General features: G+C 47.3%; 1 protein-coding gene across 2 annotated transcripts; it reads right to left on the reverse strand.

The window, feature by feature from the left end:
- Window positions 1-4,841: 4,841 nt before the first annotated feature.
- NGF (nerve growth factor) lies at window positions 4,842-55,241 on the reverse strand. 2 transcript variants are annotated; one of them, XM_029573594.1, is made up of 3 exons: window positions 55,047-55,241; window positions 12,307-12,451; window positions 4,842-5,752 (listed from the first exon to the last, which is right to left on the reverse strand). In XM_029573594.1, exon 3 carries the CDS (start codon window positions 5,738-5,740, stop codon window positions 5,009-5,011), a length of 732 nt encoding a protein of 243 aa, XP_029429454.1. In that variant the 5' UTR covers window positions 5,741-5,752; window positions 12,307-12,451; window positions 55,047-55,241; the 3' UTR covers window positions 4,842-5,008. The 2 variants fall into 2 exon arrangements, with proteins under 2 accessions (XP_029429454.1, XP_029429453.1); XM_029573593.1 differs by lacking the exon at window positions 55,047-55,241 and adding an exon at window positions 53,457-53,925.
- Between the last annotated feature and the right edge of the window lie 16,848 nt (window positions 55,242-72,089).

Below are 72,089 nucleotides of genomic sequence, written 5' to 3' on the forward strand. Positions count from 1 at the left end.
GACATGTCTCAGAAATGACCTCTGACCCTTCGCTCAGGCCTACCCATGCTAACGGGCCTTGCTTCACTGCCACTAATATTTCTGTGGTCTCCGCCCCAGTACGGGGCAGGTCGGGTTCGGGGTGGATCCGGCAGGGTGTGCAAGGACCGAGCAGCAGGCTGGGTGTGACACTGAAGGCCTGGATTCCACTGCAGCTTGGAGCTCAGATATGAGCAAGGCCACTGCCGTCACGCAGCCTTAATTCAAAGAGTGAGGTGTCCGTGCACGATTTTGGGGAACCCTATCCCCCATCACTACCAGATAATGCGAATCAATGAAATAAATGGTTGCTTAAGTTTATCAAAACAATTATTTGGTTAATAGAGCTAGTCTTAAGAGAAATGGCCAAGGCTGCAATGTTCCTGGTGGTGGTTTCCTTACCAGCACTGTGCATCAAGCCGTGACCAATTCTGGCACTTACGTTGCCCCCTTCACATGCCCTTAATTCCACAAATCCTTTCTCTACATGGGAACCGAGTTAACAAGACATTAATTTAATAGGCACATGGCCTTGCCTGCTATCTGACTTTCTTGAATTGGCACACAATCAGGTGAAGTGTATGTGTATATATATATATGCATGTATATATCTATCTATCTATCTATCTATCTTTATTTCTTTTTTACGATATCTGCCGCTGCCAGCCTGTCTGTGAAAGGCTCTATGAATAATGCATCCTACGTCCGTTGGGACAGGTTCTGCGTAATGCTAGGTGGGGCTGGTGACAGAGTGCTTTGTGTAGTCTAAATACTGGAGCTGGTAATTACAGAGTTTCAGGGAGTTTATATGCGATACTTTTACACCAGAGAATAATATTACACATGGCGGAGAGATGCCTGGGCCCTAAATTAGAAAATGTAATACCTTTCAGTACATAAGGGGAGCATGGATTTATCCTTTTATTCTTTTGACCTGGCAGTTTCCTCCTTCCGGCTCATTTGGAACCAGGGCCGGGGACTTGATTTTTATAACTCTCCGCCTCCCCTCGCCCCCCCCCCCCCCCCCCAGCTCAGCCCTGCCATCGCAGACAGAGCCCTCAGCTGGGGACCAGAAAAGGCGGCTCCCTCCGGAACCCAGCAAACTCAGAGCCTACGTCTGACCACTAGGTGTCGCCTTCAAGCAAGGCGTGTGACTTCCTACCCCCGGTCAGTTGACGGACAATGCGGTGCCCTGGGCAAGGGATGCTCTCAGACTGACTCCCCCGGCTTAGCCACTCCCGGGGGTTGTGAGCAATGCCCCAGCAGTCATCCTCAGCCCCGGATGGCCAAGGGGACAGAATTTCTGCCCCAGGAACTGAACCATGCTCTGTTGCATGGCACCGATCCGCCACGCTGGCCCAAGGGTTATTTTAAAGACTGTGTTTATTAATCGATTGGCTCTGCCTTCTCATGCGCACTGGGCAGGGGGCTTCAGCGATATCTTAGCAGACTAATTTCTAGTGCCTGCTAGTGACATTTTACCATTTGCAGTGGAGAAGGTAAAATAAAGTTGCCTACACTGGCGGCCAGTGGGACGGGAGAATCCATCACCCCGTAGGACACACAAGGCGGATTCTCTTTTTAGAGGTTCTCCAGGCATCTTTCTGTTCCCTGGGAAAATGTTTAAACATTAAGCGGTGCTTCATAGGGAGGGGGATTTTAGAGCAGTCTGCAGGTACTTTCTCACTGCTTTCCCAGCCCAATTCCAACCCCTCAGGAATGCCTCTTCCTCGGGTGGATAAAATGGGGTTTTGGCGCATACTTTCGCATGCTCACTCTCCCTCCGTCCCCAAATGATTTTCAAAGCAATTGGTCATGGCATGAATGTGCACCGATTATAAAATTCCCCTGCTTCTGTGGCTCAAATCCGATTTTACGTGTCTGTGCGCGCCCACGCGTCAAATTAGGTGCACCTAGGCTATTTTATAACATGCACACGTGAGTGCACGCATGTCATAAAATCCCCGTGTCTCTGGGGGTGTGTGCCCATGCATAAGTTTGAAAGTTACCATCCCTGATTGTAAGCTCTTATGGACAGGGACTTATCCTCCCTGAATACTCATCACCATTGTACAGCGCTGCGTATGTCCAGTAGCGTTATAAAAATGATAAGGATTATTTGATGGGGGGGGGGGGGGAGAGGGGATCAAATATAGAGGGAGATAAAAGACGGTAAGAAAGGGGCGAATATTTGTAATACAAGAAAGCCAGAGAAATAAACCAGCATCATTCTTTGCAAGCCATTTTCTTATCCATGATATGGAAAAGCGACGACTTCCGTGATGCCGCGCTACGGGACAAAGCCTGCGTACATCACGCACGGGTGGCTGGTTTGGAATCTAATAAATACTGACTGTATGGAAAGACCCGCGGGCTTTCACCTATAGCACAGTCTGAGATTTTCAAAACCACTTATATTTGTTCTCCCTTTTAATCCCCCTCTACTTGATGGTAGCATTCGCAAAAAACAAGCAATTATCTTGTTCAGGAAATCCCAGGTCACTATAACCCTTCCCCTCCGCCCCCATCGTACTTTTCTATATTTCATGCTCATACCTGACAAAGGAATCCAGGCAGGGGAGACCAAGGAAGGCATTTTGTGTCTTATGCCATAGGGATAGCCCTTGCCTTGGGTGGTGATAGGTTTCTCAGCTGGCAGTGTTATTCCCGGAGATATCTTTGCTATCCCGTGAAACACTCAGCTGGAACCCTTGGTCACTGATGGCTTTATTTAATTTTATTTGGTAGTGAATCTTTAGCTCTTGGACCAAGTTTCCTGTTATAAGGACTACAGATCCCACTCCAGGTCCATGAGCCTCTCTAGCTAGAGGTGAAATGGGAGCATCCCGATGATATTGAGTCGGAAGAACACAGAAAAGCAGTATTTTTGGCTTTTCTGTGGTGGCTTGGAGCGCGTGAAGACTTCACATGAGCTCTGGGGCTGGCATTAAGTTCATGCGTATTGGGTGCACAGTGATTTTTTTGCATCAGGGGTAATACTTAATAGGCTCATCTACGTGGCATTTGCATGTGATGAGTGCTGTTGGCTACGTGCTGGTTTGGATGTGCTAATCCCATTATTGCATTGGGAGTTAGAGCATCCAACCGCGCCTCAAGCTGTGCGCTAGGCTGAGCGCCAAAGTAAGAGTCTATGCCTGGGGGAGCCCCCCCCCACACACACACTGGCCCTATTGAATGAACCCCTACCATGTAAACTGTCTGTACAGTTCAGCTACTGAGATGAAATATTTCAGGCAATCTGAAATGCAAATGGGGACAGGTTTATAGCACTAACACAGCCCATGCTATGGTCCTTTCAACCCCATCACCAGCCAGCAAGACCAGCAGCTTCAGTATAATTAACATTTAATCAGATCTCTTTAGAATCTGCAAAGGGGACGTTAGTTGAGATCAGGCGCCAACTGAGTCCTCCTTTGAAAAGAGCATAAAAGGTTTGTGATGCTGGCAACCCTTAGAAGCATTGCTGGGGATAACTTGATAGGCAGAAAGAGGAGAGTTTGCAAGCAGCCCGTCAATGGATGATTTCAGCCAGAGCCACTCTTCATGGCATTGGGTGAAACCCAGAATGATGGCGTCAAGCCCTGATGCCTTCTAATCGCGCCACCTGGAGCCTGCCTGGCAAGGTTTCAAGGCTGAGGCAATCGGCTCGGTCCCAAAGCTATTGCCGTGCAAGATCAATTCTCCAAGCTCTATGAAAGCGTGCTGCCTTCGACACCTGGTTTAAGTTGTCAGGTGCGATATTAATACGCTGAGAAAGACTTCTAGCAGATTCTGTAAGAGCCAACACCGTGGGAGAATTCAAGCTTGCATGGTGCAGAGGCAAAGGGACCTTCGTTGTAGGGGAAGGAGGGAGAAGATCGCAGATCGAATGAGACCTGGGACCTGGGACCGCACCGTAGACTTGGGGGAGTGGGGTGGCGCAAATGATTATTTTTTGCCAACATCATCTAAATATGCCCACTTTAACCACATTACAGCAACCCTGGAAGATGAGCCGTCTCTTGATGCTCTGTTACCAACAGTGCTGGTCACAGAGGCTGCAGAGCCCGCTCCCTACGGGACAGAGGAAGCAGCTCCCAGTAATGTTACACAATGGGTTGTTTACGTGGCACTGGTGCAGACTGCTGCGCTCAATGCACATAATGCATGGATGTTGTTTCCTTGTAACCTCTCTAGATTTTTAGATGGTGCGGGCTGGAAATCTCCAAAAACAATAATCCCCCCCCCCCCCCCCAAAGCAGACCGTAAGGGGCCATGCAGCAGGATTTGTATCTGTCTCCTGTGCTGTGGTCTCATAACATTTCCCTTTCTGATGGGGGCAATTAAGCAATAGCGACCAATATGGAAGATGAGCCCTAACACTTAAGAGCCCTGATGGAGGCTCTTAGACAAGGCCAAGAGCCCATTAACAGGACCTGAACCCTCCTGCCAGAGGCTGTAAACAACTCAACATTTTAATTCAAATAAGCCCTTCCAGAACTCTTGTGTTCAGCTCGCTGTGCATAGCTCAAAGGTCCCTGACAGCGGGAGAATGGGCCCAGGTGAAGTTCTAGGCCTCGCCCATGAGATCTAGAACATTGACTTGAGGTGGCCTGAATAGGTTCATATACTCAGTCCTGATTTTACCCTAACGCATCTGTGGCCTTGTGGTTCCTGCAGGCTCAGCCTGTCCCTTAGGACCTGAAGCCATCTGGTCACCGTAGAGTAACTAAGGGCTATTTCTCTGGCCGTTCTCTCCCGAATGACTAAAACCAGAACTCAGCTTGCAGACCAGCTGAGACATTTTAATAAAGCACACAGCGTAGTTTCCAAAACAGTTTAATAAATAATGAGGCTCTGTAATTTTTTTGTTTGGTTTTACTGTATAAACTATAAATATACCATGCAGTCCATATAATTTAAAATAATTTACAGGCTGAGGTAGGGAGGGGGGGCTGGGAGGGGGGAGGGAGAAGGGGTCCATTCTGTCTCAGGATCGCCCCGTTTTCCTGCTGAGCACACACACGCAGGCGGTATCGATACGGATGAATCTCCAGGCGGCCTGTTTACCCTCCATCGTCAGCGCCTTTACGAACGTGTGGGTGGTGGTGCAGTAAGAGTTCCAGTGTTTGGCATCAATGCCCCGGCACCCACTGGACACCGGCTTGGACTCCCTGCACTTGGTCTCAAAGAAGTACTGCTTAAAGACGCTATTGTTTATGTTCACCTCTCCCAACACGGTCACCTCCTTCCCCTTGATGTCGGTGGCTGTGGTCTTCTCGCCCACCCACACGCTGATGCTGTCGCAGACGGAAAACTCGCCCACGTGCACGACGGGGTGCGCAGTCCGCTTGGCCCGGATAGTCCTGTTGAGGGAGTCATCGCTGTCCAAGTACTCCAGGCTTTGTAAGTCCCCCGCCAACGGAGGCGGCTGCGTGCTGAACAAGACCCGAGGGGAGCGGAACCTTCGCTTTTGGAAGAGCTTGGGGTCCACGGTGATGTTGTGGGCGTTGGCCGTTGCATTCCAGCCTAGCTTCCTGTGGGCGCTGGGGTGTGACGGCGGGCTCTGAGCTTCTCTGGTGTTCTGCAGTGGTTTAGTCCGATGAGAATTTGGAATGGTGGGTTCTGTTGCAGAACCTCCTGGAGCATGGTCCTCTGTCTTTGGTGCTGCCTGCGTGCCGATCAGGAAAGCTATAATCAGAGTGTAGAACAACATGGACATTACTCTGTGCACCTGGAATAATAAACAAAAGAAAAACGGTTATAAGCTTAAAGAAAGGACTGCAGAAGTATTGTGTAATGTGTGGTCAAAGTCATTCCAAGGCTCAGACATTATTGTTACATAAAGTGTCTTGGTGGCTGGGAAAGGTTGGGTAGCAGTGTTTTAAGTGCCAGATTTAAGGATCTCGCAAAAATCGGGTAGGAAACATGCAAACATTTCGCAAGTCAGTTTGCCTGTGCAAAGACTTCTCTATTTTCTACGATATTACTAAACAAATAGGTGTCAGTTGGTCCATAGTGATTGATGCGCAGTGCAGTCATTAAAAAACGACATGGAAAGTGCTTATAACTTTAATTTCCTTTGTGTCTTCTTCTAATCTGAAATGATGGGAAGAAAACGATATCATTTTGTTTGGGGTTTGTGAGTGGTAAAATGCGGAAACAAAACTAACCCCCCCAGACAACCCCCTCCCCCTCAAAAAAACCGGCAACATATTGAAAACCAAAATTATGTTTTCCTATTGCAGCACCCAGACGAGCTGCCTTCCTCTCTGGTTCTCTAGCACTTTGGGTAGATCAGCAGATAAATGATCAGACTTAAAGCAACACCAACTACCCACCCCCAATGTCTTTTATTCAATCTTTCAATCCTGTTCCTACCACTGCTTTGCACATCTGTCCCACGTGAGCTTAAATTCCATCACAGTCCTGACCTCCACCACCTCTGCTGAGAGGCCACTCCTGCTCCTGGGTCATCACTTTCTTTGATTCTCAGGAGATCTATACTTAATCCAGTACTCAAGACCCTTCCCTTCTCTTTCCAGCAACCTCTATAACAACAACATAAGAAGTGCCCTCTAGGGCAGACCAACGGTCCATCGAGCCCAGCATCCTGTTTGGGTCATCAGGAAGAAGCAAACCAACAGAAACGAATGGGGAGATCCATTCCTTATCTTCACTCCCGGCATTAAGAGGGGGTATTTAGCAGGCCTGCGCTGGTGGGACGGGGTGATCCAGGCAACTTTTAAGTGCTTTGTCTCGGATAACTAAGCACTTACCAGAGTAAAATTGTTAATTGAAAATGTCTCCTCCCTATCTTGGGTGAAAGAACCCATTCCACAAAGGGAGGGGGAGGGGGCAGGGAGGAGGGCGAAGATGGCAAGTAATGTGTCGGAATTTCATTTTGAAATCCCCCATGTGCCCTTCATGGCATTGACTCTGTATTCACTCCAAAGCAAGTGCAAAGCCCATGGGTATGGAGGTACCCATGATGTTAACTCCAAATTTTCAGAAGGGAAACTCTGAAAGAAATTTCCTTTAGAAAGTGAGCTGCAAGCTTGCAAACTCAGCAGAATTTTGGAAAATGTCCTCCAGCCTAATAGTTCTAACAGACTTTTTTTCCATAAACTTATCCAAAGAATTTTTAAACCAAGCTATGCTACTTGCTTTGACCACAACCTCCGGCAGCAAATTCCACTGCTTGATTATGCGTTGAATACTCCTACATTTGTACTAAATCTGTTACCAGTTTCGTGGACTGTCCCCTTAGTCCTAGCATAATTATTAGTACCACAATCCAAACAGCCACCAGAATTTCTGAGCTGCCCCATGCTCATTGATATAAGACTTCAGGAAGGTGGGGAGAGAGGGAAGGGAGGAGGTACGGGGGCAGGACAAAACACTGAAAATCTGTGTATGAAAGCACTGCAGGCTGATGACCGGAACAAGCTTGGTTTAAGCACCAGGCAGAAGTCCCGCAGTGCTTCTTCATGCACGAGTTTTTGATTGCATGATCTTTTCCTGTAGACATTTTTTTTTCCTTTCCAAAAACGGCAGGAAATGAAATCCTCCAGCGAAAGATGCACTATTCCAAAAATGAGCCAGAAAACCAAGACGTGAGCTTTGTTTTTTTTTCCTTTTATTTTTATTTAACTTTTACCTTGTTTTTAAACCTGGGCCTACCATAATTCTCTTCCCTGTTTACCAATTATGGGGAAGCTGCTCAGGAGGAAATCTTGACCTGTAACTTGGTTCCCTGTACTAGGGACTGAGCTAGAAGGGCCACACCTCTGACTCCTCCCGCTGGCCATTTTAATTCGGCCCATTTAAATCTGCCTGGACAAAGAGGGAGAATGGGATAAATGGATGGGCCAACAGGCGCATGCTTCTGATTGCATAACTTCCAATTTAAGAAGTCATGAAAGTGCTGGTAGTTGGGGAGGGGGGAGGTATAGAGGGATGACCCTCCAGTAATGCACATTTGACCATCTCTTCCACATTTTCGAGGCCTGTGCCTCTACTATTCCAACCTTGGAGGAAGACGTCTACAGATTCTGATCCCACAGCCCAAAAGTAGGAGCTATTTTCTTCTAACATGAAGTGGAAGCAGACGGGGAAACACTTCACTAGAAAAATAGGATGAAACCGGAGTGGTGGTGCTGCTGGCTTGGAAAACTGGATTTGAGTCTAAATGATGAAACTGTCCAATGGGTTTTCTGTGATTCCTTAGTGCTTATTACTAATGCACTGCAAATAGCGGTGAACATGCACAACACTAATAACACCAGGCTGACCCCCAAATTCTTTACAGGGGTTTTTCAACAATGTACACAATCAATATTTTGCCACACAAATCTACATTTTTTTTGACGGGGTGAATAAACATGTGGATAAAGGTGAACCGGTAGATGTAGTGTATTTGGATTTTCAGAAGGCGTTCGACAAATTCCTGCATGAGAGGCTTCTAAGAAAACTAAAAAGTCATGGGATAAGAGGCGATATCCTTTCGTGGATTACAAACTGGTTAAAAGACAGGAAACAGAGAGTAGAATTAAATGCTCAGTTTTCTCAGTGGAAAAAGGTAAACAGTGGATGCCTCAGGGATCTGTACTTGGACCAGTGCTTTTCAATATATTTATAAATGATCTGGAAAGGGGTGCGACAAGTGAGGAATTCAAATTTGTGGATGACACAAAATTATGCAGAGTAGTTAAATCTCAAGCGGATTGAGATAAATTGCAGAAGGACCATGCGAGACTGGAAGATTGGGCATCGAAATGGCAGATGAAATTTAATGTGGATAAGTGCAAGGTGATGCATATAGGGGAAAATAATCCCTGCTGTAGTTATACGATGTTAGGTTCTATCTTAAGTCTTACCACCCAGGAAAGAGATCTAGGCGTCATAGTGGATAACACATTGAAATCGTCGGTACAGTGTGCTGCGGCAGTCAAAAAAGCAAACAGAATGTTGGGAATTATTAGGAAGGGAATGGTGAATAGAACGGAAAATGTCATAATGCCTCTATCACTCCATGGTGAGACCGCACCTTGAATACTGTGTACAATTCTGGTCGCCGAATCTCAAAAAGGATATTGTTGTGATGGAGAAGGTACAGAGAAGGGCGACCAAAATGATAAAGGGGAATGGAACAGCTCCCCTATGAGAAAAGACTAAAGAAGATAGGGCTGTTCAGTTTGGAGAAGAGACGACTGAGGGGGAATTGACAGAAGTCTACAAAATCATGAAAGGACTTGAACAAGTTAATATAAATCGGTTATTTACTGTCTCAGATAATAAAAAGACCAGGGCAGGGGGCACTCCATGAAGTTAGCAAGTAGCTCATTTAAAACAAATCGAAGAAAATTCTTTTTCACCCAGCGCATATTTAAGCTCTGGAATTCATTGCCAGAGGATGTGGTTACAGCAGTTAGTGTAACTGGGTTTAAAAAAGGTTTGGATAAGTTCTTAGAGGAAAAATCCATAAAACTACTATTAATTAATAAGCATTAGTAGCTTTACATCTATTTAATGTTTGGGTACTTGCCAGGTACTTATAACCTGGATTGGCCACTGTTGGAAACAGGATGCTGGGCTTCATGGACCCTTGGTCTGACCCAGTATGGCATTTCTTATGTTCTTATCTTACATTCTTATGTCCAACACAACATTCAGCTTGCCGAAATGCCAATGTATTTGTGAAGCAGTATCTATTTACTTCATCCGACTGATAACGTCAAAACTTAATGTGGCTGCTCAGAGTCTTGCTAGCTTAAATTAACAATGAATATGGCCCCGGGACAGACTCCCAAAAAGGTTAAAGGCAGCAGAAATTTTAGAATAGGGCAGAACAATCTGACCTCTAAACTATCTGCCATACATGCTTGCACGTTTCGGTGTTTGGAGCATGAGAATGTTCTGATCAACGGAGCGGCACACCAGAACCTGGAAGGAAGACATTTCTTTTAACGCGACCGGCCTCAGACTGGAGAGCAAAACATTGATTGTCACAGGTCAGCCAACTCTCTTTCTTAATTGCACCATGCGCTGGGTCTCAGAATCGGGTTACTAAGCTAAGCGTGCAGAAATCAAACCCCATGACTTGAAGACGCAACGGAGAAGCTTGTAACCCTACCCTCTCCCCCGCTCCAAGTCTTGTGATCTAGAGTTTGGGAGGTGGGAGAAGACCTGGTTTTCATTAGGCTAACCCCCTTGCTTCCAACAAATTGATCTCAGGGCAGTGCAGAGCACAAATTCCGGCGTCTGAAGAAACCTCTGTTTTCCCTTGCTTGGAAAGCAGTGGCTGAAGCCTTCTGCCCCACAATTACTTGCAATCAGGGCTGGTGCTTCCATTAGGCAAATTAGTCGGTCACCTAGAGCACCCACATTTTGGGTGGTGTTGGGGGGCTGTGACAAGGCCTAGAGGCGATACTGCCAAAGAAGGGAGCACTGAGCTGGCGTGGCCGCCAACGGGCAAGCTGGGGGGAGGGGGTGCATGACCGAAGGTTTGCTCCAGGCCCTGGGAGCAACCTCTGTTGGCCTCCCACACACCCAGTTAGAAGCAGCACATCCTCCTGTTAAAAGGGGAGACCCCTGAGAAGCAGCCTCCCCCTCCCCACCGTTAAACCAATGCCAGCCCATGCTCGGCCACCATGCCGCACCCGTTACAGGGCCAACAAAACCCAGCTTCTGGTTTCTCTGGGTCGCGGGTTGTGGGACACGGCCTGTCCTGGAATGCAGAAAACTTCAGACCGGGGCTTATCTCCCTCCTTCCGGCGATTTGCTGAAGCTCTTCCTGGTATATCCATTTCATTTCTGTTGGAAACAAAATCTCCTTGAAATTGGAAACACTGAACCCCCTCAGGAATGCTCCCGTGTACTTTTAGCCTCCAAGAAATATCATCAGGGATGCACCGCCTGCCATTTCTTTGGGAATTCTGACCCCTTCCAGTCACCGGAAGGGGCGGACTCCAAGGGGACTCTCTGACCCCCCTCCCCGTGACCTTCTCCATGATTTGACCTGTGCTGTGCCTTTGGGGAGGGGGAGGCGCCGTCTCTTCCCTCGCCCCGGGCAGCAGATTGCCCTGAGCCATCCTTGGCTTCGGGGGGGGGGGGGTTACGGACGCATGGCCCACCATGCGCCTTCAGTCGAGAGCTGAGCTGTGCGCTGGCTGCGGCGCTCGCTACTGCATCGGCCTCTTTAACTGATGAACACCGACGCCTGGGCTCCAGGACTCGCGGGGGCTTTGCTATCAAAGTCCTTAGGTCACGGGTGGTTTCCAAACTCAGAATTTCTTCCACGCCCCTCACGGCGTTAACTGAATGCCAGCCCCCCCCCCTCCCCCCCCCCCAACAGTGACCTCGTGAACTCTCCCACCACTTTCCGCCGTAAAGATTGGCTCCTTTGTTTGAGGGGCAGGGAAGCAAATCTTCTTGAAAAATACCAAAAGGGGTCCAGCATGAGACGGGCGTGGATAACACGTTCTGATCTTTCTGGCCGACGCAACAAAGCGCGGGCAAGAAAACCGTGCATCCAGACCGGAAGCCCGCATCTCTACCTCGCGCGCATTCGCCTCTCTTGGGTGCTCGACGGAACCGGCGAATGAGCCGCCGCGCTTAAAAGGACGCGCTAGGGATGAATTGTCCGTCCATGGCATCGGGCACCCAAGAGACGAGGCTCTGTGTGGATTAGGAAAAGGACGCTCGTAAAATTGAGGGTCCCTTTTCCTGACCTGATCACCGTCAAGAATTTATTTATTTTTGTCCATTTTGCTGCTTTCTGTGGTTCCTCCTCATCTTAATAATGTGGCGAGATTAAGTCAGAGGAACCACAGAAAAGCAGCATTTTTTATTAATTTATTTGATTTATATTCCAGTATTTTCTGCTTTTCTGTGCAGGTGTTGGGCGACTCAAGACTTAATGCCAGATCCCGGGCTGGTGTTCATTTTTGAGGGTTAAAATGAGCGCATCGGGTGCATGGTTATTTTTTGCTTCGGGGGGGGGGGGGGGGGGATACCAGCTCATGGCCTCATCAACTTGGCATTTACATGTGATGAGCGCTATTAGCCGCGCGCTGGCTTGGATGCACGTTTTGGACGCGCTGATCCCCTCATTGCATCAGGGGTTATGGACACTTGTCCAAAACGTGCGTCCAACTGCGGGCTGAGCTGGCCTGAGCCCATGATATTGCATCGGCCTATCTGTGTTTTTTTCAAGCTCTCCTCCTCGTCAAGCCCCTGGGTCTTTGCCCGTTTTCTTTCCAAGCTCCTGGCATGGGCTTCACCTACCTCTGGGTGTACTGAAGGTAAAGCTGCTCCTCCCAGTTGGCCTTTATTGCGCCCCAACGCTTAACAGAGCTGCGGGCCAGCATGCCATCAGGACCAGTTTTGCTGTAGAGTTCAAAGGGGGTTCCTGATGCCTACTTCTCCTTTCCTGCATCGCAAAAAAAAAACAAACAAATAAAAATTAAGAATATATACATATTTAACCATAACAATATATGAAAGTTGCACTACACCTGCATAGCCGGTATGCAAATTGAGCTCCACCCCTCTCTCTGTATGAGAATTGAGCTCTGCCCCTCTGTATTGAACTCTGCCTCACTCTCCAGCACCGCCCCTCTCTCTCTGTATTGTCCAATCCATTCTCTACTACCACATATGGAACCTGAGCTCCGCCCCCCTCCCTGGCTGTACTCTCCAGCACCGCCCCTCTCTCTCTGTATTGTCCAATCCATTCTCTACTACCACATATGGAACCTGAGCTCCGCCCCCCACCCTGGCTGTACTCTCCAGCTCCGCCTCTCTGAAGAGTCAAACCATTCTCTACCACCTCCCTCTGCACCGGAGCTCAGCCTGCAACCTCTGCTACCATAAATCTCAGTTACGCACTTCCTACACGTTTGCTCATCCTTGCACGGGCTCATACTACTACCATGTTTATTTATTTGATTTATATTCCCCTTTTTTTCACTTCAAAGTGGATCACATTCTGGGACTGTAGGTACTTCCCTATCCCCAGAGGGCTTACAATCTAAGAGGTGGATTTTAAAATGACCTGGTGCGCGAGTGAGGATACGCTACAGCTTTTAATCGTGCGCGCACTTACACGCGTTTGTTTTAAAATGCACCAAGCACGCGTAAGTGTGCTCCCGAGATTAAGAGATTACTCGAGCACAGCTAGTGCGCGTGCGTCTTCGATAGGACCATGTCGGCGTTTACGTGCGCAAGTCAGCAAATTTCAAAACACGCTCGCATGGGCACGTTCCCAGTTTTCCAAATGGTCCACCGGTTTGTCCAGTTAACAGCGAGGTCTTTCAGACCCCTCTGGTTCTTTTTCCTGCACGCTGCCCCCTCACCCTTTCCTGTAAGCCCCTAAACCTTGAGATCTGCAGATTTGCTCCTCATCACGAGCAGCAGTAAAGTTATGTGGATATCTAGCGTATGGTTTGGTTTTTATAATTCGGAGTGATGATGCGGGTAAGTCTTGGTCACACCCTGGAATGCCCAGCATGCTGAGGACTTGGTCCAGTGCCTTCTCAAAAATGAGGAACGCCCCCTGACATCGTGCCAGCGCCGTGAGTTTTGGTACAGGTTCGCTATGGAGAGCGCCCCCTACTGAATCACCCCATAGTGCGGTCCGCAGCACGCAGTCTTCCCTGGAGGTCTCCCATGAAAGCAGTGCCCGGGCATGCCCAGTGCTAAATGTCTGAGATCTCATGGCACGAGAGCCTCAGGGCGCCACTCAGCCTAAAAAAAACCCAACCCTAATAAACCAATTGCATTAAAGAATGCTGGATAAATATATATTGTTATATTGTTTCATTGTATTTCCCGCCTGAGTTCTTTGTAAACCGGCATGATGTGCTCCACGAATGTCGGTAAATAAAAGTTAATAAATAAATAAAAATAAATAAATAAATAAATAAATAACACAACAGAAAGAAAGGGTGACATTTCAATCAGGAAGATTGCACAAGGAATGCACACAAAGTCTTTTCTGATTCCACTGTTTGCAGTTCCTTAAAGTTTTCAGGCAGGTTTTTCTCTTCTGCTGAGTCTGAATTCTTGCCTTTTTTTTTCTTCCTAGCTAGGCTGAAGCACCTTTTTACCATCTTCTTACGGGACCTTCCCTTTCCGTGGTTCCCGAAAGACCTCAGCAGTGCGCTGCCCGCAGTCTGCCGTTAGCAGGGATAGCAGAGAGACCCAGTATCGGCTTGGGCCCACTGCGCCGTACAAGCAGGCGTGGAGCCCGCTGTCACGCACCGGGGGGGGGGAGGCGTCACGGGCAGGTGGAGCTGTGGGTGGAGTCCCGACTTAAATGTGCAATCATACAGGCCGATGCGGTATGAGGGGTAATAGACGCGCCTGAAAAACGCGCGGCCAATCGTGTGGTAAGTGATCCGCGCGGCCGAGCGTTTGTTCATTTTGAAAATTCCTGTGCGCGAGTCCCGCGCCCCCGCATGGGTTACTGCTTCGCTGGGGAGAGGTGTAACTTTGTGCCAGATGATTTGAGCTCGTACCCGGGGGGCCAATCACCCGAGGCTTTTTGAAACCGGACTCGTGCGCGTATAAGTTTGCTTTGAAAATCCTTGGTAAAGCCTGCGCCTGCGATGTTCACGCAGACTTTATCGCGCTCTGAGCCTGTTGTAAAATTAGCCCTCTGTGTTCCCTTCCAGCCACCTTTTACCAAGGCTGCTAAACAAGTCTGAGGGATCATTGATTATACTCCTAATCTCATTACCGCGCCGTGTTTAGGATTTGTTCAGGTAACACTGCCCTCCATTCACAGATCTCAGGCCCGGTTTATTTGTTTAGTCATTCAGTTATTTTATACACCGTCGTTCCAAGTGAAGATCACAACGGTTTACAAAAGTAAAGTTCAAATTTATTGGTCAACATATACTTTGATAAAATACGTACTACTTAGGTCTTTGCATTGCAAATAAAATTATGCAAAAGAACACACTGCGCCGATAGGAAATGGAACGCGCCGATGCGATACAACGCGCATAAAAGCGTGCGTCCAAACTGGGGTTTGTTTTTTTTAACGTGTGTACGGCCACCTCTCCTGGGCTTTCGACGCTATATTTAAATGAGCTGGTGCATTAAAAGGGACGAGCCAGGGAGAAATTGCGCGTCCCTAGTGCTCAAACGCATTGGGCACCCAGGAGACGCGGCTGTGCGCTTACATATTGTTACGGGCGCTCAATACAATTGCTACGGATGTTAAGAAAGAACTAATGTAATGGATCGACTACAAAAAAATAACTTTTCTGGACGCACAATAGCAAGGAGTGAATTTGGCCTGGAGCGTGTATATTGTGCATCTAGAAATTTATTATTTTTTTTTGTAATCGATCCATTTCATTAATTCTTTATTGTTAATCATCAAAAGCAGTAGAGCTACAGTTTTCTATGGTTCCTCCTCCTCTGGGGGAAGAACAGAGAACAGTATTTTGGATTTTTTCATAAGCCCAAGGCTCGCAGAATGACCCGACACCAGCTCTGGGGCTGGAGTTAAGTTTGCCACATGAACAATTGTGCGTTGGGTGCCCGGGGATTTACTGCATCGGGGGGGGGGGGGGGGGGGGGGGGGGGGAATTTAGCCAATAGCCTCATCTACATGGACTTCACATGCGATGAGCGCTGTCAGCTATGCGGTTGTTTGGGTGCTGGTTCTGGATGCACTAATCCCCTTATTGCACTGGGTACTAGTCTAGCGCGGCCAAAACGCACGTCCAACCGCTTGCTAACCTGTGCCCTAGGCTGGGCGCACGTTTAATTGCACCGGCCCCAAAATGCGTTGATTTAGCAAAAGGAGCTCTTATTGCACCAATTTAGCAAAAGGAGCAAAGGAGCAGCCGCTGCACCGTGAGCTCATTCAGAACTAGAGGTCAGGGGGGCAGGAGTAGCTGTGGTCGTGGGGCCCTGGGGGCCGAGTTCATTTTCAGCTGAGGGCCCCACCTGAGGAGAATCACTAGAGCCTGGGATTCAGACCTAATTTAACATACGGTTCTTTTTTTGCAATGCTTCGCCCGTCCTTTCGAAACTGCCCAGGGCGGATTAAAAATAACATTCACGGTCTGAGACATGGCACGTACAGGAATGCAAATAGCAAGGCACCGTCACCACGGGACCGGCTCAGCAATATTTACGCCTTAACTCTGCCTCCGCCACGCTGAATCTCAGGACTGGTAGTGCCAGCGGGCGCCGGCCCCCCCCTGAGCTCTGACTGGGCTTCGACGCGCAGATTTCTAAGCTTTTGTTCGTTTGAGGTCGCGACCATTCCAGCTCTGGCCGCGCTGCCTCCTCGCAGACCAGGACAGGACCGGCGAAGTGCATTAAGGAAAAGGCGGCTTTGTGCAGTCAGTAACTAAAAACCCACCCAAGGGTCCTGAGGTCTTCAGCACTGGTGCAGACCCCTCCCCCCCCCAACAGGACTGAACGTCCCGGCAAGGGTGGATGGGGGCGCTCCACCCAACCAGGCACCGGACTTAGGCAACTGCCCAGGGGGCCAGATTCTGCAGGCACCCGAAATCTGGGCCTGCTCTGCTGCTCTCTCATTTCCAGGGGTGAAATCGCCCACCCCCCCGTATTCTGCCTATGGGCTCGGTAATCTTAAATCCGGTCCTGGTCAGCGGCGGGTGCTCCGTCCGGCTGTACCTTCCTCTAATTTCAATGAAATATTGACACATTCAGTCTAACGAGTGCATTTACCTCGGTCACCTGACCCGCTCGGTTTTCTCTGTCGCTGGTTTTCTTACCGCAAGAACCCCCCCCCCCCCACCCCCTCGACTTTCTCCCCGCAGACTTCTGGGCCCCAGGCGCTGCGCCTCACGCTCTCAGAGCCTGGGAAGGCTCTGCCGGTTTTCCTCGCCGGGTATCGAGCCCGGTTGTGTTCGGAGGTGAGGCACCTGTAACCCCACCCCTGTGCGCCTGTCCCGCACGGGAGGGGGGCATAAAAGAAGTTGTAAGCTCTTCTGGGCAGGGACCCTGCCTCGCTTTTGCTTCCCTTCCCGTCCCCAAGGTGCAGGTCCTTCGGACTAGGGGTGGAAAGGAGCCCTCGCCGGCCCGGGGTGACTCGTGAGCTGTGCTGGAGCTTCCCTCCTCCTGCTGGGCGCTGGGGGTCGTGTCCGCAGAGGCCGGGTCCAAAATAAAGCTTCACGGATGAGAGTTTCGCTGAGCGGCAGGGCTGAATCTGATGAATCACACACCACAGCCTCTGCCCTTTTCCCCTGTGTTACAAGGCTTGTGCCCTCTAACTGTGCAAGGGTCTTAGTAAAGCTGTGCACTGCCCCCCTCCCCCCCCCCCTTCGATGGTCACAAAACCCCTCCCCCATGGCACAGAGAGCTGAGGTCTCCTCTACCCCTCGGGGCTTTGGCAGGTGCCGGATGGGCCTTCTCCCTTGGATGCAGATCTCTTACTCCCAGTCAGCAGATGAATCTTCTGGTGGGAATCCCTGGGGGGTGGGAATCCGTGCGGCCTGAGGGTCTCGCCGGTCCCCTTGACGGGCACAAAACCCTTCCTCCCAGATGGGGGGGAAAACCAATCTTCTTCCCCGATTTAGACTACTGCAGGAATCCTCTGCGCCGGGTCCCCCACCCTCCCTAAACACTGGACGCCTTCAGCCCTGGGTCCCCCCCCATTTCCTGGGCTTCGGAAAGGCCCAGGCCTTCTGCAGGGCTCCTCTGAATGAAAGTTCAAAATCCCCCAAATTGGTCCCAGAGCAGCCATTCTGCACCTGCTGGGGAGACGACAGCAGTGGAGCCCCTGTGACTTCTCCTGGAGGGGGGTCTCGGAGAGGTTTCTGAGGCTCCAGGTAGACCCAAAATCCAACTTGGGAAAATACAACCTCTCACTCTCAACTTCGACTGCCCCCAGAGCCTATCGCAGGGATCTGATCTGCTATAGGAGCTCAGGACCTCGGCCACCCATTACTGCTCCGCCAGCAGCAGGGCCGTCCATGAATGGCTACTCCCCTAATTATTTCCCTCTCTGCACTAGACTCTTGCCAGACCTATTAGTAACCCCCAAAAATGGCCTGGGCTACACACACAGATCACGCTGCCTTCCTTTGGCAAAGTCGAGCCCGTGTTGCTCACTAGTGCCAAGCTAGCGATGGCTGGGGTGAGGGGAGAGGGGCAGGGGTGAAGAAGGGGCAAAGCAGCCTGTGTGCTTTTGAAAATGCTAAACACCTGGCACGGTTTTACTGCCCGGTCCTAAATGCACCTGAAGTTAACGACCCGTTTCTGAGGGCACCTGGCAGCACCAGCATTGTGAATCCCGTGTGTTACCTTTTCAGCTGCCCTTAGTGAACTTCTCACACAGGCCCTCAATGTGTCAGGGGTGAATGGTGTTTGAAAATAGGCAAACTCAACGGCACGGCAGATTTCCTCGGTAACGCCAAGGGGCTGCCAGAAGTGCCCGATACCGTGAATCACCAGTGCTTGTGTGGCTGCACCAAGAATGTCACACACTTCACTACAGGTGACCATCACCTGTTTTGGACCCATCCAAACCTCACACCGAGGGGGAGGGGGGGGGGTATTGTCCACTTACAGGGCCGGTGAGCAGGCTCCCTGGGCCCAATCTGATTGGACAGTTCTGTCTCAAGAGGGAAGATAAATGGCCGGAGCTGAAGTGTGAAGGGGACATCTGGACCTTAGGAACGGCAGCCTGGGATCCTTATGGTAACGCTACGGCTTTAGCATGTGGTAAGCGAGCATTTGCACGATAACACTGTAGATCAAGCGTGCCGTAAACTGGCATTCTTCTCATAACAGCCTGGATCTAACACATTGCAATCTGGTGTTTGTACAACACCACCACGGATTTAGCAAACTGTAATTTGCTAAGCTTCTGAGAACAATACGGGCTTAGCAGACTGTAATTTGGTCTCGCTCTCTCTCTCTCAGTAACGCTAGGGCAGGAGCAATGCTGTGCCTTGACAGCCTTACAATAACACCAGGGATTAAGCACGCTGTGCTTCCTCACTTCTTTAATGGCCCCATGGTTTGAGCACGCTGTTTGTTATCCTTAGGATAATTCTCTGTGAATCCACTGCCCTGGCATTTAGCGATTAACGCTTGCAGTAATGCTCTGAATTTTGCACGCCGTTACGTAAAACGGCGCTCCCTGCGTAGTGCTCCAGATCTGGCCCCACTGCGGGCGCAGTGTGGCGAGGACAATAAAACAAATAATAAATGTGGGCATCGGTCGGAATGGTCCCTTCTGAGGAATTTCGTTCCCCTCCCGGGCCGGTTAGGGTTCGAACTTCTCCCCCCCCCCCCCCCCCCATCATGCACTCGTTGTGTCACTGGGGAAAAGAGCAGGCTATAAAGTAAATGGTGAGCCCCTGACTTCAAGAGGGGCTTCCAGGTGGTCAGTTTAGAAAGCTGCAAGACAGTCTGCCCCTTGCCTAGCAGGCACGGCGCACGCCAATACGCCAAGCCCTGAACTGGAAAGAAAGCAAAATTCCAGTTCAGCACCGCACACCTCCAGGAAGGCGGGAGAGGGGCCCCGTCAGTCTTACTGGGATTTTTGAGTCACCATTTTTTATGAACATGACATTTTGAAATAGAACTGGATTGTTTGTAGATTGCAGTGACTAACGTGAAGAAATATGCAAAGATTTGTTTACCAGCCCCGTGGCTCAGGGGTGGTGGTGGTGGTGCAGATTGCCACACAGAGAGACCTGGGCTCGGTGCCTTGGGTCCTTACTTCCACCTCTTATCATGCGCAGCTGTACAGATTCACAGAGGACTCGGCATCCGGCCAGTGTCCCCCTCTAAGGCGCATGGCAAAGAGCCAACATCTTTATCCTCCCAGCAGGAGGCACCCTCCAGCTGCCCGGGGGCCTCATAGTCTCCAGGAGCTGCCAGCCCCGCGTGGGACGGCTGGAGCAGGCCTGGCTGGAAGAAAGGTGTCGTCAGTTTCTGGAATACTTTAGAGGGCAACATTGGACTTCATGAATACGGTCTGGCCAAGGTCTGAAGGTTGGCGATTATGGGACACCAGCTCTTTCAGTTTTCTACTTTCCACCCCCACATGTTTCTGGATCCTGACCATTTTTTATATCATCTCTGCTTTCCTCCACCTCTTCTGCCTTCTGGGTCTCACATTTTGTGTCTATGGAAAAAAAACAAAAAGCTCAGTGAATCATGCCCTGAATTAATTAATTTCCCTGCAAATACGTCTATGCAAATGTCTGACCAGTAAACGTATTTTATGGCCCGTGTGTGATACTTCATTACCTTCTACCCTCTGAAAGAAACCTTCCTCAAGGCCCTTCAAAAGGCAGCAGCTGAGTGGAGACGCCAGCACATTTCCTTCCACGTCTACCAAATTCAAGCAGATCTCCCGACTCAAGCTCGGCTGCTTTTCCTTGATGTAGGTTTAGATGGATCATGGAGCAAAGGAAACTAGCGAGATAACGGGCAGGGAGAGAGGGAAGGGGGCATCTGAGATCCTGCTGCTCACAACAAGGGCGGTTAGAAAAATGCTTTCAGGGTGGACTTTGTAAATGCAACACAAGCTTTACTAAAGAAATAAACATGAAGAATGTGGAGAAACTTGGTTGATTTCATATCTTAGACCATATGCTGAGCGCGATGTTTCTGGGATAAGTTCCCAGACTTGGCTTAAACAAAAGATGTAATGTTATATCTGATTTAGCAGAGCTGAAAATGTCTACTGATCGTTATTGTGCAGAAAGGTATCCAGCAAAACCAGCTGTATGTGTTTCCATGAGAAAGAAAAAAGTAGGATTTTTTAAATCACAACTTCAGTTCTCGTTTTCTCACTAGCCATGACTTGAGCCAGTCTGACAAGTCAACCACAGTACCTTGCTACTTTTGTTCCCAATGGCTTAGGTTACTAACGAGAAAACAAAATACACAACTCTTAATTTGTTATTCCTTCTTGCCAGCTAAGAAATCAAGGAACTGACGCAGAATGAATTGGGCTGTTTTTGGGGGGGGGGGGGGGGGGAGTAGGCGATAAGTCAATAAATAGACGATGGAAGTAGAAAGTGGTCACAGAGATCCTATTTGTTGAGTTGAGAATGGCGCCTTCAGGTCGTAATGCGATAAGTTCATTTCTCAGAATGTTTCAAGACATGACTTGCCTATTACAGTAAGTCCTGCACAGCAGGGGCTCCCCACCTCAAACTGTGCAACACCATAAATCTAAAGGATGCCAAAGAGAGAAAATGAAGGCCAAGTGAGAAGCTGTGAACTTGATTAAGCACCGGAGTAGGCCGAGAAACATGGAGAGCATCCATCCTTCTTGACTTTCTGTTGAGGACTGTGGGGAGATTTTCTTTCTAGCCAAGCACAATAGTGGTATCTCAACCCTTCAACTGCTTTAGCAGCGAACAGCCCAGCCAACACACCAATGCAAGAAGAGAACTGAAATAAAAAAACCCCAAAACAAAACCCAACAAGTATCAACACATACAAAAAGCAAGCGAGTCACCAACAGGACACAAGTTGCTTCAACTGTTACAGCACCCCCTGTTAATACCCAACACATCACATAGCTTGCAAAGCAGTGGGGTGCCAACCTGCAGTCCTCAAACTCACCAGCAGATCTAGCGTCAGGATATCCATTGTGAATATTTACAACATTTATTTCAACACAGCAGCTCTAGTTTAGGGTTCATTTATTCATTTTATGGTTATCCTGAAAACCAAGCCTGTTGGTGGCCTTCAAGGACTGGCGTTTGGCTTTTAAAACTGTGCTGAAGAGTTCTAGGAATTTGGCTGGACATCTGTTGGATATTTGTTGGAGATTTCAGATGGATTCTCAAGGCTAAAACTGCTGGAGACCTGGTGGGTAAGCCCTAATACCTTTCTAAGATTTTAAAGGTGTAACATATAAGCTCTGTAGCCCTAATGCTAGAATACTAATGATCTTGACCCAGTGAGCTGGAAGGAGAGGGAACCTCCTGATGTTATCCACAATGGCCAGCACGCTCAAACTGGGAGAATGACATCAAAACCTGAAAGCTGTTACCAGAGTAACAAATCACCCTTGGAAGAGAGAAAGGATTTGTCTCATAATTAAGCTGACTTTGGAGCTGGGTCTCACTCAGCCTAAGAAAGTGAAGTAGATTGTCACTAATCGCCTGCCCCAGAATAGGATGCAATTTAGGTTGCTTCTACAAATATTGGATCCAGCGATTTCTGCAATTACCATTGACTACCTGAATAAAAGAAAGTCCATGGGAGCCCCAAGCCTGTATGTGCAGTGAACTGTTGTGGTCTACTCCCCCCCCCCCCTGCACCCCAAATAGGCTTACTGTGAACTCCCTGATGGTCTAGTACCAGTGCTCTCATGTGGATCACCAATAGAGCAGAACTGAGCAGAACTAATAAATGCTATTTATACCAAGGTCCTAATAAATGAAATTGCAAGTTAATAATGTAACAATAGAACTACATGATGACCTGATCAAGTTTGATTAAACCATCTTTAGTGTTATATACAGTTGGCATAATTTGCCTCAGGGTTGTAACTAGGGGTGAGCAAGAGGGCAGCTGCCCAGGGCACAAAGCCATTTGGGGCACAAATGAGTCTGCACAGGATGAAAAGGCAGGGAGTGTGGTGCTCTCCTACCATCTGGGTTGAGTGGGAGAGAGGAAAAAAGGACTGGGTTTCAGAGTGAGACAGAGAAAACTGGGGATGAAGGTAGAGACGGGATGGAGGGCTTAATTATTCTTGCCTGCTGCAGGGACGAAAATCCTTGGTTTCAGCTCTGCTCTGGCTAGACATGTAGAAACATAGAACGTGCTGGCGGATTAAAAAAAAACATATGGCCCATCCAGTCTTCCCATCCACACCTCCTATTCAGCTTTACCATCCCTTCCTCTGTGCTTGTCCCATGCTTTCCTGAACTCTGATACTGGCTTTGTCTCTATCACCTCCACTTGGAGGCTGTTCCATGCATCTACTACCCTCTCTGTAAAGAAATATTTCCTGAGATTACTCCTGAGTCTACTCCCTATCATCCTTATCCCATGACTCCTCATTCTACTTTCTAGTGACTTGGACTGGACACAGCTGGAGACAGGATGCTGGTCTCGATGGTCCTTTGGTCTGACCCAACATGGCATATGGTATCTCCTTTCCTTGAAAGAAGCCTGCTTCCTATGCCTCTGTTCCTTGGAGTTATTTAAATGTCTTTACCATATCTCCTGCCTTTACTCTAGGGAAATAGTTGTATTCGCAGCTCTGCTTGTGCTCGTCTTCCATACAGTGAAAGGATTCTTATGCGTATCTAACATGACCCTTCTTAGCAAATCACAGATACCCTTTGTGGAAAATTCTTTGAACATCTGGTCCTTTGTACTGTATTTTCTAAAGGATTTTGCTGATCCTGTGTCTAAGGTTAAATTGGTTTGAAAACGGATCCCTTAATATCCAGTAGATGATTAGGAAGCACGGTTACCCTTTGGTAGCAGCTGAAGAGCAAATGAACAGTGAATGTTATATTCCAGTAGTCTTATCTGATATAAAGGATAAGGATGGGAGGGTTAGGAGTTTCTTGATGGGATAGAAGGGGAGGTTGGGTGGGATTTATTCTAAAGTGATGATGTATTTGTGTGTTATGATTTTATATGTTGTGAATTGCCTCGAGCCCCTTTTGTTTGATGTAAAAATGTAAATAAAGATAAATATAAAATGGCAGTGTGCTTGGAAAGTTGAACCTGTACTACTGCTGAGCCTGCCTATTTATTTATTTCATTCCTTTCCATAGTAGCTCAAGGCGAGATAGAGAATAAACACCAAGAGTACAATAATCAACCAAAACCAATGCAAATTAAAATATAATCACTGCAACAATAAAATATCTGTTCTAAATGGGAAATATCTGAGGGGAGCATAGTTCAGATGATGTATGGAAAGAATGACAGCTGAACCGAGGGATTCTTCTCAATGGATTTCGGAAAATTGGAAATGTCCAAAGTCTGATTATTATAGATGGAAGCCCCAAAAGCCTGACTATTGCCAGTGGCCTACAGACTGAGTTTTATTTCTTCTTATTCCTTTGTCTTTCATTCCATCTCCTTTAATTGAGAAACTACAGAAAAAAAAATCCATGATAAGCCTTCATAGTTTTCAGCAGCAGTAAAAAGCTTAGGCAGTCTCTGTACAGTTTTGTTCTCATGTGACGATTAAAAATAAAATAAAAATAAATAAAATGGTAGTGCGGCATTCTAGTAGACGCATTGATCCTGGAGGAAAGTAGAGTCTTTGTAAGCTGCAACACCTTTCAATGGGCGAACAAATGAGATTTTAAGACCACCCAGGGCTCATCTTCAGGAGGTCTCAAAAGCTCAATGTACTACAACGTGTCCCTTCTGCAGATCCTTGAACAGCTATCATAACCCTGCCTTGCACAGGTTTCCTGGGTAACAGGAAGGGATGCGGGGAGAGGTGGGTGGGACGGCCACTAGACCAACTCAAAAGCCTCCATCTTGACCTTTCCTCCTTTTGCCACCTCCATCTCCTGAAGGTCTCCGCCGGGCCCAGGATCAACCAAGTGCAGTGAGTTGAGGTATCAGTGGGGAAAAAATTCTCAGGATATCGGGTTCATTGGACAAGTCCTGTTGAGGGTGGTGTCTCCAAATGGGCTTGTTTTGCATATACTTTCAATTAACAGACCTTGCTAATCAACAATCTCTGGAAGGCCTACTAAACGGTAGACTCAAAGAGCAGCAAGGGTCCTTATTTCAAGAGGTCAGAGCCAAAAGCTGGATTCCTCTGCCCTTGAGAGTTCATGCGTTTTTTTTTCTGTGTTCTAGTTTTGCTCAGATGCTATGATTCAACTACTCCAGATTTAATCACTGAAAATATCCTCGGTATTGTCAATGAAGGAAAGCAGCAGTGCAAAACTGCCAGCAAGATTTACACTGGAGCGGGCTCCCCCTCTTCCTCCCTCCCTTAGTCTGTTATCACAGTTTTGTTATGCTGTTGCGTTAAGTTAAATACAACCGTCTGGGGCTTTGTGTATCAACTGACAGGTCAGCAGTAAACAAAGAGGAATGAAAGTTACTCAAATGATTATTAAAAAGTGTTCTGACTGGTTTTCATAGGAGGAGGAGGAGGCCATTCAGACAAGGGCACCTCAACTAGGATAACAAGTTCTTCTAAGGAGGAGGCTTAACCACCCCAACGCTGCACTTAACCAAGTGGAAGGATATGAGACACTGATAGCATGTTATGAGATGCAAAATACACTCCAAGGACCCGTTTCTGAAGCAGAACAATGCATATCCTGGACCGAAAGTAGCAGTCAGACTCACATGCTACTCAAGCCAAAATCAACACACACCAACTCCCCTCCCTCCGTCCCTACCCCGCCAACAGAAGCATTCAGTCTACTGCCAAGGTCAGAATCAAGAGCAGGGTACTTGCATCAAGAGCAATACAAATGCTTGTGAATTACTTGTGATGAAAATAGCCCCTCTCTGCCTTTATTTTTCACCCCAAACTCATAAATGATCAATTATTTATCCAGGGGCCTATTTACTAAATTGGCAAACAACACTTGTAATTCACTGATTAGCACCCGTTGCCATAATGCAGTGTTATCCCAGGAATAAGCCAGATCAGAAATAATGAGTTGCACTGCATGGAAAAGAAACCACATGCCTGGTGGTAAACATTGTAAGTTGCCTTATTCCTTGAAAGCCAACTGCACGTCCAAAGGAATAGTTGACTTTCACCTGGGAAAATCAGTGCACACTGCATATTGCTGCTCCCAGGGATCCCTTTAAAGGAGCCACAAAGCCAATGAAAATCCACTGCACCTTCAAATCCATAGCAGTCTATTGACCTCTCTTCCCCCCCCCCCCCCCAGCTTCTCTTCGTGTTTGTATGTCAGAAAAATTAGGTCCCCCTATCAAACAGCCTCCCAGCTCCCCCACCCCAGGTTAACCAGAAACTGCCTGGGGGTCGCGTCAGGTCAGGAGCCATCCCCTCTCACTCTTGCCTCACTGGTGCCACACGGGCTGATTCCAGATGCTGCTGTGCCCCACCGTGTGCAGAGGCATGGGTGCCTTTGGGGTGAGCTGGCACGGCAGGAGCTTGAGGAAGGAGAGCTCAAGGAGGAAGAAGGTGGGGATTTGGAAGGGGGGCACTTTTTTCAATGGGGGTAGGGCTTGAGATTAAGGCGGGGTCTAACTTATTTGACATTTGGGCACAGGAGGGGGTGTGGGGAGAGGTAAATGGGAAGGCCATTTACAGTGATTTTGAAACAAGGGGATGGCGAGGGAATTTTTATCAGCCTTGTGGGCCCTTTAAAAATTGGTGGCCCCAGGATGGGAGGGGAGGGACTGCCCATGCTTCTTTCTGTGGCTAGGAATGCATGAAGTTCCCGGCTACGGCAATGCAAAGTAAAATTACTGTGGGATTCACTAAACTGCAGTACTCGGGTACCACAAATCCCGCTGTAATATACTTGCAGTAAAATGGCGCAGTAATGTGACATTTTAGCATAGCTCAGTAAACCGGCCCCTTAATCATTTATGAAAGACCCGATGGGTTTTGAATTATTTGTCGTTGGGTTCTGTTCCAGTTGCCAGAGCTTTTATTGGCTCAGCATAAGGGTCATCCAAAGAAGACGATGGTGAGCTTTGAGGATCACAGAGGTACCGGTTTCAGATGAGGGAAAAGAAGAGGGACTGTGAAGGGCCCATCCTCTTTGGATGAGAACGTCCTCCAAAGCTCTCTCTGACCCTCACAGACCAACCGCCGAGCCACTAGCACTTCAGGTTCTCTCTGCATGGACTCCCCGGTGCCCTAGACGGCTACTGCTGCCGCATGCCTCATTAAAGGCCCTTACAGGGGCCTGGCTTCCTCACTTGACTTCACTGTCTTCCTTCTCGCAAGCCTGGCCCATCAGTTACTCGGTCAGCAGACGCCTCCTGATCTCTTGTGATGACCTGGTCGTCCCTTCTTCAGCTCCTGTAATGTTTCACTCCCTTCCCTCTGCTGCCGCTCTTTTCCTCTGGGCTTGTCCTGCCCAAGATTCTGCCCCTTGATTGTCCTTTAATTTCCACTTGTTTTTTCCTGTCAATATCTTCACTAACATTTTTGTTCTTCTTCCCTGATGTGTGATTTGTGGCTTGTTCTGTCTGCGCCTGCCCTCAGGGTACGTACATTTTCACAGGGACCTTTGTGATCTAGAAAGCCCATGCATGATGTCATCTTTGGATCATTTTTGTGTTTGTTCAATAAAAGGTTATCAAAAAAACCTGTAAAGGATCCGTTTTTTTGACGACCAATGTGTGTGCCACCTTCTCACAGCCGGAAGGGGAATCAGGTCCTTTCGCCAGGACCTCACTGGAGTCTCCCATCTGAGTTTTCAAGAGAGCATCAAGAGAAGGACAGGGGAAGGGAAGTCCACGTTTGAAAGCTCCTAATCAGGTTTGAAAAAGGTGCACTGTTGCCTTAATCTCACAAACAAAATGCACCATAATATGAAATCAGAACTAGAGGAGCTTATCTGACAATACAGGAGGCACTGCCCATACAGAGTGTGGCGTGGCAACTTGATGGTGTGCGCCAACCGCCACCAGCCCCAGTGAACCTAAGCCAGACAAGCTTTCTAGGACTGGAAAGGAGGTGGGGGGCGTTGCAGGTGTGGGCGAACGCAGCATGCGCAGAAGTGATCACAGGGCTGGGAGGGGACGATGCGACTCCGGAACTAAAACCTCCAAACCAAGGTGAAGGACTGCATGAGCGGGAAGAGGAGAGTGCGGCCCCGTTTCAGGGGCCACCCTGTCCAAACGTGGCCGATGGGCGAAACCTGTCCGAGTCCTTCTGCTTATTGAGGAATTCTGTTTCCAAGAAAGATGAAACCGGCTAATCAGATCAGCTCCTGAAAATGATCTCAGGGGGGCTTTGCAGGCCTCTGCCCTTCCAAACACATGAATTCCCTCTTCACCAGCTCGGGTTGCAGTTCTGTAAAACGATCCAGGGTGGGTTTAATGAAGGGCTCCCGGATCCCCTCTGGTGAACCCGATGCACCGAATTAACCAGGAAGTCTCCTCCTCGCTTTCTGGATTCAATCTGTTTTTTTGGGCTTCAGGCTCTTTGCACACTGCCTCTGACCGATGGGATAGGATTTGCTTTTTCAGAAGCAAATATTTCCTGCACCAAATGAAGGAATTCATGAATAAATACAAAAAAAAATAACCATTCATTGCTCAGGCAACCACAAAAACCCTGCATCTACCCTAGGATGATTGCTTTGGTCCAGTTGTGTAATACGGTAGCTATAACACAGAGCTGTCAGCCTCAGGAACTTGGCTTCATTCCCTTGCCCTTGACTTTCTAAGTGACCTTGTTGAGAATTGTATTCTTTCTATGGATAGATTTAGATTATATGCTTCTTGGTAGCAGGGATGTTGCTATTGTGATACATAACAGATGGATACTGATATGATCCCCAGGAACACATCTCCTGCTTTTTTCTTTTATAGTTTCTTTGATGTAGATTAATTTATCCAATTAGGTAAAATGGTCTCTGCCTTCAATTAAACTCCACCTATTAACCTTCCCTTCAGACTTATCCCTGTCTCTTCCCAAATGCTTATGCTGACTTGTCTGTCTGCCTGTTTTGCTCAGACTGTAAGCTTCGTGGGGAATGCATCTGTATAGCGCTGCGTGCATCTCATAGCGCTATATCAAGGTGTAGTAGTACACGAGCCCTGTCCTGTTAGATCTAGAAGCTAAGCAAAACTGGGCCTGGCTAGCATGAGGATGAGAGACTGGCCAGGAAGACCAGGTGCAGGAGGCAGTGGCAAATCACTGATGAGTGACACCTGGGCCCGATAAAGTGCATCCCACCCTTGCTGTGGCTACTCTGACAAGCAGAAGAACGAAAGTGACTCAAAGCCTCTTCCCTAACAGCAACGCTTCCTATCATTCTGTGTGGATAAGCCTGTCCCACAGCAGAGAAAGGGGAAGGCAGAGGGAGCTGATGAGAACAATCATTTGGAAAAATAAATGTCTTCCCTTTTCATGCATTATCCAAGCCACTTTGTTTTGGCGATCCCAGACCGTGATCCAGAAGTCCTGGCTACCTGGGAATATCTGGCTTGCAATCCGAAACTGCAATTAATTTGCACCATCTCTAAATATATTAACCCTTTTTACTGCCTCATCTGCATCCTCCCCACCCCCCGCCTTTATTTTTATTCTAACCTGCTCCAGACGCACTCGCTGCCAGCGCTGACCTGGCATCCATCCCCGCAAGGCGGGATTCCTGGGTCAGCCAGCTGGCAGGGATGAGGGGGACGCAGAGGCGAGGCCTGACTCTCATTCCCTGAGGCCAGGAGAAGCTCCCGTCAGTTCCCAGCCTGCGGGGGGGTCACCCCCTTCCAGTCCCCTCCCTCACAATCAGCGCTGATGTGCCCCGGTTTGACACCACCACGCTGCACTGGAACAGACCATGTAATAAAGGGCAGTATTGTCCATAACCAATGGGGGGGTGGTGAGGCTGAAAGAGTACCTGGCCATGCGCCCCAGAGGTGTCTGCTCATTTCAGGTGAACTGCACTACATAAAACAAAATAATAACAACAACAACAACAACAGGAATATAAAGTAATTATGGTAACAAGGTGGGCAGATGGATAAAAACAGGAAATGGAGCGAGCAGGATTTGGGAAGAGTGAGGCCCAGAGTACTTGGCAGATCATGCTACTTGATAACCTCCGATGACCGGGCAGCAACGAAATCCTTGATTTTAGCAAAAGCGCCAGGAATCAAGGCATCGTGACTCTGTAAGTGCGGGCGTGTGTGTGGGCATGGGTGTGGGCACGGGTGTGACCCCTGAGGACCTAGCCTGCTCAGACAGCCCATAAGCACTAGCAAAGTTCCTGCCGTACACAGAACTTCACTCCCTCCCAGCAGTTTCAGGGCTGCTGCCATCCGTGAGCAATCCAGTATGTCCGAAGAGGCGCCATCAGTTCAATCCTCTTTGAAGTGCCGAAAAAGGGGAGTGTACATAAGAAACAAAATACTACTAAATTCTGAGCATCTGCAGGTATCACTGGAGGATACCAGAACATCGTTTAAGTGCAGCCCTGTAAATCACCTTTGGGCTGAGGAATGAGAACACCCAAGGTGCTCCCTTAAAAGCGATCTGGAAATATTGTATTCAAAAAGGTGACTGCCTGTTTAGCTCCTCTGCATTGGGATGTGGGAACGGGATTTAGGATGAAGACGGCTGGGATCCCAAAGGCCGGAGCTCCACCTGGGTGTTTTTCCATGGGGGATGGGGGGGACAGGGAGGACCTTGTACATCTCTGCTCCCTCTCTCCAACACTTCCTCTAAGCTCCCTGTCAGAAAGCCGGCACTGGCTGAGCTGGGTCTTTGCGTTCAGCCACTTCAGGCATCTCCCATGTGGGCATATTTCTTATTAAACCAGACTGCAAAGGTTTCATAAAGCAGGAATAAAAAAAAGTAACTAAGCCCCTATGTTTTAGTGAAAGAAATAAGAACTGCTGCCCAGAGAGGCACAATTAAGTCATTTAGTGCCACAAGTGAAAGAGAAAATCTGCTTCTAAGATCACTTCTCTCTCAACTTCCTGCTCGGGATGTGGATGCAAACATTTTTCATTTGGTTTCCTTTTTCTTTCCTTTGTTTCATGTCTTTTTAAATTTTTTTTAAATTTTGCATTTCTTTAGTTTTTTTCTGTATTTTTAGTGCATGCTGTTTGAAAATAACGTGGGTAAAATGACAAAAAAATGAAATTCCGCTTTTTTTTTCTTCCGTTTCTTTTAGAAAAGGACATAAAACTATACGGGGAAAACTTGCTGATGTTTTCCGTGTCGTTTCCTCTTCCTGCCACATCACCTCATGAAACCAGCATCTCATGAAAGTTTAAAGAAGCAATAACACCGCTTGCAAAATATACATAGTAATCCAGCCTATAAAGTTGTTAAAATTATCTTTTTCTTTTTTGTCCGATGTGCATTTCATTCTTGAGGAAATACATTTAGGGGCGGATTTTAAAAGGGTTATGCATGTAATATACGTGCGTAACCCTTTAAAAATCCTCCTGCGTGCGCCGAGCCTATTTTGCATAAGCTTGGCGTGTAGCTGCTGCCGGACGTGTGTGCCTGCTTTCACGCCCGCTCATCAAGTGGCAGAAATTGAATCTGCAGTTTTTGGAGCAAGTGGTGGAGGCTGTGGGTGAACTGGTGACGATCTGGGTAAAGCTGATGTAGATCTCGGCGAACCGGTGCTGGGAAGCACATCAGCAAGTCAGCATTTTCATAAGCGAGATTGTGAGCATACATAGGCCAGCTTTATAAGGCACCTGGCTCCATGCATAAACTGAGGGTTATTACGTGCATCCAATACAGCAATTTAACACGTAAAAGAAATGTGACCATTTTTATAAAAAGGTTGCATCTACTATGCGGATGCCTGCATTAAAAAAAAAATGCATGTTTTGAAACATACGCGCATAGTTTCAGGGCAGAGATAGGGGGCTCCTGCTGCACAGTTTATAAAGTATAGGCGTACCTACTTACGCATGCATCTGCTGGGTTATGAAAATAGCCCTGATAAAGGTCTATCGCCGACCACTGGAATAGAATATTTTGTCAAAATATTTTCCAGGCAATTGCATTTGCCGCATAGAAAGGTCAAGTGCTCCTTTAAACTTTTTCCAGAAGCGGCATTAGATTCGAACTGAAGAGCTTCCTTTTTCGGAGGTCTGCACATCTGTTTCAAGGGTTTGTCCTGAAACTAGAACTTTTTCTCTCTACTTTCACTCAATTTAACTAAAGGATCATTACCGGTAAGGCCAAGGGAGGGCCATCTCCTCTTACTGGGCCAATTCGCAAGGCTAGGGAGGAAAGGAAAGAATTCTGGTTCACATTTGCACTGAAGCGTAAGCATCAAAACCCATTCCTGCCAAACACTGCCAGGCACCGATGAAATGGGGAGCGGTTTGTGTACAAAATATGTGACTGGTTTACCTTGCTGTGTTTAGCTATTTCGTGTAGGATAGAAACGAAAGGCTGCAAGACAAGTCTACGCATCCTGGCTATAGTGATAAACATATCTGATAAGCACCTCAACTTCTACTCCAAAGTAAGTTTTACAATGAAACAAGGGGACAGGAGCCTATAGTGGAAGTTTCTAAGGACACGTCTGTGAACGAGAGAGATTATCGGTACACAAAAGATAGTGAAATACTCCATGAGACGCTGGCATCTGCCTAGTGATGTCAGACTATGATTTCTGCCTCCTCCCAGTTTTATCTTTGGCATGACACCTCAACCCACTGACTGAGAGTTTTGTGATTTGCATTAATTATACTAGGTCAGGTCTCACATCAGCAAGTCTGATGCCGCTGAACTCTTTGGGAGCAGCATGGTTAAGAAGGTAATCAGACAAATAAACACCTTCTGAAGAGACCATGAAGGAATCACACAACCCCCTAAAGAATAAAAGCAGCTCTCCGACTGTCTTTTCACAACTTCTAACCTGGTACATGTTTCAGTTCATGAGTCAGTTTGCATTGGGGGTCACCAAATAATCCGAGTGTAGCTGGGATAACACAACAAGAAATGAAGGATTCCAGTTGTGTTGTCTTGGGATGGCATGAGGTCTGTCCTCTCCTCAACATTATAGAGATATGATGAACCACAGTATTTTACGATGAGAATGACAAAGAATTTGTCTTATTGTTGGGCTGTTGCAGCTACAGTCAAAACAGTTTGATTACCGTGATGAAAACCCGCAGTTGGGTTGAAATGCACATTCTGTTCATAGCAAACTATTAAAGAAAGAAAGCTTTAAGAAGAAAGTTGGTGGTTTAAGAAGATGACTCTTTTCTTAGCTGAATCTGGCCTTTGTGATGAGGGCATATTGAGCGGCATGCCAAGCTAGGATTACCAGGGTCTCTTAGATTCCTCACTAAATAAATGGGTCCCCTTTAAACAGGATATATTTTGGTAGGAAGGAATTGGTATGGTCTGTTTGTAAGAGCACCCCCTTTGAGAGGTGGCCAGAATAGGGTATGTAGAGGCCTCTAGGCCTGACTGACTTTCTGGGAGAAAAGTGAGTCTCTCGCTCTCTCTCCCTAGTAAACAAGGAGGCAAACAGATAGCACAGGAGCTGTTGTGTGCAGGGAAGTAGATGCAGACTTAAGGAAGGGATCTGTAGGCACCGGGCGCTCTCTCTTCCAAAGCAATTCTAAAGCTTTTCATTCCTATTTTCTTTGCAGTCCTATGGCTGAGGACTGAGGAGACGTGAGAGATTCTCCAGTGTAGTGGAAGGTAGCTCTCACTCACAGGATTTTTTTTTCAAAGGGAAGGGAGAGTCCAATCTCTGAGCTTGAACTTCAAGTTTCAGGTCCGCGTTACCAGAAAGCATAGGAGCCAACCTTTCAAAATGATTGGAGGGTGCAGCTCAAATGATGCCTGCCCCGGACACAGTGAAAGGAGTTTGCTCAATCATGGCGGTGCTCAAACGCCCACTGCACCTGCAGAGCTGGCAGTGGTGGCACCTGTGCCACAGAGGAATCTGAAACCCAAAAAGCAGTCCACAGCAATTCATCAGAAACCGTGAGTTTCGGTACTGACTCGTTAAGTCGGTGTGCACGGTGCCCACACAATACTTCGTAATCAGGGAGAAAAGAAGTCAACGTCAGCCAGGGCCATCAACCGAGAAGGGGAGGAGAACCCTTCTGCCCAGGTGCAAAGGTTAGAGAGGGTCAAGGTTTGTCCTAAGGGTCAGAGGGCACTCCCAAAGCCTGCCCCTTAGGAGGAGACCCTGTGTTAGAGAAGCAGGGGATCCTATTTGTGACTCTGTAAATGGAAGAAGCAGATTCATTACCAAATAAATGAACTGTCTGCCAGATTGTCACAAGCGAAGACGTTTCATTGCGCTACAAAACTGAGTTACAGCCAAAGTCCTGTGTGCGAAGACGTCTACTCCAATCTGAGAAAAGAAACTGAAAGGGCCTAGCAGGTAATCTTCCCTCCTGCCCCCACCCACCCAGCTTGAAACAAACCTACAGGTGGAAGCCCCCCTTCACAGTGAGGACACGAGAAAGGGGAAGGCTTGCACAATATAACGCCCAAAAAATACTTGGCACGATAGGATTGAAGAAAAACAGCCATCCACTGCCTCCAAATAATCTCTTGTTTGTGCAGTTATCCAGAGGAAGGCGGAAACATCTGCTGACGTTAAGTTAGTCGTTCCCCAGCTCTGTTCCCATAACAATGTGCTATTAGATTGTAGGGATGTGCAGGGAAATTTTTTTTTTGTTGTTTTGGTTCATTTTATTTGTTTCTGGATCACTTTTTATTTGGGGTTTTTTTTTTTACTTTATGGGCTTTCCCCCCCCCATATTTTTGTTTTTATTCATTTCGGAAAGTAGTGCACACCATTCGCAAATAGCAGGCACTATTCGCAAATAGTATACAGTTTTTTCCAAAACAAATGAACCCGAAAATGTTGAGGATTTTCAGGGGATTCTAGGGTAAAATGAACCAAAAAGAAAATTACCTGATTCGGTTCATTTTAAAATGAATTCACATCCCTGTTAGATGAGATTGTGCTGGAGGGGACATTTCGGATAATATTACCTATGCTGCCCAGCAAAACTTAATTCCTTTAACAAAAGACTTTTCCCACTATAACAAGGATTCTAATCTGTTGCCAAAAGTCTTGGCTGCTGTATACAGAAATGCATTTTTTAAAAATACCTTTCTAATTAAACCTTCTCCCACACATGGGTATATCCTCCTGAACAGTCTAGCACAATTTAGGCAGCCACGAAAATATTTTTAAAAGAATTACAACTTTATGAGGAAAGATGGTTGTAATATGGCCATAAATGCAATTACAAATATATCTTCAATGCCACTTATCTACGCCTAACGGTTTAAAATTTCCATTCCCAACTGAGAAAAAATGTCAAGAATGCTTCCTACATAGGAAAGACAAGGAAAGCAGCCCAGCGCAGCAGCTTTCATATGACCTGTATCCAGGGTGATGTGCAAAAAAACAGAACAACAGAGAAAAAAAGAACCCAAGACAGCCACTTTGCTTACAAGAAAGGCGGCAACGCGTGGTGCGTGACAAACCACCGTTATCACAATTGGGAAGGGGATAGAGGCAAAAATAAAATGTAGATAAGTGCCTAAAAGGTGAGGTACCTTGCTCAAATTTCAACAACAAATAGATGGAAAGGAAAAATTGCACAGGGAACGAATTTTCACAGCTCTGTGCTCTGAAGAGAGGGCTACCTAAGGATTCCATGTCGGCTTTGTCATCCCCACTCTCGAATACTCAACAGACCTCAGATTCTAACCTGACCTCAAAACACTCGTACACATGCATTGATGCTGCCTTTCATATCTCCACAAGCATAATGGGAATCAGAGATTGGTTTCTTAATCTTTATATTAGGAAATCTAGTCTTCTGAACTACAGGCACATAACCAACCGCCAGTGCCGGCGCATCCCAATAGGTGAACCAGGCGCTCGCCTAGGCTACCAGCCATTAGGGGGCGGCAAAGAGCAGCCTCATGGCTGAGAGGAGTAGAGTCTCGGTGGGCTGCCAGCAGAATCTATCCCGCTCGCGGCCAAGAGGAGTAGAGAGTTGGCAGGCGGCAGAGACTCGGCGGGCCACAAGCAGCACTCATACTGCTCACAGCCGAGAAATGCGGACACTCAGCGGGCCACAAGCAGCGCCCATCCTGCTTGCGGCTGAGAGAAGCAGAGTCTCGGCGGACCATGAGCGGCGCCTCTGTGTGTGTGTGAGTGAGAGGGATTCTGTGTGTACGAGAGAGCAATGGTGTAGTGAGAGAGAGGGAGGGAGCCTGTGTAACAGTGTTTGTGTGAATGAAACAAGGAACCTAAGGGGTAGATTTAAAAAAAAAACAAAACGCACGTGTCCATGTGTGCATGGTTTCTGGGACACGCACATGGACGCGGCTATTTTATAACATGCGTGTGTCGGCATGCCAGATTTTAATATTCACGCACGCATGTGTGAACGGGTGAGCTCTTCTGCGTGCAGGGGAGGTGGTGATACCCTTGTACAGGTCCTTGGTGAGGCCTCACCTGGAGTACTGTGCTCAGTTCTGGAGACCGTATCCACGGAGGTGGAAGGGCGATCAAAATGGAGTGTGGTCTGTATCGAAAGACTTATGAGGAGAGGCTGAAGGACCTGAATATGTTTACCCCGAAGGAATATGATACAGACCTTCAGATACCTGAAAGGTTTTAGTGATGCACGATCCTCAAACTTTTTCCACTGTAAAGCAAGCAGTAGAACTCGGGGTCATGAAATGAAACTCCAGGGAGGACGACTCAGAACCAATTACAGGAAATATTTATTCACGGAGAGGGTGGTGGATGCCTGGAATGCCCTTCCGGAAGAAGGGCAAACAAATTCAAAAAGGCAATGGATAAACAATGTGGACATGAAGCAAAGGGTGCGTGGAGTGGCAGCTGCTACCCCTAACGGAAGGCATGGGGATTACTACCCGTAACCAATTAGCTTTCATGATTTTGATGCAACTGCAACATCGCTCTCCGCTTCGATGGCGGGGGTCACTGGGGAACTGATATACAGACATTAGGGAAAAGCACAGGACTGCTCCTACGGCCAAGTCCCAAAGCAGAGCACATCCAAGCACCATTGTCTCAATTATCAAGAAGGCTGTTCACCCTGTTGCTAGCAGTCATTTTGCTCTATGTTTGACAGTGCTTGGTTTTGATTGTTAATACTACTACCCTTAACATAAGGCTTGGGGATATCCTGCACAGAGTGGCATAAGAACATAAGGCAGTTACTGCCCTTAACAGAAACATGGGGGTAACTTGCTCGGAGCGGCAGTTACAACCCTTAACAGAAAAATGGGGGTAACCTGCACTGAGCGGAAGTTACTACCCTTAAAAGAAACATCAGGGTAACCTGCATGGAGTGGCAGTTACTGCCCTTAATGAAACGCATGGGGGTAATCTGCACGGAGTGGCAGTTACTGCCCTTAACAGAAACATGGGGGTAACCTGCATGGAGCGGCAGTTACTACCTTTAAGGGAATGCATGGGAGTAATCTGTTAGGAGCCACAGGTCTTCCATAAGAAACTTGCTGGGCAGGCTAGATGGACCATTTGGTCTTTTTCTGTCATCAAAACTATGTTACTATGTATGCTACTATGTCGTTATCCAAAAGTATTGAAATAGTGCTCAATACTTTACGATAGGGTTCCTATTATACAGCATGCTTTAGTGTCCCTAGGAAGAGCGAGATCTTGCACTTAATTCAATGCAATGTGTCACAGCATATTGGTAATATGCCACATTCAATTAACCCATATATTTTCTGTACAGTAACATAACCCACAAGTAAGGTATTTTGCTACCTTGCTCGTGTACGACAAGATTAACCTTTAGGCTTTCTGGTGCTTCAATAACTTTAATATTTGCCAGGAAACTTTTAAATGAAACCAAGTACAATATTACAAAATAGAAACCAATGCAAGTTTATATTACCATCATCCTCATCATCATCATTTATTTATCTCTCGCTTTTCCAACAGAAGAGTCTAAGGCGAGTTACAGCATGGTGTGAGGTTTACAATAGGCAAAGAGTACATCAATAATAAAACAAGCAAGGGTAAACAGGCAAAGAGTACATCAATAATATAACATCAAGCAAATGTAAATAGGCAGAGTACATCAATAATATAACATCAAGCAAGAGTAAATAGCCAAGAATGCATTAATAATATAATATTAAATTGGTATAAACTAGGAAGTGTAGTAAATAAATGGGTGACAGGAGAGGTAATAAATGGAAGGTGTACTAAATATAGGCAGGTACATTCGTTGGACCCAAAAAACAACAGGGTAGGCGATCCAGTGAAACCGTAGGTGAGCAACAAACGAAAGGATGCCACAAGAGCGTCTTTTTCAAATTTTAATCGTGTTATGAGTGTATCTCTAGCATGCGCATAAAGGGGCAGATCTTCAAACCTGCGCGCGAGCGTAGATTTGTTTGCGCAACCCGGCGCGAACAAATATACGCCCGATTTTATAACATGCGCGCTGTCATAAAATCCAGGGTTGGCGCGCGCAAGGGGGGGTGCACAATTGTGCAACTTGTGTGCGCCGAGCCGCGCAGGCTTCCTCCGTTCCCTCCGGCGTGCGAACCTCCGGCACGGCCGCTGTGCCGGGGGACTTGGGAACACCCCCGTCCCCGCTCCCGGCTTGCCCCCATACTGCTGCCACGCCCCCGGCCCTGCCCCCGATCCGCCCATTTTCGAAAGCCCCAGGACATACGCGCGTCCCGGGGCTCGGCGCACGCAAGGTTTTTTTTAAGGGTTACGCGCCTAACTTATGCACGTAACCCTTTGAAAATCTACCCCAAATTGTCGTGCATGTACTATGGCAGGCTACGCACATACTAGAGAAGAGATTGTAAAGCGAAACGAATGAAATGGATGATCAACAAATGCACATGCCTAATAAATAAAGGAAGACCGGAGAGGAGGTAGTAGAGGTATAATAGAAGTAGTGGGAGGTGCACTGGGAATTGTATTGAGAGCGACTTGGGAAGAGATAGAGTGGAGCTGGTGTAAAGTGCAGTGAGATTTAAGTGGACCACGGTTCCGGCTGTGGGCTGGAAGCAGCTACCAATAGCCAGGTTTTCAGGTTCTTCCCAAAGATTAGAAAGAACTCAGCTGTTCAGCTGAGAACATTTGCAGCACCAAAACCATACAAGAAAGATGAATAAAATCCTCTAGAGCTCGTATACAGCAAGGATGAGGACATGGGTCCCAGACATATTAAAGACAACTGAGATAGGGCCAAAGAACAAGGGAGGAGCTTCAGAGTGACTAGGAGAAGAGAAATGCTCAAACACGTATAAACTCCACCCCCCCCCCAAATAAAACATTTCACTAGAAAGAAATATAAAAAACTGTGTTTGAGAGGAGGGGAAGAAAGACATTTTAAACAGGGATGGCTGAATTCTCTCGGATTTCATTGGGGGTCTCTGAACTTTGGCTTCTACAGTTTACTCAGATGATCCGAGTCTGCTTTTTTAAAGTACAATTCATATTTACATGGATGGATGTCAATTCATGCAAATGTTCTCAGGCTCGAAGGTATTCTAAATATTCCAAGTGGAGAAAAATCTCAAAGTGTTTTGAATGTAAGTAAGAAACTTTATAAACATTTTCATCCGAAATGGGCCAAAGAAATCCAGCCTGGACACCCAAGTTGCTTCGCAGCCCATTCCAGTTCTACTGAGCTTCAGCTTTCAATCAGAAACTTGTTCACAGAACCCTAAAAAGTTTAATAGTTTCCCCCCCCTCATGTGTTCCTGGCCCATTCCCGGATCACTAATTGATACTGTTTCACACACATAAGGAAGTCGTCTCCCCCTCTCCTCTAGTTCATTCATTCTCTATTCTTGCCCGGAATGGTCCCTCCATCTGGTTAGGAATAGACAGAACATACATTCTGACTTCCTTTTGGACTTATTGTCATCGTTTATCCTATCGCATTGTTTTAGTACCTAGAAATGTTCTTATAGGTTTTTTTCTACCATTGCCTCTTTATTTGATACGTCTCTCTGGATTTGCTATTGTTTAAGAGTCATCCCAATCATCACGTGGCTCACTCCTTTTCAGTTGTTAATAGTTACCTTTAGTTCATCTCTTGCTCCCAGTTCCATGATATCCTGTTCTATGTAATGCTCCTTGCAACTTTTGTGTTTCTCGCTGTAAACCGATATGATATGTAATTTTCACATGAATGTCGGTATAGAAAAGTCCAAAATAAATAAAAATAAATAAAGTGACAGACTGCTTCATGTCACCGCTGCATCTCTACGTTCCAGTTTCTCTACAATGAGCAGGACCAGAAGCCCACAGATGCAATTTCCCTTATGACATGCGGCCATCTGGTTGCCTTATCCTAGATGGCACTGACGTTCGGAAGGATTTGCACACACAGAAACCTGGTCGATATGCGCAAGTCGGCCTTTGAAAATGATCCCATGGGTGGGCTCCTTGGAATAGGATGCACAGACTGGCTAGAGGTGTTCTGGAGAAGGGGAGAGAGGGGGCGGGGGAGCCATTTACACGCATACTTGCAATATCCATGAGTCTGCGTGTAAAATGCACGTGCAGTAACATCACATGTCCCCGCACCTACCAGCAGAATCCAGAAACGTTCGAGGTGGATTCTCGTGAATAAGTCTGCGGGCACAAAATATGAAAGTATCCCCAGGCTTTCACTCTCTGTGGGCTGCTGGAAATGACCCTTTCTGTCTATAAGTTATCGAGTAGCTACTACAGAATTCTACTCAAGGAGGGTAATTCTGTAACATCTAGGAAAACTCATGCAGCAACTACACACATAAGTTATCTCAAAGCACATTCATTTGCTCTGAAAATTGCACGGATGGCTTTCTGCTCTTTGCAGCACGGAACTTGCTTGGGTTTTTATTTAATCTGGCCTAGAGTTAATGCTGTGACTCTCCTTGCCTATTTATTTTAACATGGTTATTATTTATTTTAAGTTTTATTAAGTCAGTTCTGTTTTTAGCGTATTTAAGATTATTTACTTGAATGGGTTTGTTATTAAATGTTACTGATTTTATTTTCCTTTATGGGCGTGAATGACTTTTGAAAATTCACCCCACAGGGAAGCATAAGAGAACTAAATATGGAAGTTAATCCAGTGCAAAAACAGGACCAGTTTAAAGGCTAAGCGACACTGCACCTTTGTAAAAGAATTTACTTCACGTAGATAGACAGGAAGTAGCAGGTGAGGCCCAATACATATCTGACAACTGTGTGCCATCATCTGCCTGGTACTTTCAAGCTACCTGGACTGGCCATTGTCAGAGACAGGATCCTTGGCTCAATGACCACTGATCTGACCCAGTGTGGCAAATCTTATTTTCTATGTATCCAAGTGGCCTAGCATGGCAACCACAAGGCATTCTTCACCTAGTTGGTAAATTTCCATAAGTATTCCAAACACAAGAGCATACACCAATAGTACAAGCAAATCGGAAGCCATATTTCCTGTTCACGGTCAAAAAGATTGGAAAATTCATGTTTGCAAGAGATCTCCATTGAGCTAATCCTCCATAACCTTTGAACATGTAGAATGGGGCAATTTTTAAACAGAAAAACCTCAGATCTGAAAATGATTTTGATTGGACAATGAGCTGAATTCTTGGCTCAGACTGGGAGACACTAAGGATGGTGCTTTGCTTCAACACACGGCTGATGATATACATGGGGTTGAGAGAGAAAACCAGAAAGAATATGAAAGGTCATACTTGATGTCTCCTATGGTTTCCACTTCCAGGTCACCTTCCCAACATTGTTGGATTTGACCTGGCCCAGATTTAGGAACAGGCAACCGACTACGGCACCAAATTTTGAAGGTGCCAAATATTATCCAGGACAAAGAGGAGCTTGCTTCTGCTTGCTTAGGGTCATGTGTCGCTCAGCTTCAAAGGGCACTAACATGGCACCGTGCCTATAGGCAACAAAATCTTAAATCCGGGCCTTGATCTGCCTAGTAGGAACAGGAAAGAGGAATAGGTATCCTAGAAACTGACAGATGGGGGTTAGATGAAGGCACCATGAAAGTTGAAATGGGCTAGCGCTAAATGTTAGGAGGCCTTGGAGGGGAAAAGTCAAAACAGAACTGAAACGATCTTCCTTTTCTTTAATGGGTTTTGGTAGAGTTTTCAGACTGGAATTTCAAAAGCTAAAGCTCAGACATGAAACCAAACGCTTGTTATTAAGTGTATGCTTTCCATAGTTGGAAAGCATTCTGAGCGTTGAGGTCATGAGATCTACAGCGGCGACGCGGGGCAATTAACAAATCAGCATTCTGTGACACACCGTGTTAAATTGATTTAGAAAGGAAGTTGTTGTTCTCAAAGGAAGCAATGGAGTTTTGGTCACGGTAAATCATGTTATACCACAAAAGGCCTGCCCCAGTGCCAAGTTTGCAATTAGCTTGTGCTGTTACGGCGGGGCGCTATTGAAATCTGAGGGACTGAGTGAATAATCCAAAGCCGTGCTGCCCACAATCTATTTACATGCTTACTATTTTTTCCCCAATGATTCATTCTAATGAACCAAGTCTCTAAAAAGGATCAGTCAAGCGAATGAGTTAGCAATTGTTGGGAGTGCGGTGGTCCCACGGTGTAAAGACGGCTCCACCACATACTACAATGTGATCACAGTTGTCAGACCTCTGCAAGACGCAAAAAATCCAGATGAAGGGATAGGTTGAAGGCACTCCAGTGTTTGAAGAGTGCTGAAGATTAGAAGGGAGAAATCGGAATGGTCATCACCTCCCGTGAAAAACTCGTTAAAATACAGGACAAGTGGTGCCTCCAACAGGGATGGTTAGCAATGGTGAGCTTTGTTTATTCTGCGTTCCCAAATTTAAATTTATTTTCATCCTTTACCTATGGGAAAAACACCTAGTGAATCAGGACCCAAATGTTCTAGTGTGCAAGCAGTCACTACACCAATGTAAAGAATGCATTAAATTTGGCCATGCACACTTTGAAACGCTAAAGTGGAACTCAACGGGAGAAAGGTTGAGTCAGATGTTCAGTAAATATAGTGAAAGCCTATAATATATTTAATGCATTCGGGACATTCACTGTATCAAACAAGAGCAGTCTAGCATCTAACATATACAAGAAAATAATTGCCAACTGTATGCAATAAAGATCACAGTCAAGAATTTCTATCAAAGTATTTCTATCCCTTCAATCTCTCTGTTATAATGCAATTGTGAATTTTGTCATGTTTGCACATATAATTGGACTGTGAAACAGACGAAAAGACTTAGAACCAGATGTTCTAAGTGGTTTCATCCACTTTGTATCCATGGGAAAAATGCTTAGCACATCTGGCCCTCGGAGAGGTGTTCCCCATTAAAACAACTAACAGTGTCCTAAAGGGCTTTCCATCATGGTGGGATCAGTTGCAGTCCCAATAAGGGGCACCCTACTCTACTAGAAGCAAAATGAAACTTCAGGAGCTCTTCACTCCAGCACCAGTCATTTAAAAGTGGCACGCAGCCAAGGGCTTGGACAGCTCGCCTTCTCTACATTTGCACACAGCTCCTCTGGAATCAGAAGACTTTTGACTAGCATGCATTGTACATCGGGAAATTCAACCCTATGTGTTGGTGGTGTTGGTCATGTCCAAATTATGATTATAATCTGCTCAGCATAATTGTATTACTATGAGTAGAATATAAATGTTTTTAATAAATAAATACAGAAATTGTGCATGGGAGGGGGCAAGTAATGTGGAGGTTCCATGTAGCTGATAGAAAAGACCAGAAATTGAGAGGTCGTGGAGCTCGAATACATGAAGGAAAGAAACTCCTGAACAGAAAACCACTAGGTTGAGCCAATGGATGTGACATAGGAAGGCAGTACAGGGTAGGAAAGAGAGGGCGATAGTGAAAGGCCCCATATCAGAGCATGAGATGAATGTGTTGTCCAACTTTTGCAAAGTCTGGGGGAAAAAAAACCAAAAACCAGAGTCTCCCTCAGATGAATGCACCAAAATTAAAATTAAGGAGGAACAGAAAGAGCTTGGCCATCTATCCTAATGCTGAGATGTAAAAAGAAAGCAGGTATAAAAATCTGCGTTATCGCAAAGTGGTGACAATAAGAATATGAACAGGAAGGAAAATGAAGATGATTCATGAGCAAGGATCTCTCCTTCACGACCAAGCACACCGACCTGCAAAACATTTTTTTAGTATGATCCAATCCATCTTACCAAAAGGAAAAAAATGGTTAATAGAGATCCACTTAAGAAATATTAGCTGCGAATATAGAAGTCAGAGCCTTATTCCTGTTATCAAAGCCATAATGCGTTCCATTTCCTTGGCAATCCACTTTTGTTTCCGAGACACTAGTATGTTGGTAAGAGGCCATAAATCTGGACACAAATAGCAAATTAACTCTGTGCTGTCTTTAGATTCACAATTTATCAGTGTGTAGGCAACCCACAAACTGGTTATGCTAAAATTCTCTGTACAGGTCCCTAATACTATTTTTTTTTTTGCACAGTACTATTCCATTATCCACCTGTGCAAGGCAAATTAGTTTACTTTAAAGGTTACTAACAGTAGCTCCATAATTACAGGGCTAATTTCGAGCTAAGCACCAACAGCCAAGGTGCGGAAGAACCTTAACGACGGCCCCATGCAGCTGGAAGCCAAGCCTTTCGCACTGACTTCTTCACAGGGACCCCTGTGGAACTTGACAGCAGAGGCACAGTATACAAACGCTGCAATAACTACCCACAGAAAAGTTCCAGATGTTGCCGCTTTTATGATATCAATTCCCCCCATCCCTTAAATTCCACTTGTTGAACATCTGTTTCAACTCTTCTTACGAAGGCCAAAAAAAAAAGATTCCGTGCAACCTCCGACGGACATTCGGTTTGTGCAAAACAGATTTTTCTAGTAGTTTGTGGGAGCTGTTCACTGTGCTACAAAAATGTGGTCCTCTTACGGCAACACTGGCAGCGTTGAGCCCAGATTTAGTCCAAAGCCAGGCCTCGGACCAGAGCTTTCTAAAGAGCCCAGTAACTACAACAGCACCCGAGATCCCATAGTCTGTTTACAGTTTTTCTCTTTTTCGCTCTTTTCAGCTGGCTTGCAAACTGATCTCTATTGGGCACCGTCAGCCTTTCCCGCTATTTGCTTCAGGACCACCTCCTCCCGTTTCAGTCCCTAGCCATCATGACGACAGTCCTTGACAAAGGCCCCCAGGGCCCACTGCTCCCTCCAGAAGCCGGTATGGGTGGACTCCGACTCCGTCCCCACCCCCAGGGGCTGTGAGTGCCTGCCTCTGTGGTCAGTGTCATGCGTGGGGGCGGGAAGGGGAGAACCGGAGCCACATCAGCCACTTCCGTCTGCACCGAGCAAGTCTGGCGCTTTGAAAACAGCTGGCACGCCACGTGCCCATGGCAAAGTCCCTTCTCGGGGTGCCATGGAGCCACGACTGGCAGCTTTACTGACATCTCTTCCCCCTGGGTGCCATCCTCCTCCCAACCCTTACCGCTGGCAGAAGGAGCCTGAGCAAAGTGCCTCTTACCTGCATTTGCCTCCTCACCTGGCTTTGATTTTAAGTCCGTACATGCGGGACTCTACGTTCCTGCGCAGTTCAGACTTCAGGTCGAAGTAGGTGGTAGGGGAGTGGGGAAGCACTGATGATTGTGCTGTGCCTGGAGTGCAGAGATGATTGTGTCGGGGCGGGGACGACATCCCCACACCAGCTGATTTGTCCCAGGCCCTGCATTCCCTGTCCACAACCACCTCAGCCCCGGCCAGCCTGGGACGCAGAAGGCAGGCTCAGGAATTGACTTGAGCACTTACCAATGAGCCAGCGCATACACGGTTTACCATGTAAAAATTAGAGCTGAGAAAATTGCAACTGCCATTGTTATTATTATTATTATTATTATAATACTTAATATACTGCATGGCACGAGACACAGAAATCGATAGGCATGCATAGCAGAAGGGCAGGACTAGGTGGAACTGAGGGGGCTACGGTGCCAACTATCGGTGGACATTACAACTGTATTTAAAAACAAAACAAAACAAAAGCATTTCTTAAACTATACTGATTCGTTTCAAAAAGGGTGGTGGTGCCATGGAATGGGCTTCCAGGGGAGGAGATAGAGGCGACAGTAATAACAGAATTCAAGAAGGCCTGAGACAAGTTGTGAAAAAGAAAAGGGAAAGCCAGAGATCAGGTGCGGTCATTGGAAAAGGAAGCTGATCAGGCAGATAAGATGGGCCTAATGGCCATTACTGCCAATGCATCCTATGTTTCTGTGTTTACTTTCAGGAGAGCCACAAGACATAAAAGTATGAGAAATGCAGCTTGGCCTCGTCAGCTATGGTCGCTAACATCTGAAAGCTATGATGAGGGACACCCCTTAATCTCCCACTATAATGGATTGGACTAGAAGATGTTTTCGAAGCAAAGTCAAGATATGGTCATTTTGGCTTTTTTTTTTTTTTTTTTAAATATTCACATTGAGGGAATAATCAGCAGCTATGTTGTCATGCGATTAGTCCATAGCATTCCAGCTCCTGGGCTGCTTTCTGAGGGCCTTGGTTGGGGGCAGGGGAAGCTGGATTTGCTGTTCTTAGCGTTAAGGTCAACGCCTCCTATCATCTCTCCGTGACTCATCACACATCGCAAAAAGAAACGATGCCAGAGCCCGGCTGGGTTTCCAATAAAATGGCCAAAATGACATTTCATCCTTCTAGAGGGCGAGAAGCTGCGAGTCACGTCAGCTGAATAAAGTCCTTTGTCATCTGATAAGCTTTACATGACCACAAATCCAGTGTAGAATCTGCGGCCTGATGGAAGGCGGCATGCATTTTGGAAGAGATCCAGTCACTCGCTGGGAAGTAAATAATGTTTAGTGCGCAAGTCTTACAATATAGAAGAGAAATGCAAAGGTATTCTCATTGGCTGGGCAATTAGTGTCGGTAAGCTACAGCACTGTCCATGGGATAAACGTTAGTACTTAAGCAATGAGCGCTTAAAGGCGACCAGGTTAAAGGAAGTTGAGTTATCTTACCCTCGCCTTCTGCTGAAAGAGCAGAATTCACCCCCAGCGCCGCACATAAGGTCCAGGACCTCTTCAGCGCGTCTTGGCTCATTAACAACCTGTCTTCACTTCAATGCAGCTAAAAATCCTAAGCGGCATCCTTTGGTTCACGGAGTGCTGCTCCTACTGACAGATGCCTAAACTAATTTGAAATGCTCCTCGCCGGGGCTCCCAGACACGAGCTGGTCTAAAACCTTGAGGATTTTAGAGGGTAATTTTCAACATGACTCAGCACATCCACACATACGTGACGAATCTAAAGTTACCCCAGTATTTTATAAACTGTGCAGTGGAAGCTGCGTATCGCTGTACGGGAGATGTAAGCCAATTGCAAATATCACTCAGTCCCAAAAAATTACCCCCCAAAACAGAAGATAAGCGGCTCTGATCCACACAATGGGGCCATTTCCAAGCTGTGCGCCTCAGGGCACAGACCACGTGTGCGCTCTACCCGTGGACTTCCCGCAGCCGAGGTACACACGTAACCTTTGCTCCGAAACTTTGCTGTGGGCACAAAATACACAGGGGGCTGCCTGCACTGGCTTTTCCTGTGGGGGGGGGGGGGGGAGGCTTTTTGCTGGACAGTAGGCTCCAAACATCTGAACATGCTGCCTGCGTGCGCTCTTCCCCTCCCCCGAGATAACCGGCTGCCAGAAGCCCCTCCTCCCGGTGTGGCTACAAGTGCGCATGCGTCGTGGAACGGTGTCAGGACGTTTAGCCACACTGAGGCAGGGCAATTCTTAGGCGGTTGATTAACCTGTGCAAATTGCCTTGGAAATTCTCCTTCGCAAAGGCAGAAGCTCTCCCCAATGCATACTCTACCTCAAATATCCTAATCCAAGTCTATCTTTACTGGTATTCTGCGGTCCGAATTCTGCGTCCGTGCACGTTATACAAACATGCTCTTCCCTTCCCCGCAGTATTTGTACGGATATAGTCAAAGCCTTCTGGAGTTACGGTGGGAGCTGGATTCTCAACTTTTTAGGCTTTGAAGAATTTAGGAGTATTCGTGGCTTGAATAACAATCTTTGGGACCTAGTTTTTTTCGGATTGATTTTATTTTCTTTACTATTTGAATATTATGACAGATTTTTTTTAATTTCCTTCTTAATATTGGAATTGTTTAGTGATTTTGCTTTTTTATTTCTATAGTGTTATTATATTGTGTTTCTTGGGACTATGATGGATTGTTATGAATACATATATACAACTGGACCCAGGGCCTTCTCCCATTGCAGTCTCGTCTTTGCCTGATCAAGGGTTCTGTGCTTTTCATTAATATTTTCATCTGTTTTTTGTTTTTTTTTTTAATATCTCTTGTAAGGGTGATTAGGTGTGATGGCACAGACAGTGTGACCAGATAAACTCCAGGCCATCGTGCGATGCCAGCCTAGTCCTGGTTTTGCCATCTCGTCTCTAACTTTCCAGCACTGCATGGTAGCATGGAGTTAGACGGGCCCGCGTTACTCTGGATGTCCTCCACGCCCACTTCTAAGGAATTCTGGGTGAAAAACAGTCACATTTCCCTGCCTGGCTCTTATCTAAAGAAATACATCACCATAGTTTGCTGTTGCAAGTTCAGTGCAAAGCTTGGATGAATTCCAGCTTCCACGGAGTTATGTGTAGAGTCTGATTCACTACCGGGCTCTGGAGGAGCTCGGCGGTTCACGAATGGGGCAGGCATTCCCTCCAGGTGAGGGAGGGGAGAGATGCCATGGAGTCGGAGGCTGCATGAGCAAGCTCTGAATCAACCCTGCCTCTGGGTGAACATCTCCTACACCGAACACCCGGGCACGCCACACACCACGCAAGTCCGACTGGTGGGCTCCCTTTTACTGGGAGATGTAAGCCAATTGCAAATATCACCCAGACCCAAAAAAGGGGATTTATTTCCAGCATTTCTTCTGATAGGGAGAATGGAAGCCTCTTTCCCCCCCCCCCCCCCCCCGGACCAGCTTCCCCCCCCCCAGGGGGGGGGGGGGGGGAAGCTGGTCCAAGAGAAGAAAGTAATCAACTGGGATGAATAAGACTATTTAACTTTTATACGATTATACAGATAGTCAAAGGCCCTTCACTAGACATCTAAGGCACAAGTTTGTAAACATTCACATTTCTAAAATGAGTAACAGCTCTAGAAAAGTTGTTATATTTCTAATTTAGTTTTACCTGCATATGGTCTGCTAAACCAGGGCACTGTGCACATAAATATGTGCCTTGTCTTGTTTTATGTAACCTTTTGTAATCTGCCTAGCATGGGAACGTCACTATAGGCGAAATAGAAATATTTTAACTAGATAACGGCGGAGCAAAGAAAATGCCACGTTCCCTCGGAAATATGAATGAGAGATAAATAAGTGAATAATGACTTGTGCCCCTACCAAACTGAGCCGGAGCTGAGCTGACCAGCTATAAGCCAAAAGGGCTTGAGATCTCCCCTGTGCCAACCCACCAAACCATCCGGTGTGAAAAATCCTGGCTTAATTTTTTTTTTTTGAGCTGCTGGAACTTGGGGTCAGCTAGAGACCGCCGCCACGTTGGTGGCTGTAATGCAGCCGAACCTCAGTGACCGTGTGCCACGAACAAGCAAGCCTGGATCTGATCCGGCAAAGCCCCACGCACGTGTCCCGCCGGCAGCGCGCAGAACCTTCCGGCCCTCCCACTCGCCAACCGCACCTCCGTGGGCACTCTCAGACAAAAAGGTCCTTTCCCTTTAGAACATTCGGAGGGAGCTGAGCACCTTAAGGGATGCAATAATCACACCTGTGCGCTGTCACCCACCCAACGGGCAGATGCCTTGCCATTCCGGCTCGGTCCTACTAAAAAAACAGCCTGTGCAGACGCAGGGGAAGTGCCAGAGCCCGTGGGTGGGGCCACTGCCGGATCAGCTCTCACTCAGGACGCCCGAGCCAAGCCCTGCTTCCTCCCTGGCCTCAGAGATCCAGCTGATAATCTTCTGCAAAGATGCAGAGGACACAGCTGCTCTGCAGCTGGAGACAGCGAGCGCAGTTCCGCCCAGGAGGACTCCGGAGCCCCCTGCAGAATGAGCCCGTGACTCGCAGATGTTTCGGTTTCTTAGAATTCTGATTTCCTTTGCTAACTCGTCCTACCATCTGCATGGTTTGGCACTTCTGCGCATCCAGCCAGGGATCTACGCCTTAGCAGCAGTTTGCGGCCTATTATCTGTACGATCCTGTGTCTCCTATCCACATTGTTTTGTGTCCTGTTTTTATGGGGGGTTTTTTTCCCCTGTACCCCACCTCCAACTTCCTGCGATGGTTGCGGGCTAGAAATCACACAAATAAATAAATAAGCCTTACTGGATCTCTCTCTGACCAGGAGTATCATGATTCCAGCCAAACAATTGCTAAAATCTTCTGACACGCTGCTCTCTCGACTTCCACCCTCACGCTCAGCTACTGCTAAAAACTGTCTGAGAATGACCCATCCCCGAGTTGACGCTTAAAGCATTAATCTTAAAGCATTGCCCTAATTGGATTCCTCGGGTCCTGGGCAGCCACTACCGTTCCGTGTCTGACACACAGCTTGCAGCTGCACCTTCACATCTGGCTGCGCTGAATGGCCCAGGAGGTACAGGCAAGGGGAGAAGAAGAGGAGGGGGAGGAAAGAGGAGAACGGGATTTTGGGTCTGGGCTCCACAGTGACTGGTGCAGGGACAGGAACACTGCTATTATTATTTGTAATGTGCGTGGCACAGCCAGCTTCTGATTGGCTTGCAGAGCTGTCACTGCGCACTGTTAGCCCCTGTAAAGTTGCCTGCAGACGTCTTGCATCCGATCAGATCATCGGGCAGACCCCCTGCAGGTGGTTTGCAAGTGATTTAAAAACGGAGCTGGTCAGTAGAACAGAGCCTGTAAATTTAAGTTACAGGGCATTCTGGGGACTGGTTCGGAATAATCCCGGAGCCCTCCCCGGACCGCTTTAATACTGGAAGGAAGCAGGGATTAGGGGAAAGGGTTCAAACCAACATGGAAAAATCAAAACCTTTTTTTTTTTTTTCAATCCAAGCTCGTGTAGCTTGGCCACAGGTCCACGAAAATATGTCCAGAAAACTTGGTGAAATTTACTATGGGGGAGGAAGGGGGAAAAAGCTGAGAAGATGGGCCTTGACCTTTCACCCCAGAAAGGGCATCAGAGTTTATAAAGACTCACAATGTTCACGGCCGACTCACCCATCTGTGCTACAGAGATCGGGTTCCCATCCCTACCCTAGGGGTAAGAGGCATGAATACCCAAAACCCAACCCCTGTCACACTTGATGCTTAAACATGACATCACCTGCTGAGGGACTGAATAGACAGAAGTTATACAATGTGCAGATGTATTACTCAGCCTTCGGAGAGGCTCTCCTGTATCACAGAACACAATGGGCCTAGTAGCTTAGGGGCCAGCCACGTGGCTTAGCAGCTATGCTGCACGCTCCCATGGGTTTGTATTCCCGGGACAGGTCCTCTCCCCTAGGCCAGCTGGGATGCAGCATTAACATCCCCTGGTGGGGGCAGGAGGGGGAGACTTAGCCATTGCTCAGCGCTGACACCCACTGGCCAGACTCAGCAGGCACAGTCTGTAACCCCTGGCTCATTTAACTGTCACTGGGATGGGTAGGGATTTTATACCAGGGGGAGAAACCTCACTTCCAATTGAACTGGAAGCTGCCAGGACCCACACCCCCTCAAAAACAAAGAATGTATTCTCCTTCTCCACCTCTCTTCCCCCCACCTCATTTTAAGATGGGGAGACTTGACTAGGGATCAGTAGTCTTTGGCTAATCTGAAAAGCATGATTTGGATGCTAGAACTTTTGTTCCCTAATGTCCATTCTTGGCATGAATAGTAATAAACTGGCATTTTATTAGACTTCACGTACTAGATACTTCTACTGGTTTAGGTGGCAGTGGCCAGTAGAGGTCACTGTTGGCTTAACTTGCTCTGTAGACGTAGCCAGATATTCATCCGGCTAGGAGTTGTGCTACTAAACATTACACAGTGTGTTTTACAACTCCAAATCATGTTAATATTTTCAAACAGCAGATGCAAACCTTCCATGCTAGACCTCAACATGTTTGCCATGTTATTTATAAAATATTTCAGGAGACCATGCAATAAACACTACGGTTTAATGTGTAACATGGCTCACATCTGTCGTCTCGAGCAGTAAATATTATGGTGCAATACGATACGTGCTGAAATCTCTTTTGAAATAGTTGTCTAACTAGCATTTACGGTTCATAAAAAGTAAAACCAACTCTCTCCCGCTCTGTTTACCTCTCTCTCTCTCTCTCTTAGATTGCAGTCCACCCATGCATCGCTGCCTTAAAATGACACCGCTGAATGGTAGGATGCCAGCAAAGCATCCCAGTTCTGCATTTCATTCTGATCCGATATGGTAGCTTTCCAACATTTCTGCGATCCGCTTGCCTTCTAATCAAAAGTGGCTCAGCCTTTGCTGCTGGCCAAAGCAAACTCCATCATCAGCTGAGAAGTCACAGACAGGTAGAAAGGCTGCAGAAACTGGGTTTCTCCTTTCAGTTGCAATGCAAACCACGCCTGGCACCAACGTTTGGAAGCAATGGCTCTAACCCAGTGCTTTCCAGAAAGGGAGCAGGGAGAGAAAGCGGGGGGTTCCGCAGAATTTCACAAAATGAATGTGGTTTCTTAACCCAAAATCAAATGCAGAAAACACTGGTCTAGGGAACAAAACAAACAAACAGCACATCTGATTTGCCTCTGAACTCAGCTGATGACTGCTGCAAAGTAAAAGCCCAGCCCGATCTAACATCTTAACAAACCTCAAACAATGCAGAAAAGGGGGGTGAATTCGCACCAGGGGCATCCGCAGAAGTTTTTCGGAGGTGGGGGTAATAAGGCTAGGGATGCATAAAAAACAAACTCATAGGATTATTTCGTCATTGACACCCCCGAGCACCCCTGGCACGGACCTCAGCCCAGTCCTCTCCCTGCAGGGAGAGGACTGGGGCTCTCCCTGCAGGGAGCCTTCCGTGCAGGCAGGAATAATGGTTAAGTCAGCAGAGAGGAAAGACGTTCCCAAGCCGCTGTCACTTTTCCTGCTGAGAGCACTGAAGAGGTCATTTCAGCAGCATCCCCTGCAAACTTAACAACCCCCCCAGGTGAAAAGCGGGGAGTTTCTTGCTAACCCAGTGGTAAACCCCATCTGCCCAGCTGTGAGGGGGCAGCGACTCCTTCACGGGGAGCCGGGAGGGAGAGTCCGAGCCGAGTTTAGTGCCCAGGGAGCGAGCCGGGCACAGCCCCAGGAAGGATCTGCCTCAGAGCTTCGGGCTCCCAAGCTTGCAGCCTGCAAGCGCCAGGGCTTTGCCACCAGTTTAAAGCAAAGAGAAGCTGCTGGGGGGGGGGGGGGGGGCAGACCCTGCCTGCTCCCCCCCCCCCCCGGATCAGGCTGGGGGCTCAGAGGGGCCAGGGCTGCTGACTCCTGAGCAAGCCTGGGTGCCTTCGGTCAGGGCTCCCCCACACCTTCTTTAACGTGGGAAGGAAGCAAGCAGCAGCCTCCCCGGGCCGGCCAGGTGCACTCAGCTGGAGCCGGCGAGCCCTCACTGCCTCTGCCTGGCCGTGCACAGGAAGATGCAACACGTCCCGAGGCTTCCTGAGCCCGCGGAGCTGCAGCGCAAACACAGCGAGTTCGCTGGGATCCAGGAGCGAACGCCTCACTCTGCGCGCGGAGGCAGGAGGAGCGCGCACTCACCTCGCTCTGCCGCCGCTGCCGCTGCCCAGCTTCCCAGTCCCCGGCGAGCCATTCACCCGTCTCTCTCTGCTCATTGAGCTCTCCTCGGCGCTCAGTGCGGGGCTGACTCATAAGCCAGCCACCGCCTGCCAGGTCCTAGTGCCGCCCCGACGTGGGGGCAGGTGCAGCAGCACGCAAACACATGCCCCAGGCACTGCAGGGCACCTCAGAGCGGATTTGGGGAAACCTGAGCAAGAGAGACAGCAGCGCCTCCGTCTGCATTCCCAGGCTCCCCTCAGCAGGCTTCTCGGGATAGTTAAGCCTTCCAGGAAACAAAAAAAAAAATATACTTTTCCGTGACCCTTGCATGGACTGGGAGCAGTTGAGTGCTTTGAGATAAGGCAGTGAAGGTTATTCCTTCTAACGGGGCAAGCAGTATATCAGGGGGTTCCAAACCCATCGCCGTTCGGGGTCTACTTTCGGTAGGATGGGAGCTGTAATAATACCAGGGGGAGCCATCAGAAAAGAAAAGCAGGTCAGTGCAAAGTCACAAAATAAGAACGCGCCGCCTTGTTTCCAGTTGAATTCAGCAGGCCTTGCGCAGATTTCTTATTCCTGCTTGAGTAGCCTCGGCCTTGGGAAGGTGCCTTCATCCGGCCGTCCTCCTTGTAGGCGTCCATAGTTCCCAATATGGGGAGCTCTGCCATGCAAACCGTCCCCTGAGCGAGGCTTTTCCTGACTGCCTACAAAATACCAATCTTCCTCTTTTCACTGCTTCTGCCCGTTTCCCACTTCCGAGAGACTTTCACCTTCTTCCCTCTTTCTTCTCCAGGACCCTGGGGGTATAATGCATGTGAAGGGCAGTCCTTCTGGAGCTGCTGATTAATTTACCACCCTCCAAATTTCAGCCAGTCTTTGAATGGGGAGGGGGGGGGGGGAGGGTAGGGGTGACATTATACGTTGTATTCCTTTCCCCGTATACAGTCAGGTCCACTTGTTTGCAAAATCTGTCAGTCTTTGACAGCTTACATTTCCCACTGAACATGGACGATCATTTACTCAGCCTGACTATGCACAGTGCAAGTTGGCCCACTTATCATATGGTGAATGAACTCAACAAAAAGCATAAAATAAGTGAGAGCAGAGCCCTCGTAAAAGAAGCTCATGTTCTCTCATGAGAAGAATCACCTGATCATAATGAAGTGTGCTAGCCGAATAAGCCGCACCAAACGCATGGCTAAGAGATCACTCTCCACTATACGATCACGTCGAGCCACTCGGGCTCTCCGGCAGTCGAATCTCTTCTATCAGTGTCCAATACCAGGAATTCCTACCACGTTAGTCCTCATCAGATATTGTTACGGAAAAGGAACTCGCACACAGGCACCCACTGTCCGAAACTTAAGGGTCTTTGTACTGATAGACGTCTTCCTTAAAAATCAAAACATAGTCCCCAAGAAACACGTGGCCATTGAAACGACCTACGCCTCCCAACGGCGATCTATATCTGCGGAGCAGACTCTGTTGCGGGGCTCGAATAAATATTCCCTGCACGGTGGGGAATTCACGGAATCGGGACATTCGTGATGGCAGGGTCTCCATTGGACTTACCGTAGCCAATCGAAAAGCTCCGTCTTCAGACCAGTCGTGTCTCGGCAGCCCCACGTCAACGTTTCAAAAGCAACCAGGCAAGAAGAGCAGGCCGACTGCTGCTAAACCTTTCCCAGATTTAACTGCCATCCCTCCCCGATGCACTACGCACATATCTGAGCAGGGATTTTTTTTTTTTTTTTTTAAATTGACTTGCCTTGTTAAAGAACCATATTTTTTTTTTCTACTGTGGCAGACAAAGTGTACTGCTCACCTCTCCTGTCTCCTTGTTCCAAAGAGTCTAAAAAAAAAGAGAGAATCAGGGGAGGTGAGAAAGGAAACAGCCTTCTGATTGGCTGAAGTTGGGTGATGATCCTGGAGCCCAGCTGTCAAAAAAAACCCCCACAACCCCCTGAATAACAACAACAACAACGTTTAACCTGTGCTGTGCCAGCTCAGAGAAAGGGGGAGAATATAATATCCGAAAGGAAATTCCTCTGGTCAGATTGGCTGCAGCAGCACACGTGTACCGCGCATTCCTCTCTGCCTCGCACACATCATCTTGATCTGCTGTAACATGCCACACAGAACATCCCAGCATAATTTACAGCCTTCACAACGAGTGTGAGCAGAGCCCGGAACGACACATGTAGGACGAGGGGAGAAGATCGCTACCTCGCCTTCTTTTTTTTTTTTTTAATCTCATTGACAGTGTCTGCTGTGTGTTGAGTAGGCCGTCGAGCCCTCTGTTCATCAGTGGTCGGCTTGCCTACCAGCTTTATTTTCTTTTTTATTTTTCCAGAGCAGGCTGGGCCCGTCCTGGATTTATCCCCACTGCATGCATGAGCTAACAGTTCCGATTTCCCCACGTGAAACCATGATTGCAAGTCTGTGCAAGCATTAAGGTAAAACCAGGGCATTAAATAATGAAGCCAGTAGTAATCCTAATCATAGATTTAAGGAGACCTGCCTTCTTCTCAAACTGCACTCACGTCAGCTGCGGAAGGCAATAGCAACATCACAATATAACTCAACTAACTATGCTTTTCTTCACTTTTTATGTTAGACCACAATATACAAACAACTTACGTAGAGGGAGCCATTTTGTTTATTGATGGCTATGCACATCACATCTCATTATTGGCCATTAAAATAGCATATAACTACTTCTTAATATTGTGTTTTGTTCAATGTATGTTTACCTGTCAAAAGAAAGCACTGTGAACAAGAAAGGAAAGGAGAGTGAATATTTCAGTGATTACATCACAAGCAAAATGGCTGCCTCCAGGTCAGATAGATTGGCAGTTAAAATAAGCATTTAAAATAAATACATAAAATAATTGCAATATATTATTGTGATGATATATTGCCTTAAGAACATTGTTGTGATTATAGCCTACAGTATGTAGAAAGCATTGATCTAATTGGGCATTTGTCCAGACAGTGCAAAAAGTTGCAAAGGTCATCATAGTTGGCCATATCATATAAAGCAATGAAGTTTGCAATTTTTATCAGAAAAATTGTCTCTATCTTTTACTACCAGGAAAGAGTAAAGGCTGTGTTTTGTTCATATCACAATTCCATTTGTTTGGGGAAGGTCAATGAGCAATCACAGGTTACTAAGTGAGCCATATTGACTGACATTTGAATTGAATATATGTAAAACAAGTTACCATATTTGTGTGTTTGTTCATCCAACCACAATCATAGAGGCAATACTGCCTCCTTGTGGCCATTACTAGTACTGCTGCATCTAATGTTTCCTGGGATTATCAGGCACAAACTACATATAATGCACACTAATAGAATTTAGTACTCATTAAATGCAAATAACATGCGCTGAAAGGAACACAGTGGGGAAAACCTACTCCTGCTGGTGTCAATGAGGCGCAAGGCAGAGGAAGAGAGAGAAGAGACGAGGGAGGTGAGGGAGGTGAGGAGAGAGAAGGCCAAGGGGAGCAGGGACAAGGGAAGGGAGAGAAGGGGAACAGAGGAAGAGGAGTTTGGTGGGAGGGAAAAGGAATAAGTGGAGGAGTGGTGGTGGGAATAGGGAGAGTGAAAGTATTTTAGGGGAAAAATTGTCAACTCAGCCAAGAACTGTGGTGGAGTGGGGGAGGTCGCGGGAGTGACTCTGTCTGTGCATGTGCCATGTTGCCCTCAACAGTTTTGATAGGCTCTTCCACTACTTTTATAAGCCCTGATTTCAAGCCATTTACATGCATCATATTCGGTTTTATGTGTGTGAATGGCTGCACGGGCCTGGCTATGAGCAAATGTTTGCGCGTAATCCGGTGATACCTGCATTTTTAAGCCAACTAAGCAGGGATGATCCGAAGAGCAGAACTGAGGTGAAGCCAATATGTTTTTTTATTTTAAAAAGCTCGCCCATAAGCGTAAATGCGTAAGTTACCCCTTCCGAGGAGGAGGTGTAAGTTTGCACAAGGGGAACGTATGCGCAGACCCGGACAATTACCCAAGAACATAAGAACATAAGAAAATGTTTTCAAATCGCATTTCCGCACATGAGTTCCCTTTGAAAATACTTGGTAAACTGTACATGTACAACGTATGGGCAGACTTTATCACGATGCCGGCAATTATCCTCACAATAAATCAAAACTCTTCTGAAAAGAATCTAAACAACTGTTTTTGGTTAGTTACTAAAAATGTGCAACTTGTTCACAAATCGGCTTAATAGAAAATAAGGATGAAAAATTCCCAAAAGCTTCATTTTTAAATTAGTATTGTGAGCGCAAACAGATCTTGGCGTGTTTAAGCCTTATTTTGTCAGGTTCTATGCCTAGTATTTGGGAAATCTTAAGAGGACTGGTGGATCTACTTTGACTTGTTCATATTTTGGGGTTTTGTTTTTTTTTTAGGACGGACGAGCTGCTTCAGAATTTCTTCCCAATCCACAAGGACAAATCCTATTAATATTTTCCAGCATACTTCCGGTAAAATACGATTTCCCCAGCAAACTTGAACTGGTCTGATGTCCGCCTGGTTTGAGTTTTTCATACATCCGGATTAATCACCTAAAATTCAAGGTCAGACATTAGGCCTTGTTTACTTAGGGCTTTATTGCACTCCACCTTTGAAAATGTGCTGTATAGTGCGCGCCTTACTCAGATTTCTGCCCAGAGAGGGCAGGATTCCCAGGGATCAGGCCAGTTAAATAAGAAATTAGCCAGCTATTTATTTATTTAAAAACTTTTCTATGCCATCGTTTAATAATGCACCATCACAACGGTTTACAATTAGGCACGTAAATAATTTTGGTTTGGTTTATGAATTATCTAGCGGGTGCCAATAAATTTTTTGGTTAAATGGAAAGTGGATTGGAATTTCCATTTATATGATTAATAGGGTAATCATATACATCTTATACTGTCCTTCTCTTAAAGTAATACTTGATTATGATAAAAATAAAAAGTAAGCAATTACGCTTTTAGGTGACTTTCTGCTCTGCAGCGCGCGCATGTTATAAAATCAGGTATACATTTGTGCACGCTGGGTAGCGCGCACAAATGTACCCCGCACGCGTAAAATTTAAAATCGGCCCCTGAGTATTTTCACTTTCACGCATTCCGGGGTGGAGCCAAAATTTAGGCACGTGAGCTGCTATTTTAAAAGATGCTTATGCATGTAGATGAGCCAGTTTACTCCCGTAATATTACACCTGCTAATAATCTGGCATAAGTGATAGTGAACGGGTTTATTGTGTGCCATTGGCCAAGCGGGCGATCTGGGGGAACGGGGAGGAGTTCAGGCTGAAGAACCAGGATGAGCTGGAGAAGGACTGGGTGAACTGGTGGACTGTTTGGCAAAACTGGTAATTTCCTTGACATGCACATGTTTTTAAAAAACATCAATTTGCAAGTACCCGTTCTGTGAGCAAGTCTTACTTTAGCAGGTAAAATATATGCGTATATTTTTTAAATAGGTAGGAAAAATATGCACGCTCGATGCATTGATAGATGTTCTTTCAAGGCATTGCATGTGTTTGCGTGCAAGCTACATATGCCCATATGTTGTGGGGTACACGCAGATTATAAAATACTAGCGTAGATCTGCTAATGGCCATGTGTGCGCATATATTCCGCGTTCACATTTGTTTGAAAGTTATCTTCCATGTGTGTATAATACAGGTGCCTAATTTCTCCCCTGAGACTCCAGCCGCAGAAACAGCGGGAATCAAAGTACCCGCGAGCTTTGCCCCTATGCACCGCTGGTGAATGTTAATGGGAGAGACCCTGTTTTGGACATCTGGCCCTTTTTGCAAAATGAAACCTTCTTCGATAAACTTTCCGGAAGCCTTGCCCAGCTGCCTTTGCTTTGACGTGGAGCCGGAACGCGCTGAGGCGGCAAAACCGTCTCTGGCCCATCAGGTGTGACTGACACCGCCGTGTCACCGGCTTTCAGGGGCTCTGATGACATCATAAAGGCATCCTGACAGCTGCAGCCAAATCAAACCAGTTGGGTGCCTGCAGCCCTTTCCCAAGCTGAGCGCAGCGCTTCGAGAGATCCCTACCTAGGATGGCTTGGCTGACAGGCAGCGACTTGTTTCTGGGATGGGAACCTTGGCCCTAAGTGATGTCTGAAAAAATATAAGAGTGCACAAAGTATCCAAGTCTGGTTGCTTGCACAGTTTAGAAACAGTTCAACTTTTATATATATATATATATATATATATATATATATATATATATATATAGATATATCTATATATCTATATATATAGATATATCTATATATATATATATATATATATTTTTTTTTTTTTTGTTGTAGCTTGAGGATTTAATTCCCTGCAACTTCTGCAAGGGGGAAGGGGGAAGGAGGGGGGAGGGAGAAGCTATGAAAATATTGTGCATGTAACGGTGCAAAAGCGTCAGCTTGCTTCGTAAATCTGCTGCTTTCAGGCCGCTCTTTCCACAAGCGCCTTTGCTTGCACGTGGAAGTATTTCCCCTCCCTGCATTTGCGTGAGAGTAAATCGCTAAGGCTAAAGTTTCGCCGTTTCAAAAATGGTGCAGGTCAACCGAGCTGCAGCTCGTTTTGCAATCTTCCTATTCTGCCGTTGCCTGGGACTTTAACCTCGGCCCTTCCATGAAGAACAGAGAGGGGCGTCTGACAGAGGTTCTGCGCGGGCGTGGATCTTTCTAGCAATGCAGACAAATTAGCTGGCAAAAGTCATATTAAACGTGTTTATCGTATGGTACTGGCTGGGTAGGAAATCTGGGACAACTGGAAGGTCTCGATGACCTGCGGAAGGACTGGGCAAACTGGTGGACTAATTGGTAAACTGGATAATTTCATTGATGAGCCCATTTTTTTTAAGCCTTGATGCTTTTGACGCAACTACAACATCGCTGTCCGCTTCGACGGTGGTGGGGGCGGATGGAAAAGGAATTGCATTCAGACGACAAGCAAAATGGGTCCTGACTTCTATGGTCCTGGCATACTGACGTGCGGACATAATTTAGAAAAGCAAGGAGCTGCTTCTATGGCTAAGTCCATAAGCAAAACATGTCAGCACTGACTGAGTTTTCAAGAGGGCTCCTCACCCAGTAAAAATGCTGCTGGCAGTGAATTTTTTTATGGGTTCTCATACGGCTTGGGGGATAACCCCACGGAGCGGCAGTTGCTATCCTTAAGAGAAACATGGGGGGTAACCTGCACGGCGCGGCAGATATTACCCTAAGAAGCTTTCTGGGCAGCCTGCATGGACCATTTGGTCCTTTTCTGCCGTCATTTCTATGTTACTATACGTTACTATGTTAATTGGCCGACTTACGCGAGTGAGTCCTACTTTACTTTCTCAGGTAATACATAATCACATATATTAAAAAAAAAACCAGGTAGGAGAAGTGCGTGCATTACATGCATTGATAGCCGTGTTTTCAATGCATTGCGTACATTCGCGCGTAAGTAGCGGTACCCGTATTTTATAAAAGGCAGGCATATCATACATGCAGGTTATAAAATACCTGGTCGTGGTGAAAATATGAGCGTATTTGCTGCCACATGCATGTGATTGAAAGCTATTGTCCCATCCTGCCCAAAACACGGCCCTGGGAATGCTTCCCCTTAATGTGGCTAAAAGCCTACAAGTCGGGAAAGAGCGCAAGATTTCGCTGTATCAGGAGAAGGCAAAAGCTGTGCAGAAGCTGCTATTAACCAATATGCAGTATCCAGCAGGCAACAGCACATATCCCATTGCCAAACTCAGGGGAAAGCAACATTCTGAGAGGTCGTTTCATTGCTCAGAGACAGCAAAAGTGGATCAGCTGGCGGGAACTGCCCTAAGTTGTCTTTTAATATAACTCCAGATTTGCTTTTGATAACGGCAGCAGGACAGCCAGATCTCGGCATAAATATGCGCCTTGGAAACGAAGCAGGGCGCGACTGATGGATGCCACCTGGCACACGCTGGCAGCGCCGCTCGGCTCTGGGAGCACCTTGTCCTTACCTAGGCTCTGCCGTACAAACAAGCCCGGTGTCAGGTTAATTTAGGACATCTTTCCAAAAGAGCTCCAGGCTCCCAGAATGGTTGAAATAAACGCAGGGGAGGGGGGCACCGAGGCAGAGGAAAGACCAAGTTTCATTCTCGCCAGCCGACTTTGAAGGAAAAGCAGGAAAGAGTCACAGAGAGAAAGGATGCTCCAAAAACTCTTTTGCCATTTTGTTATGAAAGCAAAATGAACTGAGGTGCCTGGAGCAATGTTTTTTCCTTTTAAAGACCGATAGGTATCCTCTAACAGCCCTGCAGTAGAGCAGGCTACACATCACTCCCTAGATTCCTTTCATTTTTTTATGTTAAATAAATGATCTGGGATCTTGGTCTTGAAGAAATTACTATGAAGCCTGCTCTGCATAGTTTGACTAATGCACCGAGGGTACATGGATAGCTTTTCAGGCAAAATTCCCAAGATAGAGAACTCTGCAGAGAAGGGGGGGCGGGGGGGGACTGGCAAAGTCAGATACTGAATACCCTTTCAGCAGCTGAAAGATGAATTGAAAACAAGGCTTGCGCGCGTGTGTGCACATGTGCGTGGTCCTACAGTATCGTGTGCCCTCAAACAAGTCTTCTCAGAAAACGGGCTCAAGATTAATGGGTTTGTAGAGTCTCAGAGAGTTATAAATAATACTAGATAAGTCTATTTTAAGTTTCAGGATATGCTAATTTCTCATACCCTATCTAATGAGCTGCTCTTCTCTATTCCTAGTCCAAGACGCCCACTCCTTCTCCCTATATCTTTCTTCACACACATCCATTAAGGGAGTCTGTCTGCTGTTGATTGTTGACCACTGTCTTTAGTAACATATGGGGAATATTAAGAAAATATGTGCAGCTTCATCTTTTTCCTATTTACTGAAGAAAATAGGAAAAAACATAGGCACTGGCAAGTTAAATGTAAAACGTTGATAAGACAGGCCAAAAGAGAATTTGAAATGAAGTTGGCCATAGAGAAAAAAAAGCTCATAATAAAAACTTTAAAAAATATATCCGAAGCAGGAAGCCTGCGAGGAAGTCAGTTGGACCGTTAGATGATCGAGGGGTTAAAGGGGCACTTAGGGAACATAAGGCCATTGTGGAAAGACTAAATAAATTCAGATGAACTGACCCAAATCACGGTGAACCTGGAAGATGTAGTAGGCCAGACTGACAAACTGAAGGTAGGAAATTACCTGGACCAGATGGTTTACATTCCAGGGCTCTAAAAGAACTAAAAAATGACATTGCAGACCTATTACAAGTATGGCCAATGTAACCCAATACACCCCACTTCAACTCCACCCCAGGAACGCCTCTGCTCCGGGTAAACTTAATCATTTGCAGTAAGTTTACCCACAATATTGGGCAGACAATTTTATAAGAGGCTATTTTGCCGGGTGTGACGCACCATTCTTCCCGCAGGAAACGCCATTGAAACTTACCCTGTGTGTATCCAATTTTACATAGCCCGTTTTATCTGCAGACAGGGCCAGTAACGTTCAAACAGGCGCACATGTACACACATCTGTCGGTATGCGCCCAGGGACGCGGCAGTTCTATAACACCCATGCACATACGCACGTATGTTATAAAATAGCCTAGGCGCGCCCATGTGGATGCCCAATTTTGCACGTGGCCATGGACAGTTGCATAAAGCTGGGATTGAGCCGTGCAACTGGGGGAATTTTATAACAGGTGGGTGTCCCCAGTTCGCCCAGCAGTTTGCCCAGTCTAGAGCTGGGTCCTCCAAATCTCCCTGGTTCTTTCGCTTGCATTTCCCCCAGTTACCCCAGACCCCTTAAACCCCCGAGGGGTGCCTGTATTTAACGTGCACCCTCCTCCACAGCAGAAGTAAAGTTACGCGGCACTGGACCTAGGTGCGTGCCCAGGTGCGTCGGGACTTGTGTGCACATCCCTTGGCCCATGCCCTGGAACGCCCATGCCCCGCCCACACCATGCCCGACACACGCCCGTGCATCCCCCCACACACTTTATAAAATCGGGTGGACACACGCATTGGCTGGATGCATGCCCAGCTTCCGATTTTTGGCGCACGCATCTCTTTTAAAATTCACCTTTAGAAGCATCAGCGCGCTTTGCATCTGCTCTTTGTGGGGGTCATTTTCAAAGGAGTTACGCATGTAAATGTGACATACTATCGTAGCAATTTTCAAAAGCTATTTACTCGAGTAAAGTGCACTTACTTGAGTAAATCCTATGGACAAGTCAATGGCATATATTGTAGCAATTTTCAAAAACCCACTTACTCAAGTAAAGGGGCGGATTTTAAAAGGAGCGCGAATAGCCTACTTTTGTTTGCGCTCCAGGCGCAAACAAAAGTACGCTGGATTTTAGTGGATACGCGCGGAGCCGCGCGTATCCACTAAAATCCGGGATCGGCGCGCGCAAGGCTATGGATTTTGTATAGCCGGTGCGCGCCGAGCCGCGCAGCCTACCCCCGTTCCCTCCAAGGCCGCTCCGAAATCGGAGCGGCCTCGGAGGGAACTTTCCTTTGCCCTCCCCTCACCTTCCCCTCCCTTCCCCTACCTAACCCATCCGCCCGGCCCTGTCTAAACCCCCCCCCTTACCTTTGTCGGGGGATTTACGCCTCCCAGAGGGAGGCGTAAATCCCCGTGCGTCAGCGGGCCTCCTGCGCGCCGGGACGCGACCTGGGGGCGGGTCCGGAGGGTGCGGCCACGCCCCCGGGCCGCCCCGGGCCGTAGCCACGCCCCCGGGCCCGCTCCCGGAATGCTCCCGACACGCCCCGAAAATGCCGCGCAGTTCGGGCCCGCCCCTGACACGCCCCCCGACACGCCCCCTCCGAAAACCCCGGGACTTACGCGAGTCCCGGGGCTCTGCGCGCGCCGGTAGGCCTATGTAAAATAGGCCTACCGGCGCGCAGGGCCCTGCTCGCGTAAATCCGCCCAGTTTTGGGCGGATTTACGCGAGCAGGGCTCTGAAAATCCGCCCCAAAGTGAATTTACTCCAGTAAACCTGGTTTTTACTCGAGTAAATGCTTTTTAAAATCCGCCCCTGTGTGAGCAGCTGTGAGGGGGTAAAGCAGTGCCGTGCTTATTTGAGAACGTCAAGTGCATGTGCCGTTTCACTTCCCCACCTAAATATGCCTGAAGGGACAGCTCTCGCTCTCTCTCTCACCCGGACAATAGTGCACTGGCTATGGAAAATCAAGTATAAGGCAGACGTCGGGAAGAGGCGCAAAAGGAATACGAGACAATTCTTTTATGCGTTTATTTTTGGACACCTGTGACAGACCTCCGGCAGAATTCAAGCTTGCATGGGACAGACACTAAGGGACCTTAATGGCAGATGTGAAGAAGGGAGAGTGGCACAGATAAAGCAAGACCTGTGCCAGCACAGCCGACAGGCAGGTTCTTATATTTGCTGACATCTTTGATGTTTCCGTGCTACTTCACCCACGGACTCCGTTTTGCCTGTCAGCTGACATCACATGTAGTGGGTGCTTTTAATGATTCCCTTGAGAATTGGACCAAGACTTCCAAGTCACCTCTCCTAAGTCCTCAAAAGGACTTGAAGCAGCCGCCTACGATGGTGGCAGTCTCCTTCCCACTTCATGCCGAGCGCGATGCAGCAGACTAGGTAGGCCGCGTGCCCTTCTTTTGCCGTGGTATTTCTATGGGGGTCGCTCGGTACAAGGTGAAAGCGTGGAAGGGAGGGAGGAAGGACAGCGCGGCAGAAGGAAATGCCATTTGAACTGAAGCAAATAACCGCGCCGCCGCTAACATCCCCGGTCTGAAAAATGTCATGTTACGTAGACGGTCGAATATGCGCGCACACGTTCTAAAGCAGTCAAGGCGCGCGTATGTGCGTGACTCGTTTTTCAAGTAGGTGCGCCCAACCACGCAAATCAGGTTCCAGCTGCATAAGTCAGGGAATTTTATAACTGGCGCGCGTCCGTGCCAAGGCCAGTTCGTCCACCACTTTGCCGAGTGTTGAGTTAGGTCCTCCAACGCCCCCGGTTTAATAGCCTGCTCCCCTCCCCCCAGACCCTTTATCCCCAGGGAAGGCTTGATTTTGGGGGTTGGTTTTGCACTTGCACCTCCTCCATAGATGTAAATTTATGCGGCGTTAGACGCGGGCGCACACACGGGCGCGCAAGCATTTGCATGCCCATCTCTTCGCCCCACCTCCACCACGCCCCCTTTGTTGATTCTGAGTGAGACGAGCGAGAAGCAGGAGATGACGGGCGCCTGCTGAGTCCTACGTGCGCGAGCAGCTCCCGGTTTTGGAGCGCGCTCGGCTTTTAAAATTCACTTTTAAAGGTACAGTGAGGATTCTTGAGTGGCAGGTGCTTATTATAAGTAACGGCAGGTTTAAAAGCACATTTGTGCCACTCAGCTAACCTTTTGGTCTGACCCAGTCGAGGGCAGCCTCTTCCACTGAATGTTCACTGGAGACCTTGAGCTTGGACCTGTCTCTAAACTTTAACCTGTAGGCTGGGAACAAGAAAACATCTGTTTTCTCAGTACTTTTTTCACATCTCCCTTACTACCAAGTGGACCTCTAATTAAAAAAAATACATTTCATGGCAAATGCAAGTTTGGAACAAGAACCTAGCCAGCTATTTTTATCCTGCCTCAGTTGGATAGGACTCAAGAATCTGAGATTTTTTTTTCCTATTACATTTTCTCCCTCTTCAGCCTTCACTAACACGCTACTTTCTGCTGCCCAGCGTAGCCGCAAATCCAGCTCAGGGAACGTGTAACTTCTGATTTAGAGGCCTGTAAAGCTGTTAATGAAATAGTCATTAGAGTAAAAGTTTTCTTTCTGGGCTTGGTATCAAGAGCTCCCAAGGTAAACAGTGTGAGACACACCCCTGCTTAAAGTTAACTGTTGCTTAGCAGATAAACTCTTTTTTAAAAACCTGTAAAATGTTCCCTATAAACTTTGATTTGTCTTAGGAGCATTTGTGATTACATCTGGCCATCTGATGTGCTCGAGCAGCGTTGTGATATAGCAAACTTGGTATTTCTATGGCTACTGACTCCTTTTTTTCTTGGGGAGAAGGAGGGAAGATGACTCGGGTATCCCAGCCGGCCAACAAGGGCATGGAAGGTGCACCCCGGAGGCTCCTCCTGCCTTCGACTTGGCCATGTCAACTGGGAAGAGGCAGGAACAGAAAGTGCTGGGTAGGAAAGAGAAAGAGGAAAAGAAGAGCAACCATCTGCAGGACTAAATAGTATGATGGAATATATGTTAGAGAAAACACAAAAATGAAGAGGGCGCATTCAAAAATATACAAAAATAACAAAGAAAATGGCAGTAAACTATTCTTCCTGTTCATGCGTCATAGACAGAAAACTAACACCTAGTGGTATAACAGTGATATGAACTTTTCCAGTAAACTGACAACCCCATCCACCCCCTCCCCTTGAGAAAAAAATGCATAATTACTGCTGTCAAAAGGAAGGCAATGGAGAACAAGAAAAGCCTGTTCTTAGTGTCAGAACTTCAAAGAAGCTCATTAGCAGGAATGTGAGTTCTCGCATATCTGGAAGGAAGCCATCTTGGTTCTTCATCGTCATTCTGATCCTTCTGATTGGTCAGAAGTCTTGCAGCATTCTGCTCCGAAGCTTCAGAATAAGCCAATGGGGAAATGCAATTTTCCTGGTACAAATCATAATTCTCCCTGCCCCATTTCCAGGGAAGCAGTCAGAAGTACGACACAAAGCCACCATAACATGGCCCCAATCAGGAACTTCAGGGACCGAGAGTACGAAAATGACTGGAAAGAATGGACAGCCATGTCCTGAAAGTAACGGGTGCCTGGAGTAGTCTAATAGCTAGCGGGAGAGGAAATACAAAACAGGGGAAGAATACCAGCACTCGGGAACAGATACGGGGGGCAATGGAGGGAAGGAACCGGAAACCGAGTTAGGGTCTGCAATGACACTGCAGGTTGTGGTGCTGGGGCGGAGGGAGGCGGGCCGAAAGGTTCTAAGTACCTCTGAGACTTTTGGACCGGTCCAGCGTAAGGTGCACACTGTGCTGTAAGGGCCTGATTTTCAAAGTCGTTTACGTACAAAAAAAACCCCCCAGTGGCTGTAATGAAATAATCCCGGGGGCTCTGTGCGTACAAATGTATAAGTGTGACCCGGTTACGTGCGCAATTTGACGCAAAACTGCAGAGAGCCGTGCCAGGGTTGGAAGGTCCGCACATACTTTTCTGATTTTAAAGAGCCTGCGTGTAACTTTGCCAGCGTAAGCTTTACTCTTTGAAGATGATGTGCAAGTCAATCCCTCAGCGTAGTTAGGTTCGCACAGATTTTGAGGAGAACATATGCACGTAAGCTCACACTTAGAGAATTCAGGGGTAATAGTGTGCATGCAAAAGACACCCACATGCTTTACTCCTCCACGGCCAATTATGAAATTAGCCTTTGTACGTGCAATCCTGTATACCACGCTGCTTCCCACAAAGCCGACCAGGCAAAGGCAGTAGGGGTACCATGGCGCTCTAACAAGGAAGGGACATTCGTGTCCCTTGCACATGCTAAATCCTTGAATACCAATGAGGAACATATGTGCTAAGCCTTAGCACGCTATCCCCAATGGAGAACATTTCAACCCTATCGACCCGGTGAGCTGACAAGGCTGAAATGCCCCTTGGAGACAGCTTGTGACGCAGTTTGCATTCTGTACTGTCATTGGGCTTTTATGCTCACGGTATCATCCCCCATCCTGCATGAGTTGCTTTTATATGACTCTGCGCTCAGGTATGGACTGACGGTGATCTAGGCCCCCGGGCTATAAAAGTCATCGGGCCCCTTATTGGCACCTAACCACCCATCCAAGGCTAGGGGAGCGTGCTGTGGGCCCTCGGGCATTGCACTATAGCATGAAGGCTCGGTCCACCCCGTCTGTGCTTTTTTTCTTACATGAAGCCAAGTTTGCTGTCTCTCTGTTCGCTCTTTGAGCCTGCGGAAGGGCTCTATATGTAGGTTTATAGACGAGCGCGTATGTCTCATCCTGTATGTGTGCATTCATTCAGTCTCTGTTTAGCTCCAGCTAAATCATATTGACCTCATGCACAATCAGAGCATTGAGTTTCTTGGGCACAGGGAGGATAACTTTCAAATAAATGCTTGCGGCGGTGTATTCGCTCGTATATGGCTGCGAGAAGATGTACGCAAGTGTTTTATAACCTGCGTGTATGATATATGCACATTGTATAAAATACGCATATCTCTACCTCACAGCATATGAGTGTATGCAGGCTTACAGGCAAATGAATGCAATGAAATGCATTGAAAACCCGTATATCACTGCGCTGAACACGCGGATGTTTCTACCTATTTAAAAAATATATACGTTCATATTTTATGCACAAAAGTACGGTAGGACTTGCTCACATAAGTCAGGCAATTTTAAAATATGCAGGCATAAAGGGAATTAACCATTTTACCAGCTAGCCCTTCTCCTGGTCAGCGAGGCCCTCTTCATTCAGTACTGCACAATGAACACGTTTAATATAATTTACAGCACATAATTAGCAGGTGTAAAAAACATGGGCTAGTTGGCAAACGTACGCCCGTAAGAGATGGCCCCGTCCCAGGACAGCCCTAGACCTCCCTTTTGTACATGCATACATGTGCGCAGAAAAATGAAAATCCGTGCATGTTTCTGACTTTTCTAAAATATGAACTACGCGAGTAGACGCTACTTATGTGCATACAGGTTCATTTTTACTTGCACTAAGCCCAGTGGCCAGCAGAGGTCAGCCCATAGGCCCAAACACCTCAGGACAGGGAGGGACATCCCCGTCTTCCTTGCTCTGGTACTGACTGAGTACCAAATGGGCCACCCATTCCGAAGGAGCTTTGTTGTGTACCTTCCGGGGATTTACTGCTTGAGACGGTGTCTTCCCTGTGTACGGGTTTATATTTTCCAATTTGGAAAGTTCTGTTTTCAATAGGATACAAGAACCCTGCCTGTGGGTGTGCAGTCGAAGGTTTCACTCAGAAAGTGCCACGCGCTAGCTGGAACTGACTGGTCCAGGTGGCCCGTGGGGTCAGAAAGGCCATCGCACCTCTTGCCCGGATGTGACCAAGGTCCCATTCCAGGCGAAGGACTCTTGTGACCGCCTTTCAAAGGCTGAGCACTGCTTCTCCCGGGAGCTCGGGGGGCATTGCCGGGGGACCAGCTGAAAGAATTTCAAACCAGAAGGATTAGCAATAACCGTTTTTATTTGCTGCTGGAAAGAGAGAGAGAGAGAGAGAGATTCCCACTCGCTGAGTGCACTCGATGACTTACAGAGAGGAAAGCACCTCCTTGTCAGAGGTTTTCTGATGACGGTAGGAGAGCCGATGGCTTTTCCTCTCTGTGTCTCTCAGTCTGCACTGTTCGATAGCTCTCTCTGTGGAGGAATACAGTTCTCCAGTGATACAAAACCACTTAAAAATAAATCGGGATGCTTAGATTGCTTGGCGTGGGACTGCGGTACAGCTTTTAGGAGATATCTGTTCATTTTTTTCTGCTGCCCAGGAAGCGGGACGAGGAAGGCGCCGGGGGGTTCCGCCTAAATCAGGGAATTTTAAAAGGGGCCAAGCGCCGACGCCATTCCCAGTCTTACCAGTTCATCCCCAGTTTGCCCAGTTAAGAGACAGGTCCTCCAGCTCCCCCTGGCTTGATACCCTTCTCTCCCCCCCCAGTTAGCCCCGATCCTTAAAACCTTGCAGATCTGCCGGGTTTTCTTTAAATTTTTAACTTTCAGGGCATCCCCAGCAGATGTAAAGTTACTCGGCAGGGGGCCGGGTCGCGTCGGTATTTATGCGCACATCTCTGGTCCGTGCCCCGGAAATGCCCACGCCACGCCCCTTTCTGAAGGCTTTCTAGCTGAGCGCGCGCCGCGGGAGCTAACGCCCGTATCTCGCCGGCTTTTAAAATCCCCTCGGCGCGCGCGCGGGCCCGACTTCTTCGCGCATCCCCTAATCATTGCGCGCGTCTGGCTTTTAAAATCCGCCTTTAAAAAAACCGTACTCGGTGTGCGCTAAGATGCAGAAGGAAAACTGCGTCCGTTTTGTTGGCTGAAATGCCGAGTCCCTGGGTGCAGCCCGAGAGAAGGTCCCTTTCCTCGGCGCCGTTTGATTCCTCCCGTGCGTTTCACTGTCTCGCTTTGATTAGGTGACACCGGTGTTCCGTGGACCCAACCTCTCGGCGATCCTGTGACGGGCTCTGTCCCCACTGCAGGCCAAGCGCCAGTGAAGCTGGAGGTTAATTAACCTTTCAAGCAGAAGCCATTAGCTTAGAGAGAAAAGGGATAACCTGTCTGGCTGCAAGCACAAGAAAGTGGAGATCTCTATCAATGAGGAGGAAAAGGGAAGCCGAGACCCCTGCTAACAAGGGAGGTCTAATCCACCAGACAATAGCCTAGCTTCTGGTGGGTAAGTGATCATGCCCTGGATGGGGGTCTCCCCTCCCCCGCAGTAGTATCTGGGGAAGGGGGGGGGGGAGTTTTACTTTCCAGCTGTTTGTGAAAGTGGCCCTGGGTTGCCTGAGCACCTCTTCCTGCCATGGAGTTTATCACGTGGGAGGGGGTATGGTGGTGGGGAGGGGGTGATTGAACTTTGCTCCTCACGGGGTGACAAACAGGTCAGGCTTTTCAGAAAACCCACAACAGGAATGCATCGGATACGTTCAGCATGCATTTGATCTATAAGCCAGGTTGAAGGGCACAATTTGCTTGCAGCCCTCAAGGACTGGAGCTGAGTGCCCCCGATCTATGGCCCAGGCTCAGGTGGGAAAAGGTAACAAAGAAACCCAACGTTCAGTGCCTGCGTCTGCATCAAGCCAGGAAATCAATAGTCAGCTAGGTCAGGATGAATGGAAAAAAATTCAATTTCTTTCTCTTTTTTCTCTTTTTTTCCCCCATTTGGTTTCTGTTGTTTTAGAACTTGCTAAATCATTTTACGATGCATTGAAGTGACAGAAACAAAACAAAGCAAAACATTTCATTTTTTTTCTGTCATTTTGAATGGAAACTGACACAAAATATGACAAGAAAAGTTATCCCTGTCCTTTTAAAATGACAGCACATCCCTATCAAGTGATGCCTCTCTCTTTGCCTGTCCTGGGGTGCTATGGGATTGGAAAGTGCTCTTTACTGGTGCATGATGATCACCAAGCCAAAGGAAACAAATGAACTATATCCAGAAACTATTTATTTCCAGAAGGTTTAATCAGTTTGTGACTCGACCTGAATCTCCATCAGGGCTGTGCACAGTCAAACTTTTCAGCTTCGTTTCATTTATTCATTTTTCGTGGGCTTTCTTTTTGTTTGTTTTGGTTACGTGTGTTTTAATTTTTTGATCGTTTTGTCTTTGTTTTCAGCAAATAGTGCGCAGTGCAAACTATTCGAAAATTTGGTACAAGGTAAGCGGGCACATGGTGCTGACCTCAGGGCCAGCCAGTGCCATTTTGACAACAGGACTCAGGAGGACATGATTGATCGGGGATCAGTCCCGACCCCACTTCGACTTATTCAACCCCATGCATGGGGTAAGATGGCAATAGGGAAGATGGGGGGGGG

The sequence above is a fragment of the Rhinatrema bivittatum genome, chromosome 12, assembly GCF_901001135.1.
Source record: "Rhinatrema bivittatum chromosome 12, aRhiBiv1.1, whole genome shotgun sequence".
Classification (NCBI taxonomy): domain Eukaryota; kingdom Metazoa; phylum Chordata; class Amphibia; order Gymnophiona; family Rhinatrematidae; genus Rhinatrema; species Rhinatrema bivittatum.

Excerpts from the sequence above, each read along its gene's own strand:
- NGF (XM_029573594.1), bottom strand. The coding sequence starts at position 5,740 with ATGTCCATGTTGTTCTACACTCTGATTATAGCTTTCCTGATCGGCACG.